Consider the following 69,565-nt stretch of genomic DNA (forward strand, 5'->3'; position numbering starts at 1 on the left):
ATCGTTTTTAATCCCTGTCTACTCTTTGTGCCTGGCCAAGGTATTGCAGCACTTGAATTTACAGACCCTACACCTGGTAACTCTGTGATTGTGTGGAGAGAGGGATTGGTGCTCTGAGTACTTATACAGTATATCAGCCCAGAAACACAAGACAGAGCAGTGAGCAAAGTGGTGTTTCTTCAATGTGGCATTCATATACGTTCCCCATGGACTGTACTGTGTGGATTTGAGTCTTTCTTTACCACCTACTGACTCTAAATTCCTTTTCCTAGAACCTGCCTTTTATTTTCCAGGCTGTAGGACGTACCACCTCTGCCCCCAGCATGGTGCTGATCCTAGCTTGATTTGAGGGTAAGCTGGTAGAAGCAATTGCCACAGTTCCCTGGAGCAGACAGTCCAGAGGGAGTCATGCAGACACTCTCAGCAGCTCTTGGCCAGCCACAAGAGCGCAGCCCTGGCCTACACTCCAAGAAGCCACCAGTGTCACAAGAAACCTCTTGTAGCTTCATACCCATAGCCCAGTTGTGACCAAAGCTACTAGTAATGTTTAGGGACTCTCAGGTAAAACTTGTTTAGACCATTTCCTACAAAACCTGAGAAGGATAGGATTTTCCCTGGAAAAATACTGTAAAGCCACCTTCCTGCTACAAGTGCCTGCGAAGAACACACCACTGACAGATATTTAAGAAAAGCCTGTTAAAATTCACTTGTCAGGGTTTGGGGTTTCTTTCTAATTAAAAAAGAAAAAAATGTCTGGTACTGTTCGCGGTGCCAGTTTTTCCTCTGCACACACCACGCAGCTTGCTCCTGTCATGCATCACACCTCAGCTGTATCCCACTTCAGTAGCTGTGGCCAGAGCCTTCCCAGCAAGCCCCTTCACCACGAAAACACTGTAAGACTCGATAATCGTGTGTGCTTTTATTAAAGATTAAGGGCGGGAGGAGGACAAAGCACTAGCAAAACCCATACCCGCTCAACAGACCAAACTCCGTCTGAGCTGGGGGGGTGAGTAGAAGCCAGCCGCGGGCTCCCTGAGGCGACCAACGGCTCGCTCCCACTCGCCCGCCACTCCCACCGGCCACGACCGCCTCGCCTCAGCGCGGCGAAGTCCCGCCTCTAGCAGCGCGCAGCTCTCTCCTCTTTTGCCTCCGCCCTTCCCTCTCAGGGGCCGCCTCTGCCCGGCATGCTCTGGTCTGTGCCGGGGCAGGCAGCGGCAGCGGGCAGCGGAGGTGCTTGGCCATGTCGGGAGAGGGTGAGGAGGATTTGGCGGCCTTCGTGGCCCTGCACGGGGCTGCGCTCCGCGCGTCGAGGGTCCCGGCGCGCTACTGGGAAAGCCTGTGCCGCAAACTGCGCGGCGAGGTAGGTGGCTGCGGGGCTTTGCTGGAGGAAGCGGCACGGAGGGGAAGCCCTCCCGCCTCGCCGTGCAGGGGAGGGTTCCCTCCCGCCTCGCCGAGCGTCGCGTCCCGCCGAAGGGGCTTCCCTCCGTGAGCAGGTAGTGGTGGGGTATGAGGGTCTCCTCTCCTCCCTTCCCTAGCTGGGTATGAAGCAGACGCCGCCCCCCCTTCCCCCCACCACCCCCCCGCCATGGTGAGGGGGTGTGGAGGACGGGCTCGCTCCACCCGAGGCGCGGTGGGGGCCAAGAGGTTGCTGACCAGGGGAGGGTGGGGGAGGCTCCGTGCCGGTTGTGTGACCCAGGCAGCAGCTTGGGACCGTGGAAGGGATTGGGACCAGCGTGCGTGTCTGATTTCATCGTGGTGGTGTCAGCGTAAGCTGGAAAATGCTTGGGGATCCTGGTAACTGGACATCCAGTATTGGAGAGGGGTCATGAGCACGTAGTAGCAGCAGCAGCAGCAGAGTCAGGACGCTGTCGTGTGTTAGTGGTTTAGGTTGGCCTTTACCTGATATCTTTTTCTTTTTTTTTTTTCATTTTTTTCCTCTTTTCCCAGTTCCACACAGGTCTGCCCTGTTGTTTGTCATTTATAACTGTGCAGAGCCAACTCAGCTCGTTTTGCATATGCACAAGTTTTGGGCTGTTTTCTGGGAGTGCTGTTGGCCGGCTGGTTTCTTCATCTATTCCTTGTTCGAGTAAAAGCTGTTCATCTCTCTCAGAGAATGGGAGTGGTTGTAGGAGAACGTTCTGGCAATGGTTAAAATAGTAGCAGTGCAAGAACTACTTTGTAGAGCATCTTAGAGAGGCAGTGAGTGCTGTGTGACTATCAGGCCAAATTTGGGGCGAGTCGTAAGCCTCCGTGAAGTCACCGCTCGTGGACACAATGACATAAATTTGGAGACCTTGCCCTCTGTGAGCCTTTTGGAGTTCCCCTGTGGTAGCCCTGCATGGGCAACAGACAGACCATCCCTTTGCAGGGGCTGGGTTTGTGTCAGGTGAAGATGATGCTAGGAGTCTCTAGACCTGGCTTTGAACTGAAGTGAGTACAGGGGCACGGATGTGGTCCTGGATGGAGAACCCCATTTCACCCATGTTTTTAGCAGCCATCTGCTTGCTTTCTGGAGCTTTGCAGTAAGACAGGGAAAGGAAACAAGGTTGAGAAAATGTTACTTAGGGTAAAGAGCTTGTAAAAACAGGAGTTGAATTTAGAATTTTTTGTTTTGTTTTGCACATATGTTGCCAGCTTCAGTGGTAAGGAAAGCTGTCTTGGATTTGTTGAGTAAATGAACAAGCAGCTGAGGCAGGGAAGAGACACAACCTGAAAGCAGTCATCTGGAGGCCATGAGTGTGCTCCAGGGACTCTGGAGGAGTCTACCTAGAGAAGGAGATAAGAATGAGCTGAACTTTCAGTCCTGAGGAGACAGATCAGATGGGAACCTCAAAGTATGGGGAGGACAGGGAACTAGTGGTGGGGTGCAGGAGGGCATGATGAGCAGCAGAGAAACAAGCTAGATGGGATGAGAAGTTTGAATAGGAAATATAGGATAGTGTGGGGGGAAAGGGGACTGATGTTTTAACATGCATGTACAAGTAAACTAATTTCTAATTACTTTAATGCATCTTTTCCCCATCTCAGCTTTTAAGTGGGATAGGAGGCAAGCATAACAAGTAACGATATAATCTGAGGGTTTATAGTACATACAGTCAGGAACAGTCTGCATATGTTCCTGCTGCTTTCTACCTGTCATGTGTCTGGTACTGCTAGTAACAGGAATGCATGTGTATTGCAGAGAAAATAAATCTGCATTAATTTAAGCTCATCCCCAGTCACAAGCTTCCTGTTGTATTACACCTTTCTCAACAAGCATATGCACAAGTGACTCTGAGCAAGGGAATATCTACTGCTCTGCATAAATAGGAATGTATGAGAAAGGATGTACTGGAACAGGATGAAATGGAAGGCGCTGTAAAGTTGGTAAGGAAACCCAAAGTTGCAAGCTGTTGTATTGCCATATGTCAGTGTTATTAAGCAGGAGGTAGCTGGTTAACTTTGGAATTCTGCTATGATGTAACACAGGCTTAATAATTTGTGTTCTGTCATTAAAATCCCTGCATGTTACCAGCTTTGTTGGGGGTGGGAAGGTGGTGAAATTTAGAAGGTAGGATGATAGGTGAGAGGAGACCTGCAGTTCTGATCTTTTTACAGAGGCTAGGATGGTGAAAGGCAGGCTGAAGAAAGCATATGCCCTAAGGTGGCAGGCTGCTCCTTCTGTTTCATTGTGCTTGCAGTCATGGCTGAGAGTTCTGTGTGGAGAGATTTAGTTATTTCACTGTAATTAGGAAGATAAATTAGGCTGCTGATGGTGCTTGTCTCTACTGTTGCAGCTTCTGGGTTTTACTCAGAAGAAAGCCAGAAAGATAGAGAGACATCTGGGATGTCCAGGGAACGTTATTGTGAAGGAGTGCCATGGACTGGGATGAGTTCTTGAGGATGTAGTGACAGAGCTACTGGACCATGTGGAGTAGCAGCAGGAGCAGCAGTAAAGAAAGCAAAGAAGGTGAAGGGAAAAGATTAACATGTTTTTGGAGTCTAGGTAATAAAGAAAAACTGGGGAAATGAGTACAACATGGAGCATAAAATGAGCTTCCTGTCTTAAGGTGGGAGGAATTTTTTCATTTGCCCTAACCTGTTGCAAAGATCAAAACTTCCTAGCATAGAACTTGGAAAATTTGCATCCATAACACAGATAGGAATCTCTTACATCAGTGCCTCTAGCACCCGGCCTCGGCAGCTGTTTTCCACCACACACACGTGCTTCAGCACCCAGCGCGAAGGCACCCTCCCTGCTGTGTGTGTACACCGAAGCCTGTGGGGCAGAGTGAGGCGTTCTGGGTCTCTTCCATGTGCCCTGAGATCTGTTGGAGCAGGTTTCCTTCTGAGAACATGATGTCGCCCTGGATTAACTTGCTCATTCAAAACACGGTATATCTGCTAGATCAATAAACTTGGTTTTATTTATTTTGCACTTAGCACTCCGTGTCTGTTGGGAGGCAAAGTTTTCTGTGTTTCTGGCAGAAACTTGAGAAGCAACATATATAGTAAATTATTACACAGGCGTAAACCCTCAGGTTCTATTTCCAATATAGTGGTTGTTTGTTATGTTACTGGAGGAACAGTGTATAGTTTGGATATAAGCCTGGGAAATGGGCAGAAAAATGCAGTGCCTGCATCTAATTTCATTAATAATCTTCTATATATATATATATTCTAGTCAAATGATAGCTTATTTTGTAGGCTTCTGTATATTACAGCAATGTTTCTGTAGCCCCAAGATGTTGCTGACACTTAGAGTTTCATCCCAGTTAAAAATGGAGGCTTTTAATTAATTACTAGAAAGAAGCATGATCTGCTACTAGACTTACTTTCCAGAGCAAGGGAGAGCAGTCTGTTGCTCAGAGGCTATCTTTAAAGTAGTTTGCAATATGTCTAAAAGGAATTTGCTGAATTGCCATGAGGTGCCTGCTTTGTTATCATATTCTGTGGTTCATTAGGTTTGTTAGGTTGGAGCTGCACCTGAATATGAAGGAGTGATTTTGCCCAAGCATGTTTTGCTTGCAAATAGTTGTGCTGCTAAAATGTGTTGCTACCCCTTTACTTCCTCTTTTGGAGTACTTCATATGAGTTCTTCCTGCTCTGCTTCAAGCAAAAGCTTATACTTTTCAGGTTTGTGGTGTGATCTTTATCTAGCTGGTTGATACTTAAGGAGCTTAAGATTCCTTTACTGGAGCTGCTAGTAGGGTCACAATCTGACAGGCTCTCTTGGAGGGAGGGAGGAAGAGAGAGCAGCAGTGTGATCCACCTACTGAACAGGCTGTGTCCAACAAGGTGCTCCTGTCCAACCGCTACTGAACTGTTTGTGTTATCATGAATTTAAAAAACAACAGAAACCTCTCAGAAAGCCACTGATTACAGTGGTTTTGAGCTGCTTCTCCAAGAAGTGAGTTGCTTTAGATGAGGAATACACCTAATTCACTTGTTCAAGTTTATAAATTCTCTAGGAGAAATACTCCATTAAGAATAATTTTGCTTGAAAGGTACTAAAAGTGGAGGATTTCTGCTAAATGCAGCTGCTACAATTTTGAGCTTTGTTGGAGGAAGAGATTGGAACTTTGGGTTAGGGGATTGGGGCTCCATTTTTAAGTCTTGAGTTGATATTTAATAAAACATAAAGCCAACAGTTTCCCTTGGTTGTACAAGAACTTGATATTAGCATTCATCACAGGTGTTTGGTAAAGGGGTGGAGCCTGTGGGGAGTAAAGGCTAATCTCTGAGTCAGCAGCCAGCTCACATCCTAACCCTGCTCTTACAAACTCATTAAGACAAAATGTCAAGTGCTGTACTGTAGCAGGTGTCAAGGAATCACACTTAGGGTTTGGATCTCCTAATGACTGCCAGTCACTTAGCTGAGGCTTCTTCTGCTAGCAAATGAGCTTGATGAGGACAGCTGGTGATCCATCAGCAGGAGCAGCGAAGCATCACTTCAGGGAGGAGTGGGATGTGCATGCACTGGTGCACTTCTTTGCTGGCTGCCAGGGGCTGTGATTAGGATTTGTGCAGTGAGCCAGATCAGGGAGCTGATCCAGCTGGGACCTGAGCTGATCCTGCTGGGAGCTGGGGAAAACCCACTGTGAGCATCATTGACAGCTGCACAAGGAAGGACTCTCTTGCTGGGACCACCTGCAATGACCTCTAGCTTAGAATGACAGAGCAGAGACTTGAAGAAGTGTCGGTGACAACTACTGTAATAGCAAGAGGTCCCAATGTTGCTTACTATTGAGTAAAATTGTCCTCTTCTGGCAAATTTGGAAAACTAGTGATAAATTAGGATTGCAAGGTAATTTGATGGCTGCTGAAGTGGATGATGTTAAGTCAGGTCCTGATTTTTTAAAAATAGGTGTTTTTTTAATCTCCAGTGAAGTTGACAAAATAATTTTCGTCAACCCTAAGAAAAATACATACGTGGAATTAGTCAGCACATGGTTACCATCTTTTTTCCACCACCACCACAGCCCAAAGGAAAATACCATCTCCTGATCCTCCAAAGGGAATTCCAGGTACTTCTGCACTTGGATATGGTCTGTGATACCATGCTGTGGCTTAATATCTGAAGTAGGTATTGTTTCCCCACCGCCCTCCTCCCTTGCTAGCTGCCTTTAGGCAGCTATCTGCTTTGTGTAGGTGGTCTTGCTTTGCAGGTGTGGAGTTGATTTTTTTCCAGCTTCTTAATGGGGCCTAGCAAAAATAGTTATCCTGAAGAACACTCACTTGAACAAATAAAAGCTTCTCTTTGGGATTTTACAGCTCAGAAGCTGACAATGTCTGGAAGTAGTCACTTCTAATAAGGTGGCATCAGGAGGCTAGGTGTGACTGGGCTTGGCATGTTAAACCAGTAACTCTAGAGGCCACACTTGTAGGTCTTTCTCCCTCCCTTCTGTTTTCTAGTGGGGTTGGATTGAGACATCATTTGTCTAGTCCTGCTTGGTTTGTTAGGTAATGTATGAGTGACATTCCAAATCCTTTCAGAGAGAGTTACTTTGCTAGGTCTTCTTAAAAGCACATGTTCATTTGGAAATCACAAAAATTGTCAGCTGAGTCCTAGTTCTCTGAAAGATATGCAAGCCCACCATTTGGGGAGATTTTTGGCAGAATAGGGAACTTGTCTAGAGACATCCTTAATTTATGTAGGTTCTAGATGAGGGTGTTTTGTCCACAGTAGGCAGAACGATGCAAGTAAACCCATTTCAGCACATCAGTAAGTGTACAGACCTTAAGTTAGAGCAGTATAAACAATCTCCCAACTCATCTGAGGTGAATGCAGGCAGTTCCTTGTGTAGGGCAGCCAGAGGGGGAGGAAACAAGCTGAGATCTGGTTTTTTTTAGCTGGTTCAGAACCTAATTGGTAAAAGCTCTTTTTCTTCTTCAGAACCCTTAATGCACTTCAGCATAGATGCAAAGCCTGAGTAACATCTGGGTTTGGGCTTTACGTGCTTTGTTTGTGCAGGTCTTAAAGTTGTGCAAAGAGACCCTCTTCAGCTTCTACAAATCTCTGTGAGGAGTTAAACTAATAGGAGATCGTCACTTAGACCTATTGGTACCAAAGAAACCAACCAAGTTTCTTGTGAATGTTAGATAAATGAACTTCCCAAACAAACAGGTGTCTTAACAGCCAAATGAACAGCAGCATTTATTATTTGACATTTTAAGTTTACAATGCCAATTTTTATCAGATTGGCCCAAATGATCTAAAACTGCCTTTCAGTGTTTTACACACATCAAAGTACTGCCTAAACCAAATTTTTGATACTTTGTACACTTTCAGGTATTTGATGCTGGTGACTACTTTGGGATAATGCAAGTAGAAGAGGTGGATGAAGAGGAAGAAGGTGATGAAGAAATGGAAGAATTTAAAAAGAAACCAAATCCTGGGAATGAAACTTGTTTCAAAGTTATCATAACGAATGAGAATGGGCTTCAAGCCTCCAATCCCAATAGGTAAGTAGTGATTTCAGCACTAATGTTGAGCCTGAGTGGTGTTAAACCCTAAAATGATACAGTCAGTATGTTTAAAAATGTTTGATCCTTTTCAGAAATCTTTTTTTACTGTAAGACATAGCTGCCATTAGAGAAAACACGCATGCCAGGAGGCACATCTTGCAAGGGGTACTAGGAGTGCAAGTATCTTAATGTTGTTCCTTTTAAACCATGCAGGAAGACACTTAGGAATCAGTACAGTAAACTGAGGGGAAAAAAACACAGAAAAGACAACCTTAAAATGAATTCTGCAGAAACAAAGCACAAATGTTACCTGCAGGACTGTATGCCCTTGGGGAAGGGAAAAAAACCCAACACAAACCTGGAGAAATAATTATGACCTTCAAAAATCTTAGGGTAAGAAGATACTAGGCAGCTTCAAAGTAATGATGCATGGACTATTAAAGTTTCTCCAGTTGGCTGAAATACAGTTTAGGACTGTGATTATGTGATTTCATGCATACATAATTGAATGCATCAAGGTCCTGTTGGCTTTCCTCAGAATCAGCTTGTGAGTGTGAGACTGGTATGCAGCTATAAAACTAGAAAAAGTTCCTTAAGGAGCAGCCTAATGTTACAACACATCTTTTCATGTTCTTACTGATTTTAAATATAGAACAAGCTATTTGTCCATATATTAGTAAATAGCAGTGAGATGAAGTCAACTCTACTGGAGGTCTAAATCCAATTCTGCTCAGTTTTATAAGACCTCCTTTGCCAGAACTTTCATACTTTTTAGGTCTGAGGTAAACATAGAAAGTCTCAAAATCTAAATTTGCTTTGAGTAAAAACAACATAGAGGATAGGAATCTGCCTTTACATGTCTGCTTTAACCTAAGTCATTGTCTTTCTAAATTGGAGAACACAGTTAAATTACAAAGTTCAAAACTACTGCTATGGTAATCTTGGGCTTCCTTGCAGCATTCAGATGTGTGTGAATGTAGGAGCACAACATGAACGTGCTTGTTTGCCAGCATTTCCAAAGAGCTTGACCTTAGCATTCTCTGGAGTCTTTTAATTTTAACATTAAAGTAGGCTTATTCTGTCTATGAAATGTGAGATACAATAATTATTCAGGTGTTCCCTGTGTATGTTGTAGCTGATGTGTTTAACTTTCTGAAATGTGGGTGCTTGGGTTAGTTTGTTAGCAAGTAGAATTCAGATTTTTCTTTGGGTTCAGTAAGAGGATATAAGGAAAATGTGGACAACCCTTCTGTTTGAATAACAGTGTGGTTTTTGTAACCCAGCCTAAAAAAGGGTTAATCTTGTCAAGGGAAACTGTGCCAATTGTGTATGATTTTATTTTGGTAATTCTTTTAAAACAGTGCATTTTTTTTCTAAGATGACCAGATGCAGGGGAGAAACGCTTCCAAAAAAAGCCCCAAACCAATCAAAAACACTAAATGTAATCCTCTTTGTTTTGGTGTGGGTTTTGGTTGGGTTTTTTAATAGTGAATGGCACAGACTTTTGATTGATCAGACCTATGCACCTAGTTTTACAGATGGTGGTAGTTGTCACAGAGCTCATGGGTAACAAGATGCTGGGATACTTCTGCACAGTGACACATTGTTTTCCTTCTTCAGGCAAGAGTACCAGGTTGATGCAGTGGAGGTAATAAAAAGGGAAGAAACTCTTTTGTACCCAGCCTTTAAAGGGAGCTGGGCTTACAGAATGCCCTGCTCTGTGTTCACTTCCCATTTTCATGGAGACACTAACTAGTGCAAAACAAGCTTTCTAGAGCAAAAAACTGTGTAAGCTCTTGCTCAGAAGTTGTTCCTAACCTGTACTGTCATGTGTGCTCTAGGACTGACTTCAAGAGTGAGGACTTACCAAACCATCTACAAGGAAACTTAGCTCTTATTCACAGAAAATTTGGCTATATATACGTAAAAAAAACCCACCCCATACCGTTGTACTCTTACCAAAATCCTCTTTCAGCATTTTCCTCATCGACCACGCCTGGACGTACCGGGTTGACCATGCCCGGCAGCAGCTGCTCCACGTTCCTGGCTTACTGCACAGGATGGCGAACCTCATGGGAATCGACTTTCACGGAGAGATCCCAGATGAGGGCAGTGTTGAGCAAGTGTTGCAGGAAATGTGGAAATACAATCAGACCTACCAGCTTTCTCAAGGGGTAAGACTATAAAAAGCCTGATTGGGATGCTAAAATGCTCTGAGCAATCCTGAATGAAGACATTCTGATACATGCCTTTCAGCAACAATACGTTTTCAATAAAAAGAAGGTAATTTACAGGCATTTCAGAATAAACTCCTACTTGGAAGGAGAGCAAATGCAATGTAGGGCTAGAATGTGCAGCAGCTTGCTACCAGCTTTCTGATGAGAACACTTTGGAGGGGTATACAGAGGAGAAGTCTTGTATGTTGTTGAATTTTCTCATAGTGAAGGAAAGAACCTCTTGTGAATCAACTCTCTGGCATATAAGTGTGTATGTCTTATGTATACTTACAGTTTTCTTAGCTGTATAGAGCACTTTATGTACCAGGGATATATCTACACCATCACCTTATCTTCCTGGTTTGTACTTGGCAATTGATTATCCCTACTGTGCATATGTTAGCTCACGATCAGGTGAGATCCAGCTAGCTTCAAGATGCAGCCTCAGTGTTTCCAGGCATTGCTTACTCCAAGGGCTGATACTTTCAGGTAGCGTGGTTAAGACCACACCAGATTTGGTCCCTCTGTCCTTCAGCAGTGTACCAGCAAGTCTTGAGCCTTCAAACACCTCTAAGTGTATAATACATGACACTCAGGTTCTGTTAAAAACCCCTTTTGTAGGGTTTGCAGTGTAGGCCCTAGGCTACTGTGAGTCTTTTGGATTAAAAAGGAGAAAGATTAATTCTTTGGGCTGAGCCCGGAGTAGTGTGAGCGTGACCAATCCGCACTTACTAGCTTAGGAGTTTGAGGTTATTCTCTGGAGTGGTCACCTTTATCAGTTAAGGTATCAGTTTAGCTCACAGTAGTATCAGACCTGAAAAACACCCAGGAAAGGGATTTCTTGTGACTGTTTTCTTCAAATAAATGGGATATGACCCGTATATCTCAATCTTTCTACCCTATGTTTTTGTTTCCCATTTTGTTGTAAATGGCTTGTGTCAGGTGGAATTATCTCTGTTACTTCTTGAAAAATGATTTAATGAAATCAATTAATCTGTGGTTTAACCGGTCTTCTGTTCCCCTTTCTGACACTGGGTTCCTTGAATATCTCAAGTCTCATCTGTGTTCCATTTTTTCCTCTGTAAAATGGCAACAGTGGTGCTAGCAAGCAATTTAAAAGTATATTCATTCATTCAGGATTCTATTATGACAACTGTTGCAGGAAGGGATAAACTGGCAAGTTTGGCAGATGGAAGTGGGTCTGATAGGCAGTAGTAGCATAAGAGAGAGGGTGGGACTGTGTAGCTGAGTTGGGAACAGGCTGTTCCCAGCAGTAGCTGGAGCTAGGCTGGCTTAGTGTTGCAGGGATGAGAGTGTTCCTCTGCACCTACCACCTACTTGCAATCTTGGCTGAAGTAGGAAATGGGGAAATGGTGTAGGGGGTGCTGTCAGTGCCTTCTGTCCACAACTGATATGTGCAGGATGTCTCACTCTCTTTAATCACACAGACTGCAGAGGAGAAGGTTCCTGTCTGGTACATCATGGATGAATTTGGATCACGCATCCAGCATTCGGATCAGCCTAGTTTTGCAACAGCACCTCTGTTTTATATGCCTCAACAAATCGCTTACACTGTTCTCTGGCCTTTGAGAGATCTTGAAACTGGTGGTAAGTGTATGTTTGAGGTTTGAAGGGGTTTTTTTTAATGCTCACAGTCGAAGACTGATCATGTTTTTGCAAAGCATTGAAGACTATGTCAAGACTGAAATGACACTGTATTTGTAATGCTATTGAATTTAAGTTGTCTGCCTGATGTTTCCATAACATGTGCAAGATAGGGGCCTTTATCAGTCCAAAAACATTGTTAATGTTTTTATTGACAGAGAACTTAAATTTTGTATCACTTAGTGAAATTACTCAGTCACTCACCTGAGACTTTAAAAAAAATGTTTTTAAAGTCTCCGTGTGTTTGAGTCAAAGTAGAGGAAATTTGGAAGGTCCAGGCCAGTGTAATTTTGGTTGCAGACCACCTTATGGCCCCACCATGTGGAAGAGATAAGGGTTCAGCTGTCTGAATAATGTTGTAGCTCAGATAGTTTCAGACTATTTTTTGCATCCTGAATAATATCCTTTCTAGTGTAGTTCTTGAATTATCTCTAATTTTGCATTTAAATAACAGAAGTTGTGGTACTGTTAAGTGTTCAACTGTCGTTTGTGGAGACTTTCAGTGAGGAATAGAAGGCAGTTGCTGAAGGCTCTGCTTGTTTTGCTGCAGATGAAGTGACTCGTGATTATGCTTACGGGGAGTCAGACCGCTTGATCAGAAAGTGTATTTTGTTACCATGGGTGCCTGCTGAAGTGCTGGATGTCAACTGCTTTACGCCAGAGCCATCAGATGAGCATTACCAGGTAGAATTTTAACAAGTTAATCACATTTTATCTCTTTTTATGAAGAGACAGTGTCTAAAAAACTTTGCAAGAGTTCTGATTGTGCTTCTGTATAGGCTTAAAGATTGATTCAGAGTACAGCTATTAAAAAAAGCCAAAGCATGGTGAGACAAGAAATGCTTTTCATTTAACTGTTTAAATAGAAGCAACACATGTAAGTTCTAATATGTTACTGGGGTATTGTGTAACTTTTATAAGCGTGCTGTAAGGCGCTTGGTATGAAGTACCCATCTTCCAGTTGGGTAATTGTCTAATAGGATTAACAATTGGATTTATTATCATAACACTTGTGGTCAGTCTTGAATTAGTGAAAGATTTATTTTAGTATTTAGGAGTGGTTATATTTTTTCAGCTTGGCTACTCATTTAATTAATGTCATGATATAGAACCATTAAATAGTGGAGCAGACATCTTTAATTTGATGGCAGTGTTATAAAGTACTCACCTGTTTTGTTTTGAGCTCTCTACTAAAAGTTTGTTGTATCTTAAGGGTGTGAAACTAATGTTGTTTGGAATCTCCTTTTCATGGAACAAGTCTGCATGAGATTTGTCTTTTTCATTAAGAGAAATGAAGAAACCTGGTGCCTGTAAGGATGCTGCACTGGTCACTAACAGCATTCAAAGTGTAGCTTCTGAGGATGAAAAAATGGGGTGGAGTGAGATTTTTTCCAAGCATGTTTACAACTGAAGAACACCACAAAAAGCATTTTCCTTGTTTTCATGGAATTAGATTCCAGCCTGATACAATTCTTGTTTGTTACCTATAATAGGACATCCTGACTAAATGGTCAATCTTCCATTTTGTTGAAAATACCCTAATGTTTTCTTTTATTGCATATGATCACCTGTGATTTGATATTTTGTTTAATGCTTAGGAGTAACAGGAAATTCTCAGTGCTTCAGCAGTGCTGATAAGCCTGGTCTTGAAGACCTATTTCTTGTTCCCTTTTCGCTAGTAGCCTCTTACCTCTGTCACTTTTACTGTTACAACAAACCCATCTGCATACCTGTATTTAAATACGTAGACAGAGATAAAGAATTGCAGAAAACACAGTAAACACTCCCTAGGTTTGTAGTAAAGGTTTATAGTAAAGGTTTACAGTTCCATAAAACTTCAACAGGCTGAACTTTAACAGGCTCTTGCTAATAAAACGTTTGGATGATCCCTGTCATCCAAACCACAGAATATTTTACCTGTAGCTTCTCCTTAAAGATTATGCCATCTTTCAGTTACTTTTTATAAATGTGGTTATACACACCTTAAAATGCACTTTGGTCTAAGCTGCTGTTTATATCTGTTCAATATTATGGAATTTTATTTAAGACTGTACATTCATTCTGCCTACTATTAACTTTTTTCTGGCTTTTTTTTTCTTTGGTTTTTAGGCTATTTTAGCAGAAAACAAGGAAAAACTGCCTATTGTGATAAAGCCACCGGTTTATGACAAAGACAAAGTTTTCAAGTATGTATCTGCAAACAAAATGCTTTCTTAACATAATTAAGTATAATTAATATGCAGAGGCTGAACAGTCTTCCATCTTTGAAAACCAGAGGCAAGTTGAAAGTGTGGGTATATGTAGCCACTTGCTTAAGATTCTGACTTACTAGTTTCCTTGTTGGATTCTTCAGAGTCAATGGATTGCCATTTAAAGAATTTCTAAAAATAAATTATTGTTTTTTAAATAAGTGCAACCTTCTGGATGAAAGAAAAGTCATGTGAATATTGTAACACTGTTTTCACTAAGGAGTTTAAAGTGTACAAGACTAAAGACCTCTTCTGCACCATAGCACATACATTCATAGGGATTCACGTGTTTCTCAGTGCTGTGTGAATGTAACAGACCATTCCCCTTCTTGCCAAACAAGAATCATGTCAAACACTGGAGTGTTTTAAATTGGGTATGGGCCTTACTACACAAATGAAGTGTATGAAGTGAAACTATTTCAGAAGAAAGGTGGAAGAGTATTGCAAAGATGCATCTGTGAGCAAAAGCAGTGGTGCTGCATGGGTAGACTGCCTTATTATTCCTGAAAAAGCATACTATTACATAGCATTGCTGTGAGTTGCATTCCTGGGTGTTTGTATTCTGACACTGGGATCCAAGTTTTTGTTGGCAATGTTTTGCTTAAGGGATCACAGAATCACAGAACATTGGGAGTTGGAAAGGACCTTGAAAGATCATCTAGTCCAACCCCCCTGCCAGAGCAGGATCACCTAGACTATATCACACAGGAACACATTCAGGCAGGTTTTGAATGTCTCCAGAGGAGACTCCACAACTGGGCGGTCTGTGCCAGTGCTTCATCACCCTCACAGTGAAAAAGTGCCTCCTTATATTCCCATGGAACTTCCTGTGCTCCAGCTTGCACCCGTTGCCCCTTGTCCTGTTGCTGTCCATCACTGAGAAGAGCCTGGCTCCATCCTCCTGACTCTCACCCTTTACATATCTATAGACATTAAGGAGGTCACCCCTCAGATGAGGTTAGGGTAAAGCATACTCGGTAGGTATAATCACACCCCAGCTTTTTGTGTAGAGAGGATTTGTTATTCATTAGATTGACTTTACTTGCTCATCAGCTTTAAGTTGCATTTGGCAACTTACATGTCGGTGGTCTAGATTTCATTATGCAGTTGAAATCTTCAGCTACAAGACTGAGGATAAGAAAGAGCTGTTTTTTCATCCAGTGCACTTGCCTCTAATTCAGATAAGGGAGTCATTAGTAGATGTGTTGTAATAGAAATGGAAGGAAACGGTGAGGATGTTGGGAATTGTTGACTTTTCACTGGTACCTCTTTATTTTGCAGTTTGTATTTTAGGTGATTGGCATTCACATCAGGGAGGCAGAAAGGGAAGAAGGGGGGAAACACATTGTCGTGGTTTCACCCGGCTGAGGGCCAAGATCCACGCAGCTGCCTGCTCCTTTAAGGAAAAGAGCAGGTTAAAGGGAAGAGGGAAGGGGGGTGAGAAGTAAGGGAAGGGAAAAGGAAGAGAAAGGGGCAAATAACCCCAAAATCAAGAAATTAAGAGGCCCGTGGGTTGGGATAAGGATAGTTTACTAAGATAACAGAAAGATACAATGTAACAATACTAACAGGACTTCAAAGCAAAATATATGAAGCTGTTAATACACAAGGCAGTTTCTCACCAGACCATACAACTCAGGCCGTGCCACCCAGAGCCGTCCCAGAACCCGACCGTCCCCCAAGAACCGCGCGTCCCGGCCGCCCCAGGCCTTCCTCCCGTCAGCCCCCGATATCCTGGGCAGGACGTAACTGGCGTGGAATACTCTCTTTGGCCAGTTGGGTCACCTGTCCTGGCTTCGCCCCTCCTTTCTCATGAAGAGCTGAGAAAGTCCTTGACTGTCTGACAGCAACTAGAAACATCAGGGTGTTATCAGCACTACTCCCATCTTACTCTCAAACACAGCATTCATCCGCTGTTACAAATAAAATTAACTCCATCCTGACCAAAACCAGGACACACATGCCAAGTCCTTCCTGCTCTGCTTCTGACTAATACCATCAACACCCAGTCCATGCACTCCTGAGGGTTTTCTTCTCTTCTTCTTTACCCAGTTCTTGTCTGGAGAGGGAGGAGGGGAGCAGCTTGGCTTCCACAGGAGGCCAGTAGGTATTTCTTGTGTCCTGAATTTCATCTATCAAAGTTTCTCCAGGAGCAGGGTAGTATTTCAGTGTCCACATGGCCTAGTGGGGGTTGCAGTCTTCCAGTGCTCTTGGCCTCCTTCAAAGCTTTTAAGGTTTTAAGGCTGTTACCATGGACTGGCAGGTGGGAATGGGTGAAGCTGGGCTGATCTGTGTGGCTAGTTAACATATATGCTCTGCCTTCTGTATTGCCACTGGTTTAGGGCATTGTAAATGCATGAGGCTGCAAAGTTTAGAACCTGGGACAAATTCTCAATCATCTTAGTTCCAAGTAGAGCTAAGACAGTGATTGGGAAGATAAAAGAAACGTTTCACCTGAATCTTGAAAAGTAGAGGAGCAAGTACATGCAGTTGGATACTGCACAATTATAGGTTCAAATAGGTCTTTTAGCATTAATAGTTCACAGCTGACTGAGGGAGAATCTTTTCAGCTGTGCTTGGGGAAAAAAAAAAGGGTAAAAGAACTAAATGTTTCAAATACAAAATTCATGTGAAAAGTTCTTCCATTTTTTGTTGGGCTTGAACATCTCTTTTTCTCTTGATCTCCTCTTCCATGTTTCCCTTCAGCTACATCAGTTAAAGATGCCCAAAGAGCTCTTACAAGATGACAACTCTTTGTTTTGATTGGTCTTGTCAGCTCTGTGTTTTGTGAGTTGCTTCTCATAACCTCTTCTTGACTTTAAATACTTTGGTTAAAGTATGTAATGTCTAATATGTTTTATCTTATTTTCACAGTTCCACTAAATAATGTCTTCCTTAATCCCAGAAGTATTAGACTTCTGTCTGATGGGGAATGGGTATATCTTGTCAGGTCCCTGCCCTTACAGTCTGTGTTCTTTAGTGCAGAGGTGTGATTTTTTTCAAGTGCATGCATTAATCCTGGATATACTAAAGCACCCAAGGGAATCTGACCACTAAACTCAGTGATAGGTGTTGGCAGTGAAATACATTCATTTTATCTACTGTTTCTATGATATCTTCATTCTTGAAATCGAATCATCTGCTTCTAGAGCATTTGACTATCCCAAGACTTCTATGGTAAGAGAATTGCATATAGAATGGATGGAGTAACTTAAAAGCTTGGACTGAGTGGAACAGCCTTATTTTTCCTCTAGTCTTAAACTGGTGGAGATTATCTCAGTAGTCTTCCTGCGTTTAGCAAAGATAGGTTGAAGTCCCCTGTTTCTTTTGTGCTACATTTGTGTTGCGCAAGCAATTCTTAAAATACATAATCCAGAGTGCTCTGGCATGTGAATTTCTTAGCAAGACTTCAAGATTAGGAAACCAGTTTTTTTGTTATTAATGCAAGCTGTACCTCTGAAATCTTGTGTGCAACTGTAAGCTACCGGGGGAATAAAAACCCACAAACAGAAAGCGTTTCTAATAGTCTTTGATAACTTTGATATATTGTCCTGGTTTCAGCTGAGATCATTTTCTTCATAGCAGCTGGTACGGGGCTGTGTTTTGGATCTGTGCTGGACACAGTGTTGATGATGTAGAGATGGTTTTGCTATATCGAGATGTTTTCGTTACTGCTGAGCAATGCCTGCACAGAGCCAAGGCCTTTTCTGCTTCTCACACCACCCCACCAGTGGGATGGCTGGGGGTGCACAAGCAGGTGGGAGGGGGACACAGGTGAGACAGCTGACCCCAACTGAAAGTTTTCTCGCTTTCATTCTTCTGATTATCTCCCCCCATCCCACTAAGGAGTGAGTGGTTGCATGGGGCTTAGCTGCCAGCTGGGGTCAAACCATGATAATTATAGGAAAATATAGGAAACACCACTATCTTCTGTGTATCTATAAAAGCAGCAGTGTTATACTGGGAAATTTTTGAAAGAGATGTATTAGTTTTTTAGGAATGGAGGTCTTTGTTTTTAATACTTAACTGTGGAAAGAAAAGAATACCAAAGTCTTTCTTTAAGCCTGCTGTTGTAAGTGACTGCATGCAGGCTACTAGTTGTATTTCTGTGTGGTGTAGAGCATTTAAGAGAATTAACACTGGGGAGAAATGGATTTTTGGATGTGCAAGAGGCAGTGACCTGCCTCTCAGCTGAATCTCAGATTTATGTAAAGATTACATCCTGCTTTTCAGCTGAGAAAAGCAGTTGATGCCCTGCAAGCAGTGTGAATGTAATTATGCATTTGGAATAAAAAGGTGGCAGAGGAGAGGTAACCTTTGCCTGTTTAAGTGATGTCAAGGGAATGATGTGGAATGACTGATAAATCTTATCAGATGCTGCCACGCTCTCCTGGTGTCCTTCCATGCTGTGTAAGGCCAAATACCTTGGCCTTAGGCCTTTAACAGCAGCATTTTTCATACCATTGCCTCTTTCTCACTGGAGAAAGGGAGCTTGCCACAGGGGTTATGTTTCTGTTTGGCCTTAAGCACTGATTTTAGCATCTTGGGTTGTAGTTCAGCCTCATTGTTACCCTAGTTGGGAGAGTTGTGGGGAGCATCAGGTGATGAGATTTCAGAGGTATTTGCTGTAGCTGCAACTGAAGAAGGAAGTTATTCTCTTTTGAGTCCCAAAGATCTGCAGATTTACTTCCACTAATTTCAGTTAAAAAAGTTTTTGGGGTTTTTTTTTAACTGTACCTTAAGTGCATTCCAGGTCGCCGGTAGTTTATACGGGAAGGAATCCTGCAGAACTTTATGGTGAGGGTGACAGAGCACTGGAACGGGCTGCCCAACTCCAGGGTTGTGGAGTCTCCTTCTCTGGAGATATTCAAGAGCTGCCTGGATGCCTCCCTGTGCAACTTGTCCTAGGGACCCTGCTTTGGCAGGGGGATTGTACTAGATCTCTGGAGGTCCCTTCTGGCCCCTACAATTCTGTGAATCTATCTATGACCCTCATAGCTCCAATGTTACACTTTGAAGCAAGGTTTCATGTCTGTCCTGGAGAAGGCAACTGTATCTGGGCTGTTTTTGCAGCTAACCAGCCAAGTGATTGTACAGCCTTAGCCCAGCCATAATCGTGGCTGTGCTCCAAATACATAATGTTATACAAGCTTTATGCAACCATGTTGCTCTTCAGAGTGAGGGCACCCAACTCTGTACTTCACTGTGTTACTTTACCCTTTTCCTGAGCTGGAAGCCACATGCCACTCCACATAGCCTGGAGCGAAAGCTGGGAATCCTGAAGGCCAGCATTCCAGCACTCTGACACAAAACATTGCGCAATGTGTTGGCAAAATATTTCCCTATCATGCTAAATGGGCTTAAGCACAAGAAGGACAAAAAAGAACAAAACCAACTAAACAAAAAACTGTTGCTGCTCCTACTTATTGAGTGGATTTAACAAGCAGAATAGGCCTGTTATGCAGATCTCTTGCTAGGAAGATCTGTTGTCTGGGTTTGGTTCCAGCTACACAAGAGTGATGTCTTTCTGGGGCAAGTTGTAGGGTGTGTTTGTAAGGGACTGATCTGGGACTGTGTGAGCAACTTAAATTCTAGTATTTCTTGTGCTGCCTGTGTCCTTGTGTGCATATTTGTGGGGGAGTGTTGGAAGCATCAAGACTGTTACAGCATTATAAGGCCTTATAACTTTTCGAGTTGCCACTTTGATTCCCTTTTCCTTCAGCAGGGACTAGAAGTCGCTCCAAACCAGTGGCTATTTGGATAGCTTGTATATGAAATGGGTTTGGTGGAACCTGTACTGGATCCACTAAGATAAATTTGGTATTGTACTTCTCCTAGTGTGCAGACTTACAAGGAGAAGCAAAGCAGCCACATATTGCAGAAAGAAATGCTAGTGAGGCTGTATGAAGATAGTAACTTCGGTGTGTTACAACAGCGGGGAAAGATTGATGACTCTCTTAATAGGGAAACCAGGCTGACTCTCCATTTAAAATGAAGTCATTAGTCTTAGGCTCCATCACAAATAGTATAACCATTGTAGTATGTTACACGTGGAGCTTTGCAAAACACCTTGCATAGTTTTCTTTGTAAAAAATAGATTTCCCCCTGTGACTGGGCTATTTTTACAGCTTATTTCAGAGAAGTGTCTCTCAGGGGAATATTTTTCCCAAGTGGTTAGTAGCAGAGGAGGAGAGCAAAGTTACACAACTGATAAGAATACATCTGGAGAGGAGGAGGGATTTGGTGGCTTTCCATGTAAGAAATCAGCAGTTGCTTAGTCTGTTTAAATGTTCCCTTACCAGGAGAACTGTTCTCTGTGTCAGTTTTGTGTTTTGAGTTGTCATAATGAATTCTGATTGAAGTGACCTCACTTTGAAATGTAAAACCATCGAAGTAACCTGTATTTTGCTGTCTTACTTTGGCATGTCAGGTGGCCAGGTCACTGATTGTATTTGCAAGGGAAGTTTACCAAGATAAGCAACATCTTGCCTCATCATTCATTATGTTCTGTAACATACCAGATTTGGGCTGGGTTTTGGGATGAATTTTTTAACGGGACTGGGAGGGGCTTTGTGTTAAACTTTGAAGTTGCATGTACTTTGTGCACATAAGTGATGTACATACTTTCCTATGTTTGAATTGTTCAGAAGTGTCTGTGTGAAGTTCTGAAGATAGTCTTCTGAAGCTACTGAGTAACTGACTGACAAGATTTCCTATGAGTTTCTTTGTGAATGACAGCAGGTTGATGTTTAGGGCTCTTGTAGCAGCAAAGGCATTACAAGGTCTCTCACTCAGGGACTTTTAACGGAGAATAGTGAAAACATGTTAGTGCTTCTCTGTCAGGAACTTGGTCACTGTCTTCTGAATTAGGAAACCTTCCTAGATATTAGGAAAAAGCTCTTCACCAAAAGAGTTGTTGGGTGTTGGAACAGGCTGCCCAGGGAGGTGGTTGAATCACTGACCCTGGATGTATTTTAAAGATGAGTAGATGAGGTGCTTAGGGATATGGTCTAGTAGAGGACAGGTATGGTTGGACTTGATCTCAAAGGTCTTTTCCAACATAGTGATTCTGTGAATTGCTATTTTTGTGAAAGTTGTAGGAACTAAACTATCTTTGAGATTTCTGTCTCAAAATACTTATTTTAATCTGTCCCCCTTGAATTTAAAATATTTCTGTGAGTTAAGAGCGTCACACATAGTGTGTATTGGTAAAGCAAAATTCTTGTAGGAAGCCAGGTAGGATGGGGCCCTGGGCAACCTTGTGTAGATCCAGGCCTGGAGGCTGGTGGCCCTGCCTGTGGCAGTGGGGTTGGAACTCTATGATCCTTGGGGTCCCTTCCAACCCAGACCATTCCATGATTCTCTGAAGCCAAGCTTAAAACTTCTTTCTATTCAAGCAAGAGTTGATTGGTTTCAGAAACCAAACTTACGTAGTTCTTCATGTGCTTTTTTTCTTCCAGGGTTTTCACAGACATTCAGCAAGTCCTCAACAACCTGACACATCCCCGGTTTGTATTCACAGACAACGAGGGAGAAGCAGACATCCTCTACAACTTCTCGCACTTCAAAGATTATAGGTTGCAATCATTCCCTTGATAAATTTTTTTTCTTGCTATGAAGACTGTTTCCAGAGACCTCCCCCGCCTTCCTCTCCTTCACCCAGCAACTTCTCTGTTTTGTAGGAAGCTCAGTGAGGAAAGGCCTGAGGTAATGCTGAATCAGTTCCCCTGTGAGAACCTCCTGACTGTCAAAGACTGCCTGGCATCCATCTCTAGACGGGCTGGAGGTCCAGATGGGCCAAGATGGTTGCCTCGTACTTTCAACCTCCAAACAGAATTGCCTCAGTTCATCAGCTACTTTCAGCAACGTGACAGAAGGTGACTCATGCTCCCACTTCCTTCTGTTTTATACTTTCTTGATCCCAGCCTTTTTAGACTGCTGGCCTGCATTTTGGGCCTGGCAGCTGTTCCACTACCATGAGTTTGCTCTTGTGTGTTATGTTCAGATGGGTTTTACTTGGAAAGCATGAGCTTTTTAGGTATTTTCTCTAACATAGGAGTAGTTAAGCAATGTATTTTGAAACACAAACTTCACAATGATTTGAATACAGATTTGAAGGCTGCTGCTTTTAGTCTAGTCAAGATCTTACCTCTTGTATTTAGCAGATATACAAAGGATCAAACTGTGCTTGCAACAGAAGGGGGCAGTTGTTCTTGCACTTAAGCCAAAGTGGAAAATGCTTAAAGTATTTGAGTTCTGTAAGGCTGTGAAAGTAAAATTACATTTTAGTGTTAGCCTAAAGCAGTTCTGGAGATTTAGGGTTTTAAATCCATGCTCTTTCCACTGCTGCAGCTTCTTTGGAAGGGATAGAAACTAGTATTTTATTTTGATAAGAGAGTGTGTATTAGATACTGCTAGTGGAATAATGCCTTGTGCCTGGCATAGAGTGGTGGAGTGTTCAGGTTGAAAGGCTGCTTTGGTGATATATTTCTGTGGTGCCATCTGCCAGGTGTTTCATTTGGCCATTATTTGCTCTACGGCTTCCATTATTGACTGGCATAACCAGGAGAGAGTGTGCTCCTTCCATGTATCCCTAGTCTATGGTGTGTTAATTCTTTTTTAACAGTAAGGATTGGCCATGAATGCAGTGTGCATGTAGGGCACAGGAAGGGAGGGGGTAGATATCTTCAAGTAAATAAAAAAGCCCCTCTTAAGTTAACACCACTAATGTCAGCTTAGTTGATGCTGTTTATTATGGAGCTCAAGAAGTTTCTCAGGGTGCTTTACCAGACTGAGGAAAGGAAGGCATCAAGTGTCACACTGCCCTTACTGAGAAAGATACACTGAAAGACCAGCGTGTTCCTCAGGGATGTGTCAAACAACTTCACTGCTCGAGGTGACTAAGCACAAGGAAGTAAGAAGATGGTGGTGTGTTTTCATTTTATAGAATCATAGAATCATTTTGGTTGGAAAAGACATTTTAAGATTCATCAAGTCCAACTCTTCTTGCCATATATGAACTGTTTATATATTGTATGATTTCTTCCCAAATAGATGAGTTATGGTGTCATTAAATGTGAATGATTTGGAGGTGTTATTAGGGAATCAACTTGGAAAATTACATGATACTATGCCAGAATGTTCTCAGACTCCTGGCAGATGATTTCTACACAGTGACCTGCGTGTGTTTATAATGCTGCTGCCCTGTTGATGGATGGTTTTCCCTTTTTCACAGAATCATAGAAGGGTTGGGGTTTGAAGTGACCTCTGAAGATCGAGTCCAACCACCCTGCTAAAGCAGGATCACCTAGAGCAGATTGCACAGGTTCTTGTACAGGCAGGTTTTGAGGAGAGGAAGAGACTCCACAGCCTCTCTAGGCAGTGTGTCCCAGTGCTCTGTCACCCTTTTGATGGACTCAGATACAGAAGGAGGAAATAAACAGTGAGAGCATGCTAGGCTGTAATGAAAAAGATCAGTGAAAGCTGCCTTTTCTTCCCTTTATGCAGGCTTACTGCTCTCAGCTGTCATTCAGAAATCCTTAGTTCTTGCACTGTCCCCCACAGCTTTAATGTATTTATTCAGGGGAGCATCAGTTCAGACAGATGAGGTGGATACTTACAAGTTTTTGCTTTTCTTTCTCTCCTTCTCTCACCCCCTCAGAGGAGAAGACAATCATTGGATATGCAAACCGTGGAACTTGGCCAGAAGCCTGGATACCCACATCACCAACAGCCTGAACAATATCATCAGGCATAGGGAAAGCAGCCCAAAGGTTAGAGAACATGGGTTTGAGTGTGATTTCAAGGGTAGAGGTGATGAAAAAGCCTTCATAGAAGGAGGTCAGAAAATAAATGTCCTCCTTTGTATTTTTAAAATTCATATGCATACAGTTTCAATCAGTTCTGGGTTGATTCAGATTCAAATTGGTCAGCTCCATTTTCCCTGACAGTAATGAATACTGCAGCACGTTGCTGCTGTAACTCTGGTCCTCAGACTGGCAGATGAAGGCACATAGCTATAGCTAGCATTGGTTGTAAATTTTGGAGCAGTGTTGCTTCTGTCTGCAGGTTGATCCTTACAGCTGATGTACAGCTCTGCTCAGTGGCACAAAGTACCATCTTTGCCAACAGTAGATGAATTGTGGATCTTTTTATAGGCAGTCTATAAAATGAAGTGGTGTGTCAATGTCACTTCAGCTGTGTTTCTGTTGGTGTGTGGACTGCATTTTCTGGAATGCAGAAATTCACAAAGAATTGCTTCATATTTGGTAGTTCAAAACAATAGGGTGACAGAAATTATAGATAAAATTAATGAATGCTGTGATCTTGGCAAATGAGTATATTCTGGCCTTCTGCTTTCCCTACCCTTGTGTCAGAGAGTTTGATAAAAGGCACCTGTATCACCAACCACATTGTGTATTCGTGCACATTTCTAAAGAAAAACTGTAGTGCCTGCAAGGATGCCTTAAATCACTGAGATGTAGTGATGCTTTGTGTGCATTTCAGTTGAATTGCTTACTGTGGATGTGTCTGCTTTCTTGTAGGTAGTGTGCAAGTACATTGAGAATCCGGTCTTGTTTCACCGCGAAGACGTGGGGATGGTGAAGTTCGACGTCCGTTACGTTGTGTTGCTGCGGTCCGTACAGCCTCTCAAGCTCTATGCCTACGATGTGTTCTGGCTGCGCTTCTCAAATCGGTAATTGTGTTCTCCTCATTAGTGTAGAAGGGCTCAGGATTAAATCTGGTACCCTGGAAACAAAGGAATTGGTTTATTCCTTAGGGCGTTCTCACTCGATGATTTGGATGACTATGAGAAGCATTTCACAGTCATGAATTATGCTCCAGGTGTAACATTAAAACAGGTAAGCAAACAGACCAAAACATTCCCTCACCTTGCTGTTGTTAGAAAAACTTCCTGTGTCTCCTTTATGACTGTTGCCAAATAACCTATTTCACATCCACTTAAACGAGCAGTCAGGATGTTGAAAGTACCCTAAGCAAGTATTTTTCTAGACTGTTCCCCCTCTTGACACCTTATAATCCATGATTATGTAAGGTAATACAAACCTACATCCTGAATGTAATAAAGATCAGTAAAACAATTATTAAAATGGCAGCAAATAATTGTCAGACTTCAGTGTGATCTTTTATAACAAGAAATTCAGGAACAAGGAAGGTATTTAATTCCCTTGTTCTCCACCTGGGCTTGTATGAATGACAAAAATATTTTATGTTCCTCTCTCATCATCTGAATGCTCAGTGATTCCAATCAAAACAGTCTTTGATGTTGCTGAACTGTTTTAGGTACACTGTGAAGAATTTATTCCTCTGTTTGAAAAACAATATCCTGAACATCCTTGGGCAGTGGTACAAGTAAGTCAGCAATTAATCTTTCTTGTGTAACTGTTCTTGGCAAACTAGCTTTTCCAAAAGTGATGCTTTTTTTAGTTTTATTGATAAGACATACTTAATGTGCATCAGTTCCACAAAGGACAAGTAGTATTAACCTTTGCTTTAGAAGCATTTAGTAATTTAGTGTAATTCCCCCTCATACATTTTGTTGTTAGCAGTTGAAAATTCTCCTTCATGATTATATTGAGAATTTCTTATATTTGACTTGGTAACAAAGCCAGTCCTACCACCCTCAGGAACCTGGCAGCAGGATGTTTTGTTTCTTGGGAGTTCCTTCTTTTTTGCAGAAGGTTTCAAATAATCTGAGTCCATGGTTGTGAAGAATTAGTGTTTCATGTGAAAAGGTATGGGAGCCCAGAATATAAAGTGTGCTGATTGCTACAGGTGTTGCTCACATGACAATAGAAAAAGCTGTTTTCAAAGCCTTCACTACTCTGCAGCAGGATGTTAGCTCTGATTCTGAAAAGTTGAACCACTGAAGCATTCAGGCTCTTGTTTCCTTTCTCCCCAACAACTTTGCAAGGTAAAGAGCTGTCAGAACAAGTAGGAAGCCGAAGTGAATAGGAAATTACAGTATATGGTGTACTCAGTGGAATGGCATCACAGGTTTTGATGTATCTGTTTTAAGCAGAGCTGTCGATCTAGATACCCCTCTGTGCTGTCAGGTCAGCATGCTGTGCAGTGCCCTGGTGCTCCTGAGATAAGGATGTGCCCAGCTGTGCCCAGGTGGCTGGTAGAAACAAGCACTGCCCCTGCTCCAGGTGTGCTGTGCCTGAAAGGGTTGTGCTGCCGGGAGGGATGGTGAAGAGGCTGTGTTTGTGTACTGTAGCGTATCTAAACCAAACCAAATTAGGCTGGTGGACTCTCTCTTTTCTTAAAGACCCCTTCCTCCACCAGTGTACTGTCTCTGAGCTAGTGAGTTAGAACCCCATTTGTCAAATTAAACCTTGACTCTGAGACTGCAATGCAGAATTTCCAGCTGCTGCCCCAGCTTCTCTGTGTTAGCAAGCAGACCAGAACCCTGTTCCTGGTCATTGCATTAATGATTTCCCAAGAAAACCAATGATTCCCTAGTACTAGGGCACCTTTAGTCTGCAGGGATGAAGCTCCAAATACTATTGTTTCATAAAACATGCAGGAAGGCAGATGAAGGTCTTCTCACTGACTTCCTTTTCCCCTGTAATTCATGCTTGAATGAAACAGCTGAATTTGAGGAATTTATTCAGAAACATGGACCGAACAGAATTGTTGCATTCTTCCATCTTTACCAAAGGTAGAAGATGCAGAATGGTTGGTAGCTGAACACTTTATATGTGTGTATCCTTTCAAAACAATAAATTACCCAACTCTGGGGTCATTTCCATAAATAATTTCCATCAGTTTTAACTGGAACCCCGTATCCAATTGATATTCAGAATATGATGGGGTTTGCAGCATTAGGTTTAAAATAGTCTGGAAGAGACTACGGAGGGGTGACAAGGGACTTATCAAAATGCATACTGTAGTACTGTGTGCAGAATATGAAGTATTGCACCATGTTTCCACTTGCAGAAGGAATGGCTCGCTGCAGTATAGACTCAGTGCTGAAGTTCACACCTATAAGTTCTTTCTGTCTTATTTAACTTTCACATTGGATATCTGTTTCTCAAAATAGCAACTCAGTAGGTTCTTGAAATCTCCATATCCCCACCACCCTTTTTAGTGGGTAGAAGATTTTCGTTGCAGAACAAAACAAAGTTGGAATATAACTTCATAGGCAAGAAAAAATCAGAACTTCACACTTGTACTGCTGGTGTTCACAGAACTCTCCTGGGTTTTCTTTTCCCCCCTCCTCTGCCACATAAGTGCAGTACTGTACATAATGCCTGAGTAGGAGGTTAATGCTAATATTAAATGCCCTGTTGTCAGGATTTCCATAGGACTGATTTTCTCCCCAGAAAAGTCTATGGGTATAGCTGGGTGCAGCGCTTTCACTGTGGGTCTTCAGGTCTAAATGCACTTTTTGCAGGTTTTCGTCTAGTGTAATTTATATAGACTCTTTTAAAAGCTGCATGAATAAAGTGATTAAAAACATGTTTATTGCTTTAAATCATTTCTCATTCCGAGGCCTTTTTCTGTTACTAGGCAGACATCTTTAAGGCATTTGCAGAGTTGTTCCAAGTTGCTTCAGCCAAACCTGCACCCCTTGGCATCTGTGATTATCCATCATCAAGAGCAATATATGCGATTGACCTGATGCTCAAATGGGACACCAGCAGAGATGGTGAGAAGCTCATTTCTTTGAACATTGAGTTCTTTGTATTTGTGGACCTTTTCAGAAATTATTTTCTCCTGTGTGATCTCTTCCTGTGTTTCAAGCAGAGTGAGCTGTGTGCTCTGTGCCTTCTACTGACATCAGAGCATATATGGAGTTCAGACCAGTGGGGTTAGCATCTGCCGTGCTGTTTGACACTAGTGATGGAACTGTCAACTGTGCTTGGCCAAGTCCTTGCTTCCCTTGTGCCCCTACTACTGCCATTCTCTGTTTGGAAACAAAACAAAAAACCTAAACCAACCAATCAAAAACAAATCTTCCACAACAGCAGCAAACCCCCCACCACCTACACACACACACCTTGACTGCACAGCATTCTAGTCTACCTGGAGCCTTTCCTCCAGCCAGTTATGGAGAACTGGTACTAAAATTTGTCAAACACATCACCAGGGGGCTCAAATACTATGTAAGCGTGCTCAGCCCAGGCATGTCTGTTGTATTTAAGAGAAGAAGTAAACTTTCTGACTTCCTTCTAGGAGTGAGATGGAGTGGTAGGTGGGAGGGGCTGAAGCAGGACTGCTAGAACTGGAAAGGTAGAGATCTAAGAGATCTAAGAAAGGAAGCTCTGTACTGAAATGGGAAAGGAGAAGCAGGGTGGTCAAGCAAGACAGCTGTATTAGGGTGATCCTATTAAACTGCTGCTGCAAATTCTCATTCTAAATGAGGCATTGGTTAAGCACAGTGATTGAAGCATCTGTTGGATAACTGTCCTGTGGATAATCATGGTAGAACAGACCTCTGTCCCTCAAAAAAAACCTCACAAACCCACTGAAATAAAAGTACCCTGCCAGCTTGGGTCATAAAAGACTGCTTTTTCCAGTCATTTTCTGCAGTTTCTGGTTTAAAGACCAGGATTTCAGGATTTCTTTAGAGCGTGTGTTAAAAGGCAATGTTTGTCATCTTTACAGGGAAAAGAATTATGCAGCCTCAGATCTTGGAGGTGAACTTCAATCCTGATTGTGATAGAGCTTGCAAATACCACCCTACCTTTTTTAATGATGTCTTCAGCACCCTGTTTCTGGACGAGACAGACAGCTGCCACGTGACGTGCATTGTCTAGCCACAGGAGGCTTCACTCGATTCATCTCCTTCCCTTCCCAGACGTGCTTAACAGCAAGATTTGTATTTCAGTTCTATGAGTTGCAGGTGCAACTATTTTCCTATACTCCTAACCCAGGAAAACACAAATCAGACCAGAAGAATATGCATATACTGTAATGATAATCATTTTGTTTGCATTTTTCTTGTCTTGCTTAGTTCTGTAAATCATCAGTTTGTGTTGACCAAATGTCTTGAATAAGGGAGACCTCAAAACAGGACAGTAACTGGAGCAATAGACTCTCTTCTCAGGTAGCCACCCTGCTTGCTTGCTTGGGTACGTTGCACAAGTTCCCTACGTCAACATTAAAACTACAATTTACTGAATCATGTTGGAGTTCGTATATGTCTTACCTGTCCCTCTGATACAAAGATTTCAAGTGTTCTGATGGGAAATTAATATGGTATTTCAGTGCAGTGAACTACTGGGGTAGTGAAAGGTTTGATCCTTCATTTCTTCTTTATTTCCATTTTTAAAAAAGGCAAACAAGCCCCACAGTGTTTAGAAACTCTGAACTGCTGGCTGTCATCCTTAGCCTGCCCCTTAAAGAAACTAGCTGTCTAGAGCAGCACTGGAATGCAGGAGAAGCCTGAATAAATTAAAGGGATCTGGGAAACTGCTAGAAGCCCAAGCGGACTTTGGACTTCAGACTTTACAACCTAAAATAGATTCATTGGGAAGAGGGTTGTCAGTTTGAAATTCATCATTTCTAATCTCTCTTCCCTTCTCAAATAACGGTAACTGGCTGAAACTTAGCAATTTAGCTACACGTGTGCCACTTTGTATGTACAAGTTGCAAAATTTCTGTTGTCCATCAAGTATATGTTACTTGACAGTTGCAACAATCAGGTTCCACTGAAGACTGACATACAGTTACACAACTGTATCAGTGTTGTAAACCTTGCTACAAGCTTTGCAAATACGCAATGAGATGATTCACAGTCAGCAAGGGAGAGTGATATTTTAAGCCATTTTGGGCCGGTCTGCAGAAACCTACTTCTTTCCATGGACTGGAACACAGGCTGAAGAAATACACCCTCTGTGTCTTCTGAAAATTCAGTCTGTGGAGCTGGATCACACAGCCAGAAGTGGTGCTGTATGACAGCTGAATCGGTCTTCTGCTCGTGAGTCAGAACTTTTTTGGACTCCTTACTTAAATGTGGTTCAAGAAACGTGATGAAGTGTTTAATGCAGAGGTGCCTGTCCATTTAAAGCAAAGGGCAAGGCCTCCCTTGTCAGGAAAGAAAAAGTGATGCCATGCTTAGCAAACCAGAAGAACCATTTTTAAAGAGTAGATTTGTGCAGGGGGACCACAGGCTGTGGGCAAAAACAGTGGTGCTGCTTTTAGACAAGAGAGATGTTTTTACCTTATAGGAATTAACTAGTTAAAGTATCTCGGATCTTACTTTATCAGCTACCCTGACTCTGAAGAGGAGAAGCCCTTGTTTTGATTTCTGAGCAGCTGAAATGAGAAGGTGCAGTCAGGAGACTCTGGTAGCTACATGTATGTACAGCCCTGCTGCACAACATGCCCAGCTGTGGCCTGGCTGCCAGCTCTGCTGTCAGGGTCTAGTGGTGAACCGGCATCACACCGAGGGTCTGTGTGGAGTGTGTTAGCGCTGTCTGGCCTGTGCTGCTGGTGATGCCTCGTGTGTGGATGGGGCTGCTGAATATTTGGGCCCTCTCAGTTTCTGTACAGGTGCTCTGAATTTCCTGTATTGTCCTCCCCACTGCAGTGGGTGAGGAGAAGAGGTGGAGGGGCTATCTTTGGGGTTATAGCATCCCATTACCTTTAGTGTTTCTCTGCCCAAAACCACTTGAAAACAATAAAACCAAAGGACCAAGGTTGGTAAGTTTATATGTCGTTTAATGCATTTAGCTGACACTAGATTGTGAGAAGGCACAAATTGTGAATGAAGCTCTTGCTGTAAAGGCTTTCTGAGAAGAATACTCCAAATACCTGGCAGCTGTAGTGGGACATGCTGGAGCATTACAGCACCGTGCCTAGTGGTCAGCATGAACAGTGTGGGCCACAGTCAAGCCTCTTGCTGTCAGGTGCAGCTTTCTGGAAGCTGTCTTCATGTATGGCTGGATTTCTTCCTCTCAGTGTAACAAAGTTGCAGTTCTAGTAACAGTTAAATGCTGTTGTCATAAAATACAATACTGTAATATAGAAAAGTACTACTTCTCAATCAGTGCTATCTTTTAGTTTGCTATAAAACCTGGTCAGATGCACATCCTTTTGTGACTTGCCTATTAAAGGCGTATTTGTTTTAAACAACTACTGGTTTGTCAACTTGTAATTAGCAAACTAATACTATAAGTAGTTCAGCTAAAAATTAAGGCCATAAGTTTTATTTAGAAAATTCTTCTGAGGGAAAAAGAAAATTCTTGACTAAAATCTCTTCATTCAGGTTGTTTCTTGTTGCAATTGTCCTTCCAGATTCGGTAATTGAGCGTAGAAGCCATGGTTAGCCAAGCTAAGTAAGGAACCATCAAGTAAGCTGCTGTTTTGTGGATGTTGTACCAGGAAGCAGTGGTAGCTGTTGCTGCACCAGTGGTGAGCAGGAGAGTCGCCAACCCCTGAAACACAGGAAGGTGGTTAACACTGGGTTTACTTGTTGCATTTTTTTGACTAGACAGTCTTGGTGTGAATCTTTCAGTGGAGCTCTGGTACTTGTTTGATCCCTCTGAGTTAATTCCTTCTCGGAAAACTAGCCAGCAAAAAAAGACTTCTGCTGAGTTATGAGTTGAACTGGCTCACCCCTGGAGGCATTCAAAAGATGTGTAGGTGTGGTGCTTAGGGACGTGCTTTAGTGGTGTGCTTGGTAGTGCCAGGTTAACGGTTGGACTTGACCTTGAAGGTCTTTTCCAACCAAAATGATTCTGTGATTCTATGAGATGACACAACAGCCACAAGAAAAGGGTATTTATTGCAGCTGGGAGCAGGAGAGGAAGAATGAAGTCCCCCTCACCCATACCCTCTTTCTTTAGCAGCAGGAAGTACGACATGGACCCAGTATGACTCTGAGCAAGTCACTTTGCTAAGTAAGCTTATCCAGTCTTTCATGTCCTAGATGCTGCCTGAAGGGATGTGGTGCTAACAAATCCACAATGGCTTGCAGTCTTCCACTATTACAGCATTTCATATGTATTTAGAGAACCAGGCAAATAATTATTTGCATTATTGATTTTCATTTTGGGGGCAAGGAGTTTGTCTTCATTCTGCAGAAAGTGTCTTGTCTAAAATGGGCACCAATTAATGAGTAATGTTATGATAAGCTTCTTATCACTGCTGTTTGCCAGAGATACCTAGGAATGTAGTGAGGCATGAATGTTTACATTTTCCAGTCACACAAAGCTCTTATCAAGGAGTAGCAGAAAGAGCTTCTTGAAATCTAAACATTGAAGTATGTTGTAGATATGTAAATTCTCTCAGGTGGCTGCTGGGATGCATTAAATACAATTTTAGAGAACTTCTCCCAGCCGTATTCTATACTTGGGCTCATTTTCAGGGAGAAAAGATGGACACAAAACTTTGGTCTTAGCACCTTGCTAAATGACAGCAAAACCCTCTGATTAAGAAACTTTTCCACTTACCCATCCTATTTTGTGAGCTCCAAAAAAGATTGGAGTCCATGCCCAGTTCAATGCCAGCTGCCCTGCATACAGACCCAGAGGAACCACCGACTTCTCATTGAAGCCACCCAGTTCCTTCCACACCAGGTAGGAGCCATATCTGGGAAAGCAAATGGAAGGTGGATTTAGTACCGGGGTTAGAAGGCAACCACACATTGCCAATGAAATGAAACTGCTTCAGTGATGGGGTCTAAATTCATTTGGGAAAGTAGATATCCAGGTACTCCTTGGCAGAGGGACATGCAAGCAGGAACATGGAGAGAGAAAATTCCCCTGTCCTGGCAGAGATCCTCCTTGCTTCCAGGGGAAGAGTAGCAGAAGACCTACTGCATTTCAGCCTTAAGAGAGGAAGCCGTGTTGAAATGGAAGCAAGTTTAAAATGCAAGGGTAAAAGGTAAGTCTCTCAATAGTGAAGAAACTCTTAATTTTGGTACTGGGAGATGGTGCCCTAAAAATAAATTTAGGAGAAACCAAACCAAACCTATAACCCGCTGACTGTTTAAGTGGATGACATGAGCACAGGAGAAGTAGGAACTGAGTGGTATCCCAAAACAGGAGTGAGTATGGGGTTGGATGGTGTTAGAACAGGAGGACCCCTGTGGTCACTTCTCAGAAACAAATGGACAAAGATGGGAGGAACAAAGATTTTTAGGAGTTCTGTGGAAAGAATTAACCACAAGGAGCATCCAGCACCCTTCCTGCCTGCAGGATTCTGACTACTGAAAGATCTGCCAAAAATGTTTTAAAGACTTTGAGCAGATCCTCTAAACACCACAGAAGAATGGATCCCAGCATGCAGCCTGCTAAAGACAGGAATTCTCAGGTTTTGGGAGATTGACTAATGTAAGGTTTAGTTTTGGACTGAAGGAGCCTGATGAGAACAGGGGAGTGTTCAGCACCTAAGAGTATTTATTTTGCTTTGGATTAACTTTCCCTTTAGACATGAGCTGGGCTTCAATCCGGATCACTGCACAGCCACTCCAAGTGAGTACAGCACGTTTCCCTGGATAAAATACCAGTACCTGGAATCGTACCCTTGTTTCAGAATTAGTACCCGAGCAGTGATTCGGCCCTGGGAGGAGCCTCAGTTGGACTCTGCGCTGGACAGCAGGGGGCTCACCTCTCAAGATGGAGAGCAAATTGCAAACCTTATCTATTTTTTTTTTTTAGCCAACACCCGTAGGAGTAACTGCACGGGGTCTGTCTTCACTTGGACATTGTACAAGGAGCATTTTATTTTCTTTCTGTTTAGCACGCTTGCTTCTTGGCCAGTACTTTGATAAGGAGTGAACAATGCAGCTTTGGTATCTTGGCCGTTCAGTTGCAGAGAGGATTAGAAAAGGAAAAACAAAATTGGGCGGGGGGGGAAGCATTAGAACTGTAGCCATTTATCTTTGTAAAAAGCATCAGGACCCAGTTTCCTAAGTGATTTACAGTCCACACTGTGGACTTGGAAGTTGTTCATACATCTAACTCTAACTTCAGACCATGATAAGCTAGGAAATTAACTGTTAAGAAAGGCATGAAAGCTTGTTAAATCTCCCTTTTAGTATTTCTTGCTTATGTTCTACAGGAATGAGATGTTATGATCATTCAAGGAGTGTTTGCACATGATAGGTTACAGAAGACCTGGTAATAAATAGTCTTCTCAATGACCTAGATGTACAGTACATAACTGGGGCCATCCACCAGGGAATGTACTGATGATACTGAAGTGATAAGCTGTCACAATTTATTTATTTTTTAGAATATTTAACTTGATATCCAGGTTTATAAGGAATCCAGGAAGAGGGTTACAAACTGTGCAGTCAAGTTAAAGGAAGCCCTTCATGGGAAAGCCACAGGGCTCTTGTCTCTCTGATAAAAGGCATTTTTGTCATTCACAGGACAGTGATGAGCTGATTGAAATGCCAACTCATGGAATGTACAAGACTACAGAGCAATTTTAAAAAGTCCACTCTGTGAGAGGAGAAAGAAGAAAGAACGCTGGCGGGAAAGGAGGGGCAGTATGTGAGGCTATAAAAATTGAAAAGCTTTATCTGGAAATAAAACCAAAATGAGGGAATGGCAGAGCAAGCACCAACTTAGCATTCAGGTACAGTTTCAGACATTGCATCCCAGCTGAAGTTTGCAACAGATGGCATGGTATTTAAGATAACATTACGTGCTCATCCTGCAGGCTGCCTTGTGCAACACTTGGTCTGTTTGAAACATTATGTAAGTTAAGTGAGTGCTACATGCAAACTACTGATGGTGTGTGCTGTCATGATGGAAGAAGTGGGAGGGGTGAGCCATACAAGGCATATTGCAGCCCAAAAACTATTACTATTGGATTACCAACAGTGTGTGTGTATCTGATAGCTTGGAAAAAAGGTGCTGAATCTCTGTACGTAGCCAGCACGTAACAACTGAGTGCAGGGGGGAGAGAAAGCATCACTCCTGCTTAGCAGCTGCGCTGGTCTCTGAGGCGCCAGGAGCAGCGAGCTCTCCCGTTCCTCTGTGGCATGGTTAGCTGAAAGCACGTAATGCTGCCTGGACAGCTTCCAGAGTGGTCTGTGAGGAGAATCAAAACCTCCCAATCTCCCAAGACAGCCCATCTCCATCAATATTTTTGCTGCATTTTATTAAAAGTAACAGCTGCCCAAACACAGTATTGGGAGGTTCCTCTGGGAATGGCGTTTGGCCTGGTGCTTCCTTGTTTGCTTGACAGTAATTGCTGTGCTGTCAAGTGTTTTAAATTAGTTAAATAAGGAGACAGTAGATGGCTTGAAACATTTACAGCTTTAACAGCCTGGCAGTTTTATTTGAAAGGTCATATATGAATGTATGATTTGATTCTGGTTTCTTTTATTGAAGCTGTTAGAACAGCTCTATCCTTTTTCTCCTGTCTTTCCACTTTCTTTTATTTTTCCTAAAACTACTGGAGGACAGAGAAGAAATCCCAGTGCTGCCTTCCTTTCTCACTGCCAGCTTGGCAGGTCTTCCCCACAGAATGAATAAGGAAAGCAAACTAATGACAGCTTTTCAAACTCCTGCTTTTGATGTGGATACTTGTGCATACAAAACATCCTGTCAAGCCCACGCACAACTCCCAAAACAGGCTTTTACCTGTTAAACAGGCAGCTTGACACAGCTCTTACAAACAGGAATACAATAGTAGTTCTCTGGTCCAGCATTATACAATAAGCAATGTGAAAAACATACCCCATAGATGTATAGAGAGTTCCCCAAACAGGAGCAAACACCCAGTTAGGTGGACACCAGGATGGCTTCTGTAGAGACTGATACCACACTGGGATTTCCTTTTTTGTTATCTTGCTTCCTAAAACTCCTCCTGCGTGGGGCAGGAGCGTGAAACCCACTGCTGGGGCCCAGGCTGATACCACTTCCATTGAGACAGGGAATCTGAAACAAATCCAAACATGGTGATTGGCACAGCAATTTCAAAATGCAGCTACACAAATTTCCCAATTTGAGCAGGTTTTGAAAATATACATATGCATGTGTGGGGATCTGACCCACAGCCTAAGGCTTGTCCCTGAGAGAGGGTGCAGCAGAAATTAATGGATCTTGTACCAGGTTGGCTGGACAATACTTACCCCCAGAAAGGAACCTATGGCCTACATTGAGGGGTGGGGGTGGTGGCTGAGCTTTTACTTCCCCCTCAGCATTGTACACAAAGATTAATAAATTTTACCTACACAAATATCCTCACCATAAGTTTGCCAGAGGAATAAGACAGTTTGCTGTTACGTGAACTGCACTTGGAAAAAGAAACCCAGGTGCATTCAGAAGGGTGTATTTCTGTATTCCCCAAGACACCTGTGTTCACTCAATGAAACAATGTAGTCAAGGCTAAGAAAGGAGTGTGCTCTTTCCTTGGCTCAAGCAAGGTAACTGTGTACCTTGCATTGCATTTTTAGCTTCCAAAGGGTGCTGAGGATGCTCAAGAGCTAGCAAGAGTGATGTGAATTAGTAGCAGACACTCCAGAAGCTGCCTGGAAAATAAACACCAGGGAGGACAGTGGGAAGATAAACAATTTAATGATGTTTTGCTAAACAAGGAAGGAGATCTCCCTGGATAAGTGGGGAGTTCACCTGTGGTGGCTCCATGCAGCATTCAGTCGGTTGCAGCAATTCCAGCTGCCAAGCCCATGAATTGTACTGGATTAAACTTGCCTACAGAAGGAAGACAAAGTAATGTCTTGTGCTGGCAGGCTGCACTGCTTTACCTAAGAGCACAGGCAGCACTACACATGTAAGCCAAGTGAGCAGGAACAAGCTTTGTTGCAGATTTTCTGGCCAAAAGCCAAACGCTACAGAGGAGCTGTGTTGAGCTGGCTAAAATGTAAACAGAGTAGGGCTACCATAAAAAAGGGCAGAACCCAAAAGCCTTACTTTTTCAAATAGACAGCAGGCAAATACACCCAATTCCTGTTCATCTGTGAGGCAGGATGGGGAGATGGATGGAAGGAACCATGGGAGAGACTGCAGCAGCGGGGAGAGAGCAACTGTGGAAGCCCCAAGAGGGATAACAAATGAAGTGCCAGCACAACCAGTGCTGCAGAGGCTTGTCAAAGAACAGTGCCTTGTTGATTTGGCTGTTGTCTTGGCCTACAAGTTTCATTGCCACAGTTATGACTGCTGGGATGAGGAGGCAGGGAGTGGGGAAGAGGAAATCCTGCTTGTAACAGATGTGCTTGAACTGGCAGGAAATGACACACAGACAACACTGCGCTGTCGCAGTCCTGCTGGTACAGAGGATTTGTGTTTGGAGAGCAGGTATAGGGCTGGCCAGCAAGGGAGTTCTTTGGGTCATGGATTTTGTCCTGTATTCAGAGGTCTGGCCAGGCAGGCAGTGGCTGGGACTGCAGGCCATGTTGCACAGTGTCAAGGAAACTCCTGGTGATACAGAAGAGGAGCAAGATTTTGAAGGCAAAACAGAGCGTGGAGGGACTGGTAAAGCCTGTGGGATTAGCAAGTCTGTAAGGAGTAAACAAGAAAGGGCGTGTGGGCTGCGGCTGTGGGCATGCTGCAGGGGAGAATCCTGGGAGGGCAATGAAAGGAAGGCACAAAAAAAGGCAGCAGACCAAGTGGTACAACAGTCAAGAACAGAACAAAAAAATAACTTAAAGAAAAACTAAGCAGGGGAGAATTCAGAGCTAAGGTTGGGGAGAAGATGTGGGAGAACTGGAGTCCCTGTCTGCTGGAATAGTGTCAGGTCCGGGGTGGAGACAAGGAAGGGAGGAAAAAAATCTGCATAGCTCGTTGCTGCCATACTTCCTGCCTAATGGTTTCTACTTGCTGTTTACCAGAGAGCAAAGGAGTTAATGTGTTCTCCTACACCTAGATCTGTACTGTTACTTTCCTATGGGAGCAGACTGCCAGCTGCAGTGTGCGCTACTTGTCAGCCCTGCTGACAGCTTGAAAGGTTCTGCTTTTACTGGGATGTGAAGGAATTCCTACGTGCAGGAGCAACAAGGTGTGATGAGAGCAAGAGCTCCACGTATGATGATTGTCTTTGGTTGCCTTCAAATAAGTAATTCTCAAAGGCTGTTAGAAATTTAAAGTTACTAAGATCCAACTAATTCTTGACCCCATCGCTCCTGCTTTGCTGGCAGAGAGAGAACACTAGGCTTAGTTCTTTACACAGGCTGTGAGGTGCTGGTCATCTGTGCAGTTCCAGTGTGGCTATCAAATGCTAATTTTATTCTTTTTTTTAAGTGATAAGCAAGGACCCAAAGGGGTTTATGGTTTATCTGGATGTAACAATATCAGGTATTAAGAAACTGGACTTTGCAGGGGTTCTGTCGCCTTCTGCCCAGGGAAGAAAGACTCAAAGCATTCTGTAAGCTCAAAGTGTTAAACGCTGTCAAACTGGAAAAGTACTGCTCTGCTGCAGTCATTAGTCAATGAAGGATGTAGCTATGTGTCTGTCCCTCAGGGCTCTGGAGGGAGAGCACTGAAATAATCCTGGAGGGACAAGGGAGAAAACCAGAAGTGGGGGAGGCACAAAGCAAAGAAAGGGGGAACACGCAGCCGTGCGTGAACAGGGAAGGGGAAGAAATGGAAGTGAAGAGACAGAACATACTGGCTTGACTTGAATGTTGGTGTCCCAGCCTACTGCCTGCTATTACTACTAATTATACACTATGCCAATTATATTCCTTAGAATTTCCCAAGCGTGGCAATATACTCTCTTGCATAGTACCAAGGAGAATGAGCAACGACACAGTGCAGCACAACCAGAGTGTGCCAGTAGGCTCAGCCTTGTAGGACCAGAGGTGTCTGTCAGCAGTGGGAGGTCCTGTATTTTAATTCCCAATAAATCAAACACCAGCATCAGTTTCCCACAAAAAGCAGTAGTTAACTCGGGGACGAGCACTACCTGAGATTGGAAGAAGCCAGGTCTGTCTTGCCCTGGTTGCTCTGTGTGGGTTTTTGGCAAGGGAGTGAGTAAAAGGCAGGGCTGCACTGGGGAGTCGGTGCACTCAGTCAGCAGTGGTTTGGTCAGCTCTGCAGCAGCAGATCTGGGCAGTGTCTGCAGACTGCCCAGTACATCTTTTGAAAGCCATCACAGGGTATGTAGAGGGTTATCAGCCCTGACTTCCTTTTACTGTATAGCTGACAATCCTGAAGTTCCTTGGTGATAACTTAGGCAGCACAGGCTTGCTAACACAGCCCCTCTAGCTGCATCTGTATTACACAACCTAGAAACAAGTACTACTTTCCCAGTCGTATCCCTGCCCTACTTCAGGGTAAGATCTTCTGCAATCTGATTTTCATAGATGAAGAAACCTGGATGTCTGTAGGTGATACCTGCAGTGTGCTGGGCAAGTGTCTGCCTCTAAGAACTGCCAGAGCCAGAAATCTTTTCTCCACCCACACGCTGAACTTGTTTATTTCTGTTCCTACCTCTTATCTCTGCCCTGCAACATTTTCTTCACTCCTGCCTGGTTTCTGTCTAGCCCTAGTCTGACCAGGCAGTTTCAGAAGTGCAGGGAGGGCTGTACGGGGCCAGATTATTTTACAGACGTGTTAATTTTGTTTTTTCCTAGGTCTTCAAAACATCCAAGTTGCCCCAAACTGTAGTTCCAACTACCTAAAGTAACAAGCGAAATAAAGGGGGGGCTGGCACCCCAATACTGCAACTTTCTGCCTAATGGGCTTCTGTCCTATTGCACATATTGTTTTCCTGTGGTGGCATAACATGCAGAAAATCAGAGAAGCTGTTCTGAATTCTTTTTTTCTTGGAAAAAGCATTAGGCACACACACACACACACACAAAAGGATGGGGTACGCTGTGAAAGGGACTAAATATATCACAGCAGGGGAGCTGGTTTGCTTCAGCCCAACAAAATATTAACTAAAATACTGACTTGCTGTGAGCAGGTCCCTGTAAAGCGAGCAGGTCCTTCCCCCTTCCCTGGGCACTCCCAGGAAGAAAGGCACACCGGCAGGGTACTTTCACTGCATTTTCTTACATCCCTGTTGTGATAAACCTCTGACTAATCCCTTTCTTGTGCAACTTACTGCTGGTTCCCCCCATCACATGGGGCTTGAATTATAGCTATCGCATTAAAATCACAAAGGAAAATCTCCCAGCAGGGCTGAATTACTCCCACTGTTCTGGGGCTTCCAGTCCCTGCTGTTTTGGGGTAGACAAAGCTGTAAAAGGGCCAGAGGTGTGGTGGGGGGGGTGTCCCCAAGGTATATACTCTCCTTCTTGTCCTCTACCATGTATTTTTTTGAAGGCAGGTACGTATCTACCCAGGTCTGAGAAGCAGCATGCAGCTTTTCCCTGGGGAAAAGACTCCTTCCTGAGAGAGCTGCAGAATTAAGGGGTGCATGCTTAATTTATATTCATAAACTATTAATGCCTGTTGTGGCTTTAACTCTTAGGAAACCGCAACACGAAAAGTTCTGTCACAACAGTCTGTGACACAGAATAGAGCTACCACAAAAAAGCAGTCTTATCTTTGTTATCTAATCTCAAGCAATAGAGAAACTTAAACCAGCCTATATTACATAAATACTATATATCTAACAAATACATGCATAGTATATGTTTATAATATCTGTTTGTATCTAAAAATGATGGTGCTTATTTAAGGATATAATATGAGGTGTACTTATCAGGTTTAGAGAGAATAAATCTCGCTGCCCAGGTTACACTTTTAAAATGGCAGAGCACAAGCTGTGCAAGTACATCTGTGATTTACTGAAGCATTACAGGGAACTGACATGCAGGCTAGAACAAAACCCAGGTGGTAATTTCATAGAATCGTAGAATGCTTTGGGTTGGAAGGGACCTCAAAGCCCATCCAGTTCCAACCGCCTGCCAGGTTGCCTAAAGCCCCATCCAGCCTGGCCTTGAGCACTGCCAGGGAGGGGGCAGTCACAGCTTCTCTGGGCAGCCTGTGCCAGGGCCTCACCACCTTTGCAGGGAAGAAGTTCTTCCTACTGTCTAACCTAAACCTGCCCTCTTTCAGCTTGAAGCCATTGACCCTTGTCCTATCACTGCATTCCCTGGTGAACAGTCCCTCTCCCACTTTTCTGTAGGACACCTGTACATATTGATACACCACAATTAGGTCTCTCCAGAGCCTTCTCTTGTCCAGGCTGAACAAGCCCAACTCTTGCAGCCTGTCTTCACAGGAGAGGTGCTCTAGCCCCTTGATCATATTTAGGGCCTTACTTTCCCATTTACTGCTCAATCTCTTCTCATTTTCCCTACGTATGTTTGTATAAAATCCTCTGCACATAGCATATTTTGAAGACCAAACATCCCTGTGACTGCCTTCCTTCCAAACATCTATCCAACCCCCTGCTCCAGGTTCTTCTTCTTCGTCCCCTCACTTGGAAAGTGTCATCTGCATCTGTGAACCCGAGAGTCCCATTTCTCTTGGGTATTTCTACTTTAACTCCTGCCTAGCATGGGTGACTTTGCAGCTTGCCGGGTATCCTTTCAACATTTTTTATCTGGGGGATGCGCCACATCTGAGGGATGTTTTAACAGCAGCAGGGCGGCCATGAGATGTCCCCGCAGGTGCAGCCCAAGCACTTTACAAGTGGTCCACGTCCTTGACAGCAAAGCACCGATGGAACGGCAGCGCCGAGGTGCGCTCGCAGCCACAGCGTTACTGCCTGTGCTGCTGCGGTGGGTGGCGGGGACCGGACTCTGCCCCAAACTCTGCCTCTGAAAGCACCAGACACAGAAGTCACAACTGTGAATCTTCCCAGGGCCTTGACATGCATCGGGTAGGGTGAAGCATCATCCGGTGGTCTAGCACAAAAGGGGTGTCCCTCGCTGTTGGGGCTCGTGGGGCAGCTGGTAGTTGCCTAGAAGCTCCAGCGCACAAGCTAAATGTGGTGAGAGCAGCAGTTACTCTGGGTATTGGTAGTGCTACTGGGTACTACTGAGGTACTATCTCAGTTGGCCCAGCTGACAACTTGCCACCCAGTGGCTCCTCTCAGCACAAGAGGTATTATTGCTTACAGTACAGGTAGAGGCAGCCATGGAGTGGGCTGTAGGCATATGTAGGTCACGTATATCCTGTATTATTGCCCATATATTTCAGCTAACTTGAGAAGCTTGCTGGCTTTTCCAGGTATTTTACCTGGAGGCTGCTTACAGAGATGAGAGGAGTGAGCAAAACCTGCTGGCCAGGATCCTTTCGAATCCTCCCAGATAAAAAGTCAAGCAGAATTTTTTGCTTTTCTGGTCCATTTTCCTTCTCCCAGGTTGAGAGACTCATATGGTCTCATTTATTAAACCGCTCTGTGAAGGAGTCTGACTCACTGCTCGATACAGTTTCATAACCTGAAGTGATGCAAAGCGGTTGCACAACAGCCGCTCTGGCGCAGCAGCTCTCACTTTCTCTTTAAATAACCCTGCTAGCGAATGCCTAAAACCAAAGCTTGTCCCGTGCTGATTTTACTTTGAAATTCAGAAGGCGAAGACCCAAACAAGCCCCTTCTTTCACCCTAAAAGGAGTGTCCAGTCAACAGCAGATCGCAGCGAGGCCGGCAGGACCGACCCCTGCCTCAGCAGCAGCCCGGAGTCCCCACCCGAGCGCACAGCTACGCGTGCGGCCTGTGAGGGGGCAGAGCCGCCGGTCGCCGGGAGACCGGGGCAGCGGGCAGCGGGGTGTCTGGCGGGGCTGCGAAGCCCTGTGCTCACGCAGCCGGGCAGCTGTCAACGACTGAAAAGCTCATGGGCAAAACCAGAAGTTAACAATCAGCTTCCTTGCGTGTGTCGCGTCCCCCGTCTGTCCCCCCCGCCTTTTTCTTTCCCCCAAAAAAAAAGCGCTATCGTGTGAAGCCGGCACGGAAGAGCCGACAGCCTTTGCCTGGCCGAGCCCCGCCCGCCCGGGAGCTGCGGTGCGGCCGAGGCCCCGCCAGCAGAGGCGAACGGCAGCGGTGGGTGCTGATGGTCCCCGGGCGGCGTCTCCATCCAGAGCCCGCGGCCTGGCCCCGTCCCGCCCATGAGGGACCGGCTGGCCGGCGCACGCAGGGGCTGTCGCCAGACGCTCCAGGCTCGGCACAGGACGCCCTCCTCGGTCCCAGGGGAGACGAGGGGCTCCCTGGGGCGCGGAGGGTCCCTGTGGCGGCGCCGCCGCCGCCGCCGGGACCCACGCAGGGGCTGCCCGCAGTGAGGGGCCCGCGGACCCCTCCCTCCGCTGTGTCCTGCCGTGGAGCTGCGCCTCCCCCCGTGGGCTCTCCGTTCCCGTCCCGCAGGCAGGGGTGCACGGCACAGCCCCGGCGTTACCTCCGATCCCGCGCTGCCACCGCCCGTCGCGCCTCCTGTGCCGTGAGGCGGCGGCACCCGCCCCCAGCGCCGCCCGGGCTCCTCCCGCCGGCGGGGCCCGCCCCGAGGAGGGATCTCCGGCGCTGCGCGGGAGGAGCGGCGCGGGGCTGAGTCCGGGGCGGTGAACGTTGTGGCCTGCCAGCCGACCGACTTCCCTCCCTCTCCCCCTTCCCTCCCTCCGGCGCCCGGCGGGGGGGCCGTTGTCGGCGAGGGCCGCCCGGTTCCCGTGGCAACACGGGGCGCGGCGGCGGTGGCGTAGGCGGCCGGGCGGCGGCCATGGGCAGCTGGGCCGCGGCGACATGGCGGCTTGGTGGCTGCAGCGGGCGCGTCGGCCTCCGCGGCGTACCGCGGCGGTGGGGCAGCTCCCTCCCCGGCGGTGGGGACCGGGCAGCGAGCCTGAGCGACCTGCTGCAGAGCTCGGTGGAGGCCGAGGAGCCGGGCGCGGTGGCGGAGGCGAGGCGGGAGCGGCTGTCCCCCCGGGAGGGCACGGTGCTGCTCTTCCCCGGGCAGGGCAGCCAGTTCGTGGGGATGGGCCGCGGGCTGCTGCAGTACCCCGCCGTGCGGGACATGTACCGCCTGGCCGAGAAGGTGCTGGGCTACGACCTGCTCTCCCTCTGCCTGGAGGGGCCGCGGGACGAGCTGGACCGCACCCAGCACTGCCAGCCCGCCGTGTTCGTCGCCTCCCTGGCCGCCGTGGAGAAGCTCAACCACCAGCAGCCTAAAGTGAGGGGCGCTCCGCGGCTGGGGGGGGAAAGGGGGGGTGCGGGAAAGGCCCGGCCGGGCCTCGCCTCGGGTCCCCCTTCCCCCCTGGGCGGCTGCGAGGCGGCTGCCGCACGGCCTCACCCTCCTTAACCCCCCCACACACCCCGCACGGCCTCGGCGCCTGGCGGCCCCCGGGGGAGGAAGTGGGGACGCGGGGCGGGACTGGGCGCCGCGGCCTGTTGGGCGTCCCCCGCGGGCCAGCCGGCTGATGTTTGGCCTCGGCTCTGTCTCCGTGCAGGTGGTGGAGAGCTGCGTGGCGGCGGCGGGGTACAGCGTGGGGGAGTTCGCAGCGTTGGTCTTCGCTGGAGCCCTGGGCTTTGCCGAAGGTGGCCGGGGAATGTGCCGAACCCCTTAGTAGGATGCCCGCCCCCATGCTTTTTTTCCAAAGCATCACCTGTGCCCGCTACTTCCCTCCCGCTCGTCGTTTTCAGAGGATAAATTTTCCTTTCCACTGTTCACTTTGACGCGCGTAACACGGCATTAAAGGCATTGATGTTTCATGAGACTAATCCGGCCGCCCTTTTTTGCGTGCAGATGCAAAGGCGCCTTTTTTCGCGGTGTCTCCTCGGGGGTTTCTATTTACCCGGCGTCTCTGTTTTTCTCCTTAGCGCTGTACGCGGTGAAGGTGCGCGCCGAAGCCATGCAGAGGGCGTCGGAAGCCGTCCCGAGCGGAATGCTCTCGGTTATCGGTCGGCGAGAGGCGAATTACAAATTTGCCTGCTTGGAAGCCCGTAAACACTGCGAATCGCTGGGTATAGAAAACCCTGTGTGTGAGATTTCAAACTATTTGTTTCCAGACAGCAGAGTCATTGCAGGACACTTGCAGGTATTGCTTCAGAGTTACTCTCCCTTTAGTTGAATTTAACATTATGGGGGTGTTTTTTAAAACGTTTGCTTAAGTTAACCTGTACAGCCTTAGTTTGTCCAAGCAAAAGTATGTGATCCATGGGGTTGGGTTCCCCCCACCCAATGTGTGCTCATTTGTTGGGTGGGGAAGGAAATCCCTTTGTCACGGTAAGTCTGGCGAGGTGGTTCTTGTGGGGTGACTGAGTAAAGGCTTGTTGTGCAAGACCCTCACTTCTCTCTCTCTCTCTCTTTTTTACAGGCTTTGGAGTTTTTGCAGAAGAATGCCCAAAAATACTGCTTCATGCGCACAAAACTGCTGCCGGTCAGTGGGGCTTTTCATACCAGGCTCATGGAATCGGCGGTAGAGCCGCTGGCTGAAGTCCTCAAATCGACTGACGTTCAGAAGCCGCTGCTCTGTGTCTACTCCAACGTCGACGGCAAGAAGTACATGCACCCGACGCACATCCGGAAGCTGTTAGTGAGGCAGGTGGTGTCGCCTGTTCTGTGGGAACAGACCATGCATTCTGTGTACGAAAGAAAGCAGGGGACGGAATTCCCGTACACGTACGAAGTGGGGCCGGGGAACCAACTGGGAGCCATTCTCAAAAAATGCAATCTGAAGGCCTGGAAGCAGTATAACCATGTAGATGCTCTGGAAGATGAGGAAGCGTAAGAGACCTCAGAAACCTCTTTGTGAACAATCCAGGCAACTCGTGTTGTTTCTGCCTGATTTGAAAATAACTCTTTTAAGAGGGAGGCTGAAACCCTCACGGCTTCTCACGATGAAAAGAACGCTGTGCACATAATTGCAGTGAACGTTTGCCTTGCCCGTGTGCCTCAGGTGTGGAAGGGGAAAGCAAAGTCTGGCTCTTCCATCTGTTTCGGGACTGCAAAACTGCCAATAAACGCGGCTCTCTAGCCACCCGTTTGGCCTCAATCCTGCAGGCAACTTCCCCTTTCTTCGCTTTTTTTTCTTCTTTTTTTAATGTTTTTGGGGCTTTGGGTTCAAGTTGCAGTCAGTAGCTTTGGCTGCCTGGCGTGAGGGTCTTTGCACGGGTACAGGGGCACAGGACCAGGCTGCTGACTCTGGGTTGCAGAGGGCTCTGTGCTGGGCTCAAGGGCAGAGAGTTCAGAGAAGCCATCCGCTTAGTACGGCTCTCGGCACGTGGGTGATATTGTTGGCTGCCTGGACTGGCAATGGAGGACGTTCATCTGTGTGAAACTCTCTTACTTTGGGTCCGTATTGCCAGGCAGCTGCCAGGTACAGCAGGTGATACTGGGTACGTGATTTTTTAAGGTTAAACTGTAAATAAAGTTCTTCTTGGTATTTTTGATGCTGTGAGGTGCATGATTACCGGCCCGTAGCCCGCACAGGGACTGAAGTGGTGCCACCGTGTTCATTGCGCCAGGTTACCAAAGGGAGAAGAGATGTTTCACCGAATGAAGGAACGTGCCAAAATTCCCAACCTCCCCAGAGGTGCAGGGTTTGAGCCATCCCTGGCTGACCCTCTGAGGCTGCGTAGGCTGAATTGGCCCTTGGGGTGACTTTCCTTGATGGAGCGTAAAGCGGCAGCGCTGGAAACTTTGTAGAAAGATCTTTTGAGGGTCACCTGTGGGCAGGGTGAACCCTGTGGTAACAGTGTGCCAGGGAGGAGGATCTGGATGCTGGTGTTTTGTCTTTTTACCTTTTTGACTGTGTGAGGGGGGGGGTTGTCAGCTTGTGCGTCTTTTGAAAGCTGGAGATGGGCTGGAGAGGAGCAGGTTGTCCTGAGCCCTCCTGGGAAGAGCTTCCCAGTTCCCTTGTTGGCACTGGCTGTGGGTGGATGGGTCCGTGGGCTGGCTGGCTGGCTGGGAGGGAGGGAGGAACACACGCTGCCTCAAGCACCTTCCCTGGTGCCTGTAATGCTGGAGGTGGCACTTGGGTCAGCTTTAGTACCGAGTCCACTAGTATGGGCTCTGCAACCAACCCTTGGCCGATTAAAATAGATTATGGCCGTGTTACGCCGTGGTGCCTGTGAGAGACACGCGGTGCAGGCCGGGTGCAGAGAAAACGGATTCTTGCTTTGTTTGCCCTTGTAAGGGGTACTGAAGGCTTCAGAACGAGGAGGGAACAGCATTTGCTAGGCAGCTGTGTACAGACAAGCAGGGAGAGGTCATACTGTGGGTATTCTAGCGCGCCCAGAAGCTGATGCTGAAACTCTTAATCTCTTCCTTTTTTTTTAATTTTTGGTATTTTAATGGTGTATTCAACAGGTATATAGGGGAAAAAATACTAGGATCTATTACTTAAATGACCGTGTGTGTCTCCAGTAATTTATGATGAAATGCAGACTGAATTCCAATTACAGTATTAATCATTTTGGAATTTCACATTTCTGAAAGGGAATGTGAATTAAAAAACACTGACCTCAATTATAAGTGCTTAGTGGAGTGTATTATTAAACGGTTCTTTTGTGAACTGAAATTGGCAGCTGAGCCTCCCTTTACAGTCCAAGTTCTACTTTTGGCATGTGTAAACATTAACTATTAGTAAAATAGAGAATTTGTCAGCTTAATCACTGGGCTGTTAGAGGCTGCCAGCTAGGGCTGCTGGGATTGCTGTGAAGAAAATCATCTCAGTGACAGCTCCTGTGTTAGAGGTAAGGGGTTAATTACTCAGTGACCAAAGTCATCGTTTGATGGTTAGAACAGCTCAACCAAATCCTGTTCGTATCATTAAAGATTGAATTAGGTGCTGCGTTAGAAGATTCTGACAACGTATTTTAAGCCCAAATGTGATGTTAGAGACTTTGAAAACAGCTTTTATGGTGGTTGGGACTGAGCAAGGCATGTTGGTGGCACTAATCTTGGTTTTAGCATAGTGCTTTATAGTTTCTCAACCTGTGAAAATTATTTAACTTTTTTGTGGAAATTTTGGAGACCCTTTTCCAATTTCTAGTCTTACCTTAAATATATATATATATTTACTTCTTTTTTCATTTCACTTTGTGGCACACTTTGCCTGGAATAAAAGCTGTTTGGGAGAGCTGTGCTAGAAAATACCCAATAAATAAATCTCTGTTTGCAAATGTAAAATATCAGCTAACCTTTGCACCTTCATCAGGTGCTGAGTGCTGGAGGGATGGATGCCTGTACCCTGAGAGCGTCCCGCTCTTGTGGGGCCTGTTCTAATCAGCGGCAAGAAGGAGCCGTTGCCGCCGCGCGGGTGTTTGCTGTTCTGTGCCACGTTTGAGCAAGACGCGTGTTGCTGAGGCTGCTCCCATCTTCAAAACCAAGCGGTATGGTGCTCCTGTGTCGATGTTGCAGTCTGTATCGACTAAAAAAGCGTGATGGAGCTGGCTATACCCCTCTCTGTGCCAGGAGCGCTCGGGGCTCGCTTTCCCGTAGTGCCCTGTAGCGCGACGTCACGCCGGCGTATGGCTGTGAATGAGCGGAAGGGCTGTCTCGTGTTGTAACACTGGGCTGTGGCTGCAGGCGGAGGGCGGCACACAGAGTAACCAAGAGTGCCCGTTCTTAGTACTGTTACCTGTCTTGCTTTTACATGCTTACTCATCTATCCTTTCTACTGCTGGAAGTGTTTAAAGACGTGAAAAGTCGGCGCGGTTCCTTCACCTAGGAACAAGCAGAAACAGGATGTGGAAAAAACAAAACAAAACAAAACAAACAAAAATCAAGTGCCGTAAGCTCTGTCACATGAGGAAGTGTGCAGTGAAAATAATAAATAAATAAATAAATAGATGTGGGTCTCCTGAGTCACAGCACAGAGACTCAACTGCCAAGAGGCTCTTTTCTTTGCCCGTCCCCGCAGGTGTGAGGGGAGCGTGGCCGCTGCTGGCCGCTGCTGCTGTACTCTGGTTTGTGCTAACTCGTGTTGCGGGTGCCGCTCGCTCCGTGTGTCCCTCGGCTGCTGTTTAAAAGCAGCACAGTCCTTGGGACTCTGTTCTTCCCCTGTCTTGTGATCTGGAACGTTACATTATCGATTGCAAGAGCGTGCAAAAGCGGAGTCATCCCACGCAGCTCTCAAGCGGAACAGGCAGGGTGTCAGTCTTCCCATTTATTGTTGCCTCCATGTGCGTAAAGGTCATTTATCTAGAAATAACTGAGATTATTTTGTGGTGTTCAAGGGGTTCAGCCAGGAAGGATCAATTTTTTGACATCTGGTGCTTCTATCACGCTTGCATAGCTTGTTTATCAGACTCTCTTGATGGGAACTTCTGGCCTTCGCTAAGTAGTAACTTGTAACGTATTTTCTCTCATGGAGTTACACAGATTAGTCAAACCGCTGGTGAAACTTTGCCCTGGCTTTGAGTAACATGAGCAGTTCAGCTGGCCGGCCTCTGCTCTGACTGAGACCAAGGTTTAGGGGGGCCTCATTGTGCTTTTCTAGGAGAAACTCGCTTACCTTCCGCTGGGGGTGCAGTTTGAGGACAAAATAAGGTGACGCTAGAACACAGGCGGCTGCTGCTGCTGGAACTTTCAGGGTATGCTGGAGCCATCACCCTCTACGTACCTTCTTTCTGTGCTTTCTTTTTGCTCAGCATTTTGGGTCAATAAAAGGTGTATCAAACTCAGTTAATATCAAACAGTTGAATGAAATGGTCTAGTTGGGCCTCCTTTTTCTTTCCTCCTCCTCCTCCTCCCGCCCCTTGAAGAATCTTTTGAGGACGGTTAGGATTGTGATAGGACTTGGGCACCATCCATGGAAGAAACACTTTATCTGACCTGCTTAAACTTGACTGGGTTTGGCGTTCGTCTCCGCTGAAGGAAGGAGTGGATCAAATCCCACATCTGGCCTAAAGCAAGGCCTCGAACGTGGAGCTCCAGCCTCTCAGCTGAGCGCTTCGATCACTGGGCCATTAAATATTATATTTTCCTGTTTCAAAAGCGCGCTAACCGTAGTAGTCGCCTGACTGGGCAGGGAAGCAGGTATCCCCTCTGCTGAGGGGAATACCCAAACCACAGAGATGCACTTTCGTTTTCTCTCGCTGAGAGAGAGTAGCTGCAAGCAGTGAAAAAACAACAAAGGGCAGGGAGGATGCACCCGACAGCAGACAGTGGCCTGGTACAGGTGGGCTGTGTCATCAGACAGAAGAAACCCACCTGTGTCCTAGGAGCTGCCTGGGGGGTATGCAGGGGTGATGCCTACACCATCTCCACCCCATAACCTGTGACCAAGTTTCCCTTAGTCATCTATTTCCCCCTCAGCATGTGCCTTCCAAAAAAAGGCGTGTGGCATTAAAAAACCAACCCGACCCGCCGACTCCAAATTCAATCAAATCCTTGGGTTTCTCCCTAGGCAACTCCAAGTTTTCCTGCGAAAAGAGGCAGAAGAACGTAACATCTCGCGGTAGATTTCTGAAAAATTCTGGGCAAGCAATAGCTTGGCTTGAGTGGCCCTCAGGAACCAAGCCAAACCAACCAGCTTGCTTGCTAGCTCATCTGAACCACTCTTTTTACAATAAGCTGTCAGTTCATACACTGATTTTGACGACGTAAAAATCAAATCAAGCTTGCCCTGTAGTCTTGGATAACAAAAATGTAAGAGATAAGATACTGCTGATAACGTGATAGCGCAATCTTGGAAAATAAAGTAGATAACACTGCAAAATGTTTGAAGCAACAATTTAATTTTTTAAAAAGTATCACGGTTTTAATCTTCACTATTTTGCTTTTACAGTGTTAAAATTTAAAGGATGTCCAGCATGCCTTCAATCTTCCCCACATCCAGAACCTCTTCAAGAAACTCGTTGTATATGAAATAGAGACTTTATATTGCATTAAAACAAACACACACACACACAAAAAAGACAGACTTTCTAATCGCCTGGAGTCACATTTCAAAACTAGCAAGTCAGGCAGTCATCCAGCAACAACCTCCTTATTTTAAACGTTTTTCTTTTTAAAAAAAGGTAAGGAACAGCAGTGACCCAGCACTAGCCTAGGTTTTTAAATATAAAAGAGATTTTTATCGGTGTGAATTTGAAAAAACAAACCAACTGCCACCACCTGGGTGTTAACGACATTGGTCAGAGTCCAGCAATGACCTCCTGCGGTAATTCTCTTGTGTCAATTCAGCAGCCCGGAATTCGCCGCCCACCAAAAGGCAACAAGCAGCAAGGCTGCAGGCAGCAGCTTCTGGCAGACGCACCTGAAAGGAAGCTTGCAAACCTGCCGGGGGCAGAGGGACGGTCATTAGAAAGAGGAAAGCAGCAAGAAGGTGACTGGAGAAGCTAACGAGAGTCCCTGCGTGTGAGGTGGGTGTGAAGTGGGGGCCAGTACACGTGGGTCGGGGTCTGGCTTTGCCAGTGGCTACTGCAGCTGCTGCTGTGGCAGTCATGTCTAGCCTCTAAATAATCCTCCTCTTCTTGGGGCTGAACACAGGTGAAACGCTGCCAGCAGCGGCCCTGCTGCACTCCCCTAGCATAGAGCCTTGTAAGGGTGGGAGACACCTTCCCTTTGCACAGAGCCCCCAGAGCCGTGTGGGACCTGGGCAGCTGTTTGAGCCTGTTCTCAGATGTTTGGTATATTCTGTCTAGGAATGAGACATTTCAGCCTAAAAAGATAAAATGGGGCAACAGCAGGGGGTGGAAAAAGGTGCCACAAAACTAAGGCGTAAACCCAACCCTAGAGCTGCGTAACGAGCTTCACTCATGGCCCATGGGGGAATTCAGTGTTGCTGTTACCTATTTGGCATCAAAAAGGTGGAAGGAAAGGGAGAGAGCATACCCAGCTTCCATAACCAGTGATCTTCTTTGTCCAGTTATTGTCCAGAACATTTCCAAAGCTTCTAATAACACTTTTAATAATATTCCGTGTCTGGAAAACCCCGACAGCAACCCTAATTAAAAAAAAAGGGGGGAGGGGAGCATGTGAATAGAAAATTTATTCTAAAAAATGGCAGATCAAATACTGAGGTTTAGAAGACTACAAAAAGAAAGCCAAAACTCCAGTATGTTCCTTCCTGAAAGTCTAAGTGTTACATGCATATTTTTCTAAATATTTAGGAAGAAGATCTGGCAACTCAGGAGGGATTTGAAAGCTAAAGCTAATCCGGCTCCAGAATTAATTGATCACACAAGGAGGCATGCAGCAGAGCTCCTGAGCAGCATTCCTGTGCCTTTGTCCTTGGTTCAAACTTCGACCAGCACAACCCAACGAGAGCTGCTGATCTCTAATGCCATGGAACAGTGACACAGGACCGGCGCAGCGTCCTCTGCAGCGTGCACCCAGCTTCACTGGACGTTACAGGGCTGTATGTTACACCCAGGACCACAGATGGAATTGAACTGCTTTCTCTGTGAGCCTGCAATATGCAACCATCCCCTTCCTGACACACGGAGAGGAGAGGTAGAACCGCATGTGAGTACCTGGCGGCGCAGACACAGATGACGCAGCTTGGGTGAGGACGTTACTATGTGTCAGTTGCTCTGCAGTTGACCCTGCCAGCTCAGACCAGTCCAGCCACGTTACTGTTGGTGCACAGGTGGGTTATTTGACGTGCAGTAGCATGTTAGCCCCCCAAGCACCAGGCTTACTAGGCTGCAGACCTCTCATCGCTCGGTTCTGCTTTAAGGTACAGTCTAAGCTAGAAAACTACAGCGGAATTTTGAATACCAAGAAACTCTCTAACCTTTTGCCTGTAAACAGCTGTAGTCTGTGGGAACAGTTCACATTATAAAGCTCTTCCATGTAAAACAAGGTCCAGTATCTTAGGTTTTTTTTGCTTCTGTACAAAGCAGCAGTAGTAGCAATATTTATTTACCTTCACTTTGCGCACAGGAACGTTACTGTTTATCTAACAAATCACTGCTGTTCCTCCATCTAACTTGTCTTTCAAAAGGACGTGAAGGCTGGCAGTGCCAGCAAGGTAACTCACCCACGGGCCAGGCGGAGCAGGGTGTCTTCAAACTTCCTGTGGTACATCCTGTTAAATTCATCCCCGATCAGGGCCAGCTGATGGCCAACCTGGGTAGCCGAGCTGCGAAGGCGTTGGGGATGTGCACGTTACAGAGGAAAACCACCACACCAGCAGTTCCCTACCGAGCCCTGGGCAGGCGTCAGGCACAGCTATTCCCCTGCCAGCTGGGCTGTGCTGGGCACGTAACAGCGACATGGTGAGGCGGGGTTTTTCCCCTGTTATTTACAGTTTCATCGATTCAACATCTTGGGCCCATATTTATAGGCGTATAAAAGTGCTCGGATGGTTTCTTAAAAAGCTGCATCTTTGGTGCTTTTGAAGAAACAAGTTGGGGTTTTTTTAGGTACAAAATTTCTTTACACAAAGCAACGGAATTCTGGGGGTGGAGTGTCTCAAACTCAAAATAGTGGAATAACCTTCCACTTCAGGCATGTCAGAATATTACATATTAACTATGTCCTGACGTTGGCATCCAACAGGTTTACTCCAGTGGTTTCCACGATGCAGTGAGGGGCTCCAGCTAACAGGTGGTGCCAGGGTATGACCCGACCGATACCTGTTAGGGAGGTCCCAAGGTGCACAGATCCTAGAACTACAACATCTGTGGCACACATTAATGACAAAAACTGGTGGCACTTTACTGATGAAACTTTCCAATTAAATTTAGCTTCTTTTAGGCAGGCATCATGTTATTCTTTTTTTTTTCTTCTGGTAGAAAAAAAAAATAATGTGACTATACATTTGTATTTCAACTTGTATTTCTGCTGAGATCTGTTTATGAGATCTGCTGAACAGTAAGTGGGCTTAAGGGCTTAATTCTAGGGATCTGCTTAAAAAAACTTGGGGTTGGCTTGGTCAGTCCAACAAAAAAACCCACACAGAAAGGAATTTTCACAGACGGGGGGAAAGGCAGTCCCTGACTCCTGAACTGGAAAAAATGTACGTAACAGGATTAAGAAAAACCCAAAGCAGCACTATCAGTTTGTTGTGAGAGGCGCCTAGAGAATTATGTAAAAATGGCTTCCTCAGCTGCTCGCTATGACAGGTGGGTTTCTAATGAGGAGCCACATCTGCGCCCCTGTGCAGGACAAAAACTTAACAGACATTTAATGCAGCATAATCTTGCATGGTCGCTGTTAAGCACTACAGGTTATCTACACTTGCATCTATTCCATTTCCAGTAGCATCCACTATGATTACTTGGCTTAGCAAAGACTCTTCTTGAAAGTCTGAGGGTTTGGATTTTGGGGGGGGGGGGAAGGAGAACAGAAGGAGTATTAATGCAGCGTGATACCTGATATTAAACTCCATTTGCTCTGTGGTGTCTGGGATTGTTCGGGCGTTACTGTAGGTTTCCTCTTCTGGTGCTCCATTGGGGTAGCTGGAGAGGACAAAGTGCCTGGGGATTCTCCTCGTCTGGGACATCATATTCTGCAATGAATCGCGAAAGATAAGCCCCGGGCTTCTTTTAACACACACACACACCCCTTTTCGGGTTAGATGGAAATTGTTTAAAGTGCTCTGAGAGTTGCCCTTTTTACTTCTCCAGTCAGAACGCGAGCGTCGCTACGATGACTATTTTGAGAGCAGTCAAAGGAAAGTTTCAGTGACCCGACAGATGCACGGCAATTCAAACGTGCAGCATGTAGATGGCTGCTGCTTCATATTGGTTCAAAACACCCCAGAAATTGGAAAATCTAGATAAATATAGCTACAGCGGCTAAGTATAGTTTCTCACTAGTTTCACTGAGTACAAGATGCTTTCCTGCGCCGTTCACAACGACCTGCCTGGCATTAAATCACTCCAGCAGGTGGAGATCCCCGGGCAGGCAAAGTGCCTAAACCAGACAAATCCAACAGGTTCTCTTGGGGCTTTCATCTAGGTCTAGAGGCCGCCACCGTGGAAATTGCAAGCGGCTCGCCACAGAAATGGAATATAGCAAAGCCTTCCAAAGGCAAGAGTGGAGAGTGGGAGCCGCTCACATCAAGTGGAGCTGCCTACTCTGATGATGGGAAAGTTATTCACAGCCGGGAGCCAGGCTCTAGCACATAAGCACCCCATAGGAGGTGGTCCTCTTCTCAGCAAAATAAATGGCAAAACTGAATGGGTTTCAGCACATGCAGCACATCTCTAGTGCTGCCAGTATTTGGATAACACTTCCCTGAAAGCAGTAAAGAGCTTCAGTTCACCAGCAGCTGAGTGCAGAGCGGAGCTGATGTTTTTGTAGTCGTTACGATTGTTTCATTTGGCTTATCACAAGAAATGACATCAGAGCTATGCGAGGGGATTATTTCCACCAACACCCATGCCCTTGGGCAGGTAACGCTCCTTCTGCCCCTTGGATGTTTGTGGCAGTGGGAGGTTCTGCCCGTCATCTCAAGGGTGCCTGATGGTGAACTTAATGACCATCTTCTGGAGATGTTCTGGTTTTATCTGGCATGTGTTCAGGCCTCTCTTTTATGATCTCTTTGCTTCCCAGCTCCATCATTACGGAACTGACCCTCTTTGTCAACGGATCTTGGACAGCAATAAAGGGGACTTCTCCCCAGCTGGACTCCTTTCTTCTTTTAAGCATGCTGTCTGCGGGTCAAATGAGTAAAACTCACATAAAATATTCTCAAGAGATGGAGCTAAACCAAGGAGAAGGTACCTGCCATCACACTGCTTGATGGGGTTTTGGTTTGTCCTGTTTCTGCAATCCTTTATGCTTAGAGAAGACTCCTTTAAGTTTTACACTTGGAATGATGTTGGGGCCTTTGTGCCCTGAGGGAACCTTGATCTTCTTTCAATATATAGATGAAATTTACATTTTCCACAGGGCAAAATTATTAATAATTAATGTATATACACTACTGCATAAGCAAACACATGGAAGATACTAAATAAAGGAAAAAGTACTCAATTCTGCAGAAGCTCAGGCTCCTCTTCTCGATGTCTAATGTGGCTGGGGAAGAGCAAGCTAAGGCCTAGTTTCTGTTGGGTAGAGGACAGCATGTGTCATACATTCAATACTTTAATATTCTGGGGTTTTTCTCCTTTTATTTGTAGCATATCTGCATTACTCCTACAGGCATCTGTAATCTAGGATTTTAAATACAGACGTGTTTCTGAAGAGCTGTGTGGTTTAGCAGTGACAAGGAGGAGCTGGGCTCGGCCTTTCTGCACTTATTGCGGCCGCTGTGTGACACGACACTGTCAGGGGAAACACCACCTGCGGGCTCGTGTGTAAGAGCAGCAGCATCTGAACATGTTTTACAGGTGAGTTAAAATGAACTAAGACCATATTTTTAAAAAGAGAGAGATAGTGGTTTCAGGTGCTATATTTGCTTCGAGAGATACCCCGTCCTGTTTTCAACACTTCCTTTACACGTTGCTGTATGTTTCTTTCCCCAGCCCACACAAAAATCGGGCAAAAAAGGGTGATGTCCACAGGGGGACTTTGGGCATTCCAGCACCAAATCCGATTCCTAGATACCCTGTCACTCCCAGGAATGTGTAGCTCTGTCAGGTGTCCAGGCTCCCTATGCAGCCCATAGTGAAGCCATTCCACTTTTTAAATAAATCCTCATTCCCTGCAGCAGGCACGTGTACCGACTCTCCCATTTCCCAGAGAACATCTAGACCAGTAACTTACTGGGCATAGTGGTGGTCAACAGCTGATGCGCCGATTCCCGCTAGTGCATCCCCCTGTACTTTTTGTGCAAGGTCTGATGCAACACATTATGTTATTGCAGTACAGACTGGATGACCCAGGGCACCTCCTGATTTGAGAACTCCACTGCAGCTCAGGCAAGAGCTCCAAGGGGTCCTGAAGGCCCACAAACGGGAAACTGGTAATGGCTGAGCAAGGTCTGGAGGATCCCAGGGATGCCCAAGTACCCAGACACGTAAAGCGTGAGTTCTGCTGTTGCAGCCAAGTCTCAGAGGGCCGCACGGAGAAACAGTCAAAGCACAGGGTGTTGGACTTTTTGAGGTTAAACAACCCAACTGTATGTTCACAGCAAACATCTAGGTGTATAGTGAGGTATTCCTGCAGCCTGTGGGTACCACAAGGAGATTCAAACTAATGCAAATGTGTTAATCGTGTTTCTTCACAGCCTACAGAGCCGTTACAGGTTTCTAGTAAAACAAGGGCTATAGTGTATGAGATGTATTAAAACCCAGCATAAAAAGTCAGCTGTCTATCACACATGTATGCTACCTATTCTTAGCCTTTACAACTGCAATTGTGAAAAAAATTTTTAAAAAAAAAAGGTATTTTCTACTTTTTTTTTCATTTCTAGACTAGATGCTAGTTTCATATTCACGGGGCCATACAATGGAAATGTCTATATCTGTGAGAGATGAAAACTGTGTTCTGAAAAAGACCTATAATAAGTCAAGGCGCTACAGAGCTCAGACATGTAAACAAACCACACAATGCCAGGACAAAAGCCCAAAGCGCAACATATGCTACCTCACACCTGTTATGATAATACCTTCCTCCCACAGGCTAAAAAAGAAACTGTCCTAGCTGTTGGGTCATGCTGTCCACAACTCAGCTGCAGCCTGGTATGCCCGCCAGTTCCCCTCAGTGTTCGAGTGAGGGCAAGCCAACAAAGAGGGGATTTATGCTGCGTGTTACGGGACGGACAGTCTCAGGGCGAAGACAGAAGATGTACAAGATAGGTCTGATTTAGTTCCAAAGCAAAGCTTAGTGACTGCCTTCTTGGCAAGGGAGGAACAAATTGCAGCTATTTACTGATTCCTGTCATCTTTTTAACAGTATCTAGGTATGGAGGTATATGTAGGCATGCACCTCAAAGCTGTGTTAATAAGGACCTGTTTCAGTCCTCAAGCTCGGATCTGTACAGGGCTGGGCAAGAGGATGTGTATCACATTCCACAGGCGCTCCTGGTTCTCCCAAAGCAGGATGTGTCAATGTTCTACCACCCATCTCAGGCTCTCCTTCCTTCTCTCGCACAGAAAGAAGAGGCAAACTGACTTTGGTTTACAGAAACCAAGAGGTCGCGCGTGTGTGTGAGTAGTGGCTTGTCATTTAGGCAGCAGTGACCACAGTCCTCACGACACCTCTGAGGAGGCAGCAGCAGGACCCCGTGCCAGCAACATCTCTAAACTAGAGACCAGATCAAAAAGCTCACTCTCCTCTGTAAGGCTTTGACTAAGCAAGCCAAAACCTTGGTTTCAATGGTGAAATGCCTTCAGCAGAATAAATAACGTATTATTTCAAGTTAAATATGTGCTTAACGTTTTGCTGAAGAGAGGCCTAGGCCCAGATTAAAGAAACAGCCCCCTAAATGCCTAATTGTGTGAGGGAAATTACGATGCTTTTAATGAACACGATTACGACTGAATAATGAGGCATCTTTGGCAGAACAAGCACGTTGACGCCATCTTTACTTTGCATAGTCAGTTTTTTACTCTTTGTGTCTTTTTTTTACCTAGGAAAAGAGAACAGAAAATCTTCTTGAAAAAGGAACGTGTTGCTAAACCCAGTATGTGGCAGGTGAGCTGGGGAAAACAAAAGGTCCTGAAATCTACTTGCAGTCAGATCAATTAGATACGCTGCAGTGACATTTTTTAAGATGACAGCCACAATGCTTCAGCGTAAGGCCCTGAATGCATTGATTATAGTTTATTCGTTATCTTCATGTATTTTATGGCCTATCTCTAGTGTTGTTTATGTGCACTTTATGTCCTAGGCATACAACCTTAACGTATCTTGTGCAGTTGTGACATGGTAAAGCTATAAATAATTACAGTGTGTGATTTAGGATGTTTTACAGCTGGTTATGAAAGCAGAAAGCTACTACCAATGACTTAATTCCAATGATCGGGCTGACATTCCCAGCACCTACCTAGGCAAAAATGGAATGCCAGATAGGACCCTCGTCCTTTACCCCTAAGGTATCAAAGCATATCTCAAACTGTTTCAGATTCTACCAGCTGCCCATGCAAACTAAATTTAAATGAAAAACAAATAGAGGCTTGGTTGTTTGCATATATACCTCCAATCCATAGCCAACTCTTTCAAAACATGACATCATCCTCGCTGTTGCAAATACAAATCTCTATGCCGTTTTACAAGGACAAGTCTTTTGATAAGAAGACCAAAGATTAAGAGCTAGGTAAGGTTTCAAGAGAAATGAGAATATTGAACACCCAGGGTGCCGCAGCAAGAAAGATTACACCCTTTAAAATACCAGCTGGGGTTTTTTTTGTTTTGTTTTGTTTAAGTTCCAGGCTCTCCTATGACCCCTGTGAGATTAGCCCTCAGCTCTTGACCCTCCTCCCTGGCAGGGCAGAAGCCGTAAACCACAGGCAGCACACAGGCAGTGGGAACCGCGGCTGTGGCTACAGGATATTTCTGCCGCGGCTGTGGCTGCGAGATATCTCGGCCCCTTCCCTCACAGAGACCCCTGGGCTGCCACAGGGCTGCCTCCTGAACCACCACGGCTTCTGGCAAAGCATGGCAAGGAAGCCATCGGCAACCTCGGCTTCTCCCAGAGAGGTGAGAGGTTAAGTCATCCCTGTCCCGTTTTCACTAGCGCAAGGTTACTTAACCCAGGTTGCTGGATTAACTCTTAAATTCCTAGCGGGTCAGGGAGCAAAGATAAATTAATTCTTTGTCTCATACCGCGTTCCCAGTCAGCTTAACATCAGTGACCTTGGAGACTGTTTAAGGATAAACACTTCTTAATATTGCCTCAAACAGCTATTAAAGGCACACTTCTGTAAGTCCAAAAAATACACGCTCTACTTCTTACATTTTATTTCATTTACCTGTTTTATATTCAGTAAGTCAGCAGGAGAACGTGCCTGTACTGGGAATTTAACGCAGGTTCTCTTAGCTCAAAACAGGATAGCAATGAAGTGTTTGATTATATTTAGAAATTAATATTGTGATATATATATTCCTTAAGCAAGTCTTGTGACCTCAGTAGTGAAAGAAATGCATGCAGCATTTAAATGGAGGAAACCTTTTGAAGTAAAGAGTTTGCACAAGTATTTTCTATTTCAGTCTCTGCTGAAAATGTTTAAGGGGCCCTGACTGAAATTCTGAGTCAAGACTTTGAGAATCTGTCAAGATTTTCATGCATCATCAGCGTTTGCATGTTGTCTGTTAAAGCACTCAGACAGCATCAGTCCCTGCTGTGACATTTAATGTAAAACTGTAGAGAGCAACAAGAGTTTTCCACCTTAAAAAGCAGGTAGGAACGGTTATGTCCCCATCAAAAACCATGATTTGTTAAGCCTACAAAGTTATTGTTTTCCTTGAAGAATCTGATTCCTTCAGTGCTCACAAGCCTACTTCAATGGCTTCTAAATATTCAGAGAAAGGAAGGGATTGTACTTTTATTAAAAGGAAAGCATAAGTTCCCAAGAAGTTTTATGAAAAGAACTAAGGGCAAAGAAAAAAATATATTGATATCAAACTGAAACTATCCGTTTGTATTTAAAAAAACCCCACAAGCAACAGAAAAAACCCCAAACCCCATATTTTTTCTGCCACACTCAGATTTTTGTTTTCTGACAGCATCATGTATCTCAGGGATGTCACCTTTGTTCTACTTGTTCACAAAGAGTTAAGGTTTAGATTAAGTCAGAAAGCTTCTGCTCTAACATTTACATTTCCTTTTCAAAACATCTTCTGCCCTTTGCACTTCTCAATCTCACCAAAAGGTCAAGATTCTTTTATAGTAAGTAAGAATTTGTTTAAAATTGTTACTTGAATTGCGTGGCCAAGTTGTAGGTGGTAAATATGACAGTGTACATAGTTCAACAAACCAAGAATGAAACACAACGCCATGGAAAATGCTTCTTTGTCCCCATTTATTCTAATATTTTGCATCTTAGATTTTTTTTTCTTAAATTATTTTTGACAGCTCCTAAAATAAGCGGCGCAGACAGAAAAGTTGTCATCGGTAGCCAGGAAAGTTCACATGGTGCTTGTAATTATTAATATTAGTTACATAATAAAATCAGAATACTTCAATCTAATGTTAATATCCAATCAATCAAAAATAAAATAAATACATCTGATGTACTTAAGAGACCTTGTTCTACCATGCCATCCACTTGGAAGGTAAAGTGCCTGGCAACAAGCCTGCAGGCACCCTCAGCAAGCAGATTAGGGAATTTATGCCTTGATATCAAATTCAGGATTAAAGGATGCTGATCACCAAGGTCATAATCCATAAAAGTACTCATGCAGATGCTTAGCTTAAGCAGATCAAATAATATTGTTAATTTAAACATGATCAGTCATATTCTTAAAAAAACCCAAACCTGGCACATTTGGGATAGGTGTGGGCTGCCCCCTTAGCACTGCACAGCACGGTACACGCGCTGTCGAAGATTGCAACCTTGCACCTGCACCCTGCCCCATCTAACAGGGACGCTTTATTGATCAGAAACCTCAGCATCTTCTATGACCTTCAGTGGTCTTCTCCTACAGGTACCTCTGAGATCCCTCTTCCTGTTGTCAGATTGGGAAGATGAGAGAAGCTATTGACTTACACATACGCTGCAACCCTAAGTCCAAGATCTCATATTTAATTCACTATTTATTTGTGCTTTCTTGTTCTGCACATCAGAATACAGAATTAAAATGCCACGCTGTTCTCAGTTTTACTGAGGCTTCCTGTACGGGTAAAAGGCCAATAGGAACAGCAGTGTGAGCACTGCAATAAAATAACTGCTACTAAAACATCAGCTACAGTAACCTAGTGGTATTTTTACACAGTTACCAAGTTGCCACTAGCAAGGTGGAGTCTGCAGATCTTACAGACAGGGCAACCAACAATAAAAAATAGGTTGTCTTATTAAATAGATCAAATGCATAAGACCAACTGTGAAGAACAAACACAGGAGTCATCTTGCCCTGGTACAGCACTGCATTTTCTCACACGTGATGTGTTCTTCAGTTTTCTTTTTGTGGATTTGTGGCCATTATTCATATAATTTTTTATTTCAGTATTTGGCTTCCTAGTTTCATTTTGGATCCATACTGCATTAGGAGGGGTTTTAGTGCTCTCGTCAGTAGCTGCAGGGTCAGGCTCACAGTTGGCATCCTACTCCCACCAGCCCTTGCTTTGGCTAGCAGGCTGCTAACCTGTGTAAGCAGGGAGCGTTCAATTTTACTTATCCCTCTCTAAATGGCCTTAAGGTCAGTGGCCTATTGATGCAAAAGTCCTTAAAACGAGCTACCACAGACACCTGCTGACCAGGGCAATTTTCTTTAATTTCTCCTTTCAGAGAGACAGTCTCTACAGTAGTGACATTCTGACATCTGAAGAGATCAAACACCTTGAATATACATTGATTTTTCTCCTTCGTTATACTCAGTCCAAACTTCTACTCAACTGACTTGCACTGAACAGCCAAAAACCAAACAAGCAAAAAAAAATCACATACCCACAGTCCATTAAGTCCTAATAACTTTGTCTATGTACCTGTGAGAGGAAATGGTAACAGAGACCTTCCTATCTTCTTGTTATACATAGGGCTTTCTGCTACAGCCTAGAGAACCAGGCGCAGGCTAATGCTCACTTTGCAATTTAAACACCTAGAAATCTGCTTAATCACAGGACTCGCCCCGCTCCCCGCAATCCGTCCTGTGAAATGACTTCAACGTTACCGGGTGTTTACTGCCCTACGGATTGCTTTATCCACCGCTGCTGCCGCGCATCATTCCCGCTACCGGCAGCATTGTCGTAAGCGGGTACAGACACAGAAAACGAGTTATTCGGGAACATTTAAAAATGTTTATCGGCGGCACATGTTGCTACACATTTTAGGCTTATTTTGAGAGCTTATTTCCTGCTTTGCTAAGAGTGAAAGTACACGTACTCCGCTCCTCATTTGCTTAGAAGATAGCAGTCGGGTACAAAGCACACAGGTCCCCACAAGCATCATTTGGAAGGGCACGCAGGTACCTCCCGAAGGGCTGAGCAGCCCGGGACGGGTCGTTCCCTGCAGACGCGCGGCTCAGCGCCGCGGCGCTTCCCGCCCCGGGCCCCGGCCGTGCCCATCGCCCGCGGGCATGGCGCTGCCTGCGACCGACGGCTCCGGCCGCTCGCTCGGCTCCTGAAGTTCACCCCCGCTCGGCGTGGGTTTTAAAAGGCGCTGATTCTCCCCACATACACTCACACACACATCCCGAGCGCAGAGATGCTGCGGCGCCAGACCCGCCGGAGGTGCGTGGGGGCGGGCTGCCTGTGGGAACGTGCCGGGATTCAACCCCGGGGCCGGGATATTCCCGCTCGGGACCGGGCGCGCAGGTGAGGCTGCGAGTCCCGGCACCGCCAGCCATCCTCAGAACCTCCGCACCGCCCCGGAGCCGCGGTCTGGCTCTGCCCGGGAGAACCTGGTCGGTTTCTCGTCGCTTTTTCCCGCCCGCCTCAAGGCAAGGCGCCGCCGCGCCTCCCCTCTCCCGCCAGCACCCCTCCGCCTACCTCGGCTCGGCGCCCCGCGCTGGAAGCCACCGCCGCCCCCCGGGCAGGCAGACGGACGTCGGAGAGGGGGGTCCCCGCGCCCCCGCCCCGCCCCGGCCCCATCGCGCCACCGCGCCGGCCACTCACCGCGGCGTCACTCGCAGACTGCCCCTATTGTCCGCCCGCCGCCCCGCCCCGTGCCCCGCACCGCCCCGCCGGGGAGACCCGCCGCCCCCGCTGGGTCGGGCTCGGTGGCCCGGGCGGCCGCTGCCGGTGGGAGGAGAAGCACCTCGGGGGGGAGCGGGGCCGTGCCGCCCTCCCCCCCTACCCCGGGCCGGGCTGGCGCCGCCGGGCGCGGCGGCTGCGCCGGGGCTTGGAGGAGCCGCCCGCGCCGAGGAAGAGCCGGCGAGCCCGGGATGGTCCTGTGGATGGGCGACCCCACGGCAGGACACCAGCCACCGCGGTGGGATGGCCGGAGCCATCGTGACGGGAGGTGGCGGGACGCTGGCCACGAGCTCCGTGTGCCGGTGGAGATGCCAAGTGTCACAGCCAGGCCCACAGGTCCCCTCCTGCCCACAGACCCTTTTCCTAATGGCTTCACATGTGGCCCCACACGTTTTTTGTAGCACCCTGAGTGCACTGGAGCCCACGCTGGCTGTGGGCTTCAGCATGGGTTTGGGTTTGGTGGCAGAGATCGGTGCTGCTCAGGAATCCCTCGGGGCTTCAATACGTACTTCGTAATTAATGATAGTCTTTAACATGTCGGAAATGTCGCCTTCTTGTTCGGCTTTGAGCATGGAGGAGCAGGTTTTCCTCTTACTTCGTTCAGCTTAGCAGAAGCAACTGAGATGCATGCGTTGCATCTCCAACTGTCCCGAGGGTACCTGAGGAAGAAGGGTGCGGGGCAGAGAGTGCAGGAGAAGCACTGTGAGCACAGCCACTGCGGAGTTACTGAGGGGTTAAAGAGAGAGAGGGAGACATCTACTAAAACGCTGTTTGACCTCTTGCCCAAAAGGTTTAGTGAGGTCATGGGACTTACAGTGTTTTTCCTTTGTGCTGTTGATAAGAGTCTGGTGACTGATTCAGTCAGTATCTGCCCATCACTAGAGAGCACAGTTTACTGCAGAAGAGCTTTAAAGACCAAAACCCCCTGTTGCTCCACACTTTATTGTCATGTCAAGCAGGAGACTTTATCGGGTAATGCTTGAGAGAGGACTTTGCCCTCTATTTATAGTATGATTTCATCTCCCTCTGAGTGAAGGTAAACACCGGGAGAAGCAGAACAGTGGCACAGACACAGCACTCCACCTGAAGCTGGGATGTCTGCAGGCTTTTGCATCTAAGCTTTTACATGTAGAAAAGTGCTTTGTATGCCCACGTGCATATACTCTTATGCAAACCACTTCTTTTTGGGCTGGGCGTAATAATCCTCCTTGTAACGTGGATGCTTTTCTCTCATCTTCCAAGCTCTGCACATGAGGTTTACTCACTTGTAGAACGAACATGACAGCATTTATCTTCCAGCTCATGCCAAGGATTGTGTTGGGAGGTTGGTGTTTACGTTTACATGTGCAACTGGCTCCTTGAAAATTGTCTCCAAAGTGCAATGCAATAAAGGGGAAATCAACCTCAGCAATATCACTTCTTGCAAGACTTTGTCCTGTTATACCAGTTTTGGTATTTCAGTTCTTGTAGTTACTTTGCTTCAAATCAGTAATAGGAGCTGCAACAGGGGAGGTTTAGGTTGGATGATAGGAAGAGGTTCTCCACTGACAGATCTGTTGGGCACTGGCATGGGCTCCCCAAGGAAATGGTGACAGTACTGAGCTTGGCTGAATTCAAGAAGTGCCTGGACAATGCACTCAGTCCCATGCTCTGACTTGGCTGGCCCTATGTAAAGCCAGGAGTTGGACTCGATGGTCCTTACGGGTCCCTTCCAACGCAGGATATCCTATGGTTCTATGATTGCCCCCGCCTCGAAACCAGGCCTAATTCTGCACATACAGGTAATCCTGTTTGATTCAATGAGTTGACTCAAGCTTAAAATAAAATACGCAAATGTCATCATAGGAGTGATTTATGTTGCAAAGATAGTACGCCGATGCGGCCACTGCAACACTTCCTGATAGAATAATCGTAAGCGTAACTGAGCTGTTATCAAGTTCTTCCCAACTTCCCTTGTTGCAACAATAATGATACAAAGTGGAGATGCATTAATATTAAAAACTAGAGCATCTATTATTAGCTGTGATGTAACACTGTCACTGTAATCTTCAGAGAGACAGCAAAACAACGGCTTTATATACCACAACGGCACTACAACTTCGATTAAAGGCTGCTGAATAAACTCTTACATAAAAACCCAAACAACTGTTTCAGCCCTTAATGAATTATTGAATAAATTTTAAAAGCAATACTTTTTCAGCTTTCCCCTGAGGTATGAGGGGTGCAGGGACAAAAAAAAAAAAAAAGGATTGATAGCAAGAAGGTCCAGGTTCACTTTCCTTGCTGCCAGCTGTCACAACAGACGTACCTTCCTGGTTGAAAGATGGCTGTGAAGGCTGCTCCATGCTGTCTTCTGTTGCCAGAGGTATTGTGGTGCCAGGAAATTTCCACTGCACATGACCGAAGGAAGATGTACTGCGCTTTGAGGCTGCTTTCGTAGTTAAACCGGGGAATGTTTAATAGCTCTGGTTATGTTATTTAACGGTTTCCTCGTAGCTGTATCCTTGAAACTGAGCTTATTACTGTAGAATGATATGGTAAATCAGAGAGCGTGTTTATTATATTCAGATCATATGGAGAATTAGGGCTCTTAGGGAATATAGATTCATAGCAGTTATTCGCTGTATGCCAACACACTGCAAACTGTTCACTCCAGCTACTGTCTCGATGGGTCTATTTTTTAATAAGTAATTTTTCTTACAGAATTAGTAATTTATTTAACTTTTTTTTTTTCATTCAGAGACTCTTCCAATCTCTTGTGTAATACCTTCTTGGTTTATACTGAGCCTATCACAAAATGTCAGTAACCTCAATACATGCCGGGCGTCTTAAAATAATCTCTTGGTATGGCAGGAATTTTGTATGTGTGTATCAGGCTCCTTTAAGTGGGCACCGATGCCGTAACTTCTAAGGATTATAGTTGTTGATCACTTTGGGGAAAATTTGCACACTTCCTCAAGACAGTATCAAATCAATAATAAAAAAATATCCTACAGCTATCTGGTGATGAAACTCATTAGCACTTGATGCACTCCAGCAGGAGCTTGAGCTTCGGTGTCTGGGTGACCTGGGTTGTGTTAGGTACTCTGGGAACATCTAGGCCTGTTTTGTCACGCTGTGGCCTTCCGCAAACCTCTGTTTACTCATGATCAGGTGTTTGTCATGGACTTATTTTTTCAACATTGAGGCAAGCCCAGGCTGCAGAGGTTTAAGATCAGAACGGCCCCAGGCACAGTGGATGATGATGAGACGGTCAGGCAGGTTTCAGGGCGCTCCCGTCAGGCTCCCAGCAAGCGGAGGGTGATGGAAAAGGGCGGGTGAGGCTGGAATCTGATACAAGCCCAAAGGGAACATTCCCTTTCCCTTTACGGTCTGTGCCGGGCCCCCGACTCGCCAGGCTCCCTCTGCACCTCTCCTCCCTGCTAGTGCGGCTACCGAGAGTCTGGGTTCACGTAGCTGTGATCCCTGAACACCCAAAGACACCAACGGTGCCCCCGCTGCAGAGACAAGATGGCTGCCATCGGGGCCGGGTTACGCAGCCCCTGGCGCTCGCAGGGAGGGGCCGCTGTGTGTCTCCGTGGCAACCGAGCTGCCCCCGCCGCGGCTCCCGCCACGGAAGTCCCGCCCTCGGCGCGTCGTGGTTGCTAGGGAGCGGCAGCGGAAGGGCGGGTGGGGAGTGTTTGCGGCCGCGCCGCGGGGCTGCCGGTGTGGGAGATGGGAGCGGCCGGCGGGGACGGCGGGGCCTGAGGGGGAGCTGCGGCCGCCCCTCCCGCTGGCAGGTGAGCGCGGGAGCGCGGGTTGTGTTGTCCCAGGCACACGCGCCGTGCGGGCTGCAGTCGCCTGTCTTCGGGGGAGGCGCTCGGCCTCCCTCCACCCCGCGGCTATCGCGACAGCTGAAGGACCCTGTAGGGTCACGACCTTTTTTGGGAGGTGGAGGTAGCGGGAAATCCTGTCGCCCGGTGTCGGAGAGATCCTGGGAGAGGCGGGGGCGAAGCCTGCCGGGCCCGTGCGGCTGCTGTGACCTGCGTGGCGTGCCGCGGCATTGGTGGAGGCCTGAGCTGGGCCGTCTCCACGTCGCAGCGACAGCTCAAGATGTGGCCGTTTGGGTCTTTGTCTCTTTTTGTGCCTGGCACTTTGGGGATCGCCCTGGCAGGCCCTCGTGGTCTCCTCCGATGGCATGGCCACATCAGCTGAACTGGATTTTCCAGTGATGAATTGAATAATGAACCACAATTAGCGTTTCCCCCTGTTAGAAGCAAGCAGAGCTTTCTGGATGAGGCGCCGCAGACGCTGGCACCGCTTACGCTTCTTTTGTTGTGTGAAAGGATGGCCTGCGATGAGCATGAGTAGCTGCTGTAGTGGCCGTAGTGATGTCCGGGACGCCTTTGGATCTCACCGTTGCCTTGTGAATTTGTGCCGGGGCAAGGGGCCCTTGCCTTGGATTAGGCTGCTGCCAGGCTTCCTTACACATGCTGCCCCTGGGAGCCGTCTGTGCAAAGCAGGGGCGGTGCTTTGGAGAAGCGTCAGGCCTATACTATATAATTCTTGTTTTCTGAGTAGGACATCTGTTACTCCAGGAAGGATTTGACTTAACTGTTCCACTGCCCTACTATATATGGGCTCAGGCTGTGTTATATAGCTCTTTGATGTGTACTGAAGCTAAGGATCTCAGCTGACCAGAAGTTTGTATGTGTGGTTGTCTTTGCAATCTTACCAAATTTTCTAGAATACCTAATTTCAGATTAGAGGATTCCTATGGACAATTAAGTAGCATTAAAATCATATTATTGAAAACAATAAATTTTTTTGCACAGCTTAATATGAGTTATTTTTCTGTCTCCTCTTGTTTGTGGGTTTCAGTAATTAAATGACACAAAAAGATTTTATTTACAGGCCAGTTAAACATCTTCTGAGATGGTCAATCTGGCCATGTAAACCATGCACTAATTTTCAGCCTGCTGTTGTGTTGCTTCCTGCAGCTGGATGGAACTGTAAGACCTGAAGCTCCCAAAGCAGGAAAAGAATGACACTCTTGTAATTTTTCTTTTTACTCATGGTAGAAGTTGCCTTCAACTTTTAGCTTTGGTTTAGTTTTAACTCACTTTCCTGTGGGTGAGTATTCTGCTGAATTGTGTCTGGCTTCTGAAATCAAACCATGCAGTTCTCTGGGACAGCACAGCTAGTCATGGTGCCACCTGCTACCACAAAATCCATTTCCTGGATCAGTGCATGCAGTCTTTCAGGGTTCCTTGCCTTAGGTGTGTAGCATGTGTTAAAATCTCTTCATAAGGAATCCTATAGGAAGGATGCTGTTGAAAGCTGCTGCATCCCAGGGTAGGAATGAGGCTGTGGCATTAGAGGTGTTGGCAAAGTAGCCCTGCTTGTGATGCCACAATCCAGCCTCTGAATCTTTGCCAGGTGGCTGCTGTGTGCTTCTGTAAAGACAGTGGCCAGTATGCTATGTGTGTTGGATGATGCTAAACCTGGTGGGGTAGCTTGGGGATGTGTAGGACAGGTTTTAAGGCCTCTTGAGGATTTCATGGTGTGTTTCATTCATGCTGTTGTAGCATTTAACACATTTCCTTTTGAAGGGACGAGTCTGTTCTAAACTGACTAATCCCATAACTTTTCAAACCACAGCAAGGTGATGTGTGGTACTAGTGAGTCACTGATTGTGAATCATACATGCTTCAAAACAAATACATGAATCCCTTTGATTCATTTATTTTTGTTTTGGTAGTATCTGGAAGGCCTAGGGAAAGATCATGACCTTTAGAGCTATGTGTCGTATAATCACGCACAGAAAGAACCTGACCCCACATATGTTCTTTTCTTTCTGTCTATTTAAGCTTGTTTTCAGTTTGTTTTGCTGATGTCAATAAAAACAAGTGCATCTAAAATGCTTTAAAATTGAGGTCTAATAGTAAAGATTTCTGCCTTGAGGAACTTGGCAGTTTAAATAGTCTGTGAAGTGGGAGCGCGGTGTAAAGGGTTGTGACTCCGAGGGAGACCTTAGGGGTGTTAA

At 45.7% G+C, this 69,565-nt stretch overlaps 4 protein-coding genes across 4 annotated transcripts; 2 read left to right on the top strand and 2 right to left on the bottom strand.

The window, feature by feature from the left end:
* The first annotated feature begins 1,214 nt into the window (after positions 1-1,214).
* Positions 1,215-29,218, top strand: TTLL12 (tubulin tyrosine ligase like 12). Its single transcript, XM_084275262.1, has 14 exons — positions 1,215-1,360; positions 7,772-7,944; positions 9,923-10,121; positions 11,612-11,771; positions 12,379-12,512; positions 13,938-14,014; positions 21,538-21,654; positions 21,760-21,954; positions 23,739-23,850; positions 24,622-24,773; positions 24,858-24,939; positions 25,382-25,450; positions 27,614-27,752; positions 28,712-29,218. The coding sequence occupies exons 1-14, from the start codon at positions 1,241-1,243 to the stop codon at positions 28,861-28,863; spliced, it is 1,881 nt and encodes a 626-aa protein (XP_084131388.1). The 5' UTR covers positions 1,215-1,240; the 3' UTR covers positions 28,864-29,218.
* A 1,540-nt stretch (positions 29,219-30,758) lies between these two features.
* On the bottom strand, positions 30,759-43,337 carry TSPO (translocator protein). Its single transcript, XM_084267703.1, has 4 exons — positions 43,314-43,337; positions 35,746-35,946; positions 32,503-32,641; positions 30,759-31,485 (listed from the first exon to the last, which is right to left on the bottom strand). The coding sequence occupies exons 2-4, from the start codon at positions 35,931-35,933 to the stop codon at positions 31,309-31,311; spliced, it is 504 nt and encodes a 167-aa protein (XP_084123829.1). The 5' UTR covers positions 35,934-35,946; positions 43,314-43,337; the 3' UTR covers positions 30,759-31,308.
* A 94-nt stretch (positions 43,338-43,431) lies between these two features.
* MCAT (malonyl-CoA-acyl carrier protein transacylase) lies at positions 43,432-46,286 on the top strand. The gene is made up of 4 exons (XM_084263393.1): positions 43,432-44,075; positions 44,353-44,440; positions 44,723-44,940; positions 45,220-46,286. The coding sequence occupies exons 1-4, from the start codon at positions 43,629-43,631 to the stop codon at positions 45,631-45,633; spliced, it is 1,167 nt and encodes a 388-aa protein (XP_084119519.1). The 5' UTR covers positions 43,432-43,628; the 3' UTR covers positions 45,634-46,286.
* A 4,290-nt stretch (positions 46,287-50,576) lies between these two features.
* Positions 50,577-54,303, bottom strand: LOC311205111 (uncharacterized protein; the record flags this gene model as incomplete). The annotated part of the gene is made up of 4 exons (XM_084279402.1): positions 50,577-51,128; positions 51,687-51,798; positions 52,837-52,938; positions 54,173-54,303. 4 exons carry the CDS (start codon positions 54,301-54,303, stop codon positions 51,027-51,029), a joined length of 447 nt encoding a protein of 148 aa, XP_084135528.1. The 3' UTR covers positions 50,577-51,026.
* Between the last annotated feature and the right edge of the window lie 15,262 nt (positions 54,304-69,565).

Source organism: Gallinula chloropus, assembly GCF_964237585.1.
Source record: "Gallinula chloropus genome assembly, chromosome: 1".
Classification (NCBI taxonomy): Eukaryota; Metazoa; Chordata; class Aves; order Gruiformes; family Rallidae; genus Gallinula; species Gallinula chloropus.

Bases quoted from the DNA above. Each gene is read 5' to 3' on its own strand.
- MCAT (XM_084263393.1), top strand. From the start codon at position 43,629: ATGGGCAGCTGGGCCGCGGCGACATGGCGGCTTGGTGGCTGCAGCGGG. The intron at 44,076-44,352 runs GTGAGGGGCGCT...GTCTCCGTGCAG, and splicing joins TCAACCACCAGCAGCCTAAA to GTGGTGGAGAGCTGCGTGGC. The intron at 44,441-44,722 runs GTGGCCGGGGAA...TTTTCTCCTTAG, and splicing joins AGCCCTGGGCTTTGCCGAAG to CGCTGTACGCGGTGAAGGTG.
- TTLL12 (XM_084275262.1), top strand. From the start codon at position 1,241: ATGTCGGGAGAGGGTGAGGAGGATTTGGCGGCCTTCGTGGCCCTGCAC. The intron at 7,945-9,922 runs GTAAGTAGTGAT...ATCCTCTTTCAG, and splicing joins CAAGCCTCCAATCCCAATAG to CATTTTCCTCATCGACCACG. The intron at 23,851-24,621 runs GTTAGAGAACAT...GCTTTCTTGTAG, and splicing joins ATAGGGAAAGCAGCCCAAAG to GTAGTGTGCAAGTACATTGA.
- TSPO (XM_084267703.1), bottom strand. From the start codon at position 35,933: ATGGAAGTGGTATCAGCCTGGGCCCCAGCAGTGGGTTTCACGCTCCTG. The intron at 32,642-35,745 runs GTATGTTTTTCA...TTGCTTTCCCAG, and splicing joins ACTCTCTATACATCTATGGG to ATATGGCTCCTACCTGGTGT. The intron at 31,486-32,502 runs GTAAGTGGAAAA...CCTGTGTTTCAG, and splicing joins GAGCTCACAAAATAGGATGG to GGGTTGGCGACTCTCCTGCT.